Source organism: Prinia subflava, chromosome 15, assembly GCF_021018805.1.
Source record: "Prinia subflava isolate CZ2003 ecotype Zambia chromosome 15, Cam_Psub_1.2, whole genome shotgun sequence".
NCBI classification, from domain to species: Eukaryota; Metazoa; Chordata; class Aves; order Passeriformes; family Cisticolidae; genus Prinia; species Prinia subflava.
Window position 1 is genome coordinate 7416159 of NC_086261.1, and position 60948 is coordinate 7477106.

Below are 60948 nucleotides of genomic sequence, written 5' to 3' on the forward strand. Positions count from 1 at the left end.
CAGGCACATGTTCTGCTCCACATTTATTTCCTCTTTGCCACTGCTCTCTGCTGCAGGCTCAGCCTCCTTGCCAGGCCTGTGAGGATGCTTCCAGGAACAAAGTTTTGGTGGTAATTTATGGCAAACCTGCAGCTCCCAAACTGTCCAGCATTAGAAAATAGAAGGTTGCTGTGCTACCCTCCACCCCAATGGCTCGCAGAGTGATTAAGGATAACTTTAATTTGAGGCCTGGAGCTCAACAGCTCCCAAAGGATTGATAAAATACATACAGCAATCTCCAGTTCCACCTCTGGAGGCTGAACTCTCTCCGGATGATTAACAACAGTTATTTCCTCCCTCTCCCTGCTGCTGCAGGAAGCTCATTCCCTGAGAGGTCCAGCAGCACTCCTGACTACTGAACAGCAACATTTACAACCACAAAAAATCTCCAACAGAACCAGCCCCAGAGGGCAAAGACAGCACCACGTAAGACCAGGATAGATCTCCTAATAAAGAAATTGGGGTCATAGGGTCAGGCTACCTGAGGCAGACCCAGCTGTGCTGATTAGCAATGCTGGCCTGATGCAGTGGGAATGGCAGCCAAGAACTGCCTAGAGACACCTTTGAGGCTGCTCCCACAAGGCAGCAGTGCTAAAGCACCTTCTTCTCCCAGGAAAAGTGAGCCTCTCAACCCAGACAGAGAGCAGCTGCTATTGGTGTCATCCTCCTTCGGTCTGTTGCTGTAACCTGAGGCTCACAAGGAGGCAGTGGGAGTGGGAAGGCAGCTGCCTATTCCTCATGGATCCGTGTCTTTCACAGCCACTGTGCATCAGACTCCAGGCCAGAGGCAACTACCACTAAAAGTTAATAAGCTGTGAATATCCCTGCTTACATCTCCCCAGAAACCCACCTTGTCCTGGCTGGTGTTCAGGGGAGTCTGTTCCCACCTGGACACACAGATAAGCCTCCAGTGCTGCTCTTATCAGAGAGCAGGTACCAGCAACAAACATTAGCTACAGCAAGGAGAAACCCTTTGAGGCTGAGCCTGTGACAGGAGTCTGGAGAGGAATGCAAACCTTCTGGGTACCACAGCCCCAGGGAACCACACTCTTGGGAGACGTAAGGATCACAACATGCATTTCCAGAAGAGGTGGAGGAGTAGAATTCAACAAGAGCAAAGAACTCCCTCAGGAAAGCTTCACTTCCAAGTATAGATTTTAATATTTATTCAGTACAGGGCCAGTGAAGAGAACTGGGAAATAAGGCAAAGGCAAATTATCCTCCAGAGCCCAAGTGAACATCTCATACACACAGACCATGCAAAGCAGCAGCTGTGCTCCTCCCTGGAGCCACGTCCCACATCTTCCCCATCTGCTGGAGCACAGGCCATTGCTTACAAGTCCAGGAGGAATTGATTGACTTTTTTCAGGTATTCCGGCTTCAGGTAATCTCCCAGCTCCTTCTTTGCGACCCACAGGCAATCTGCCTTCAGCTCTGCCTGGGACAAATCACTGCTTTGGAGAAAGGCTTTGAAGAAGAAGACTTTGGCTCCCACGTTATTCTCAGTTCTGATGGCCCTGGGGAATTTATACTTGTAAATCCCATATGGTGCATTCCCCAGGACTTTGGCTTGAATGTGATCTCCTGCAAGAAGCCAGCAACGCAAGAGAAAGACAGTAAAAAACATAAGAACACACAGCAACAATAACTGCTCCCTGCATAACAAAAATACAGCATAAGCCACTTCTTGTATGTGATTCAGACTGACTGTTCCCTCTTTGGCAGAAATACTGGCAACTGTGAAAAAAATGTGGGTTTCTCGCATGAAAAAACAGCTCATTTGGAGACCAGAGAGCCCTCTCAGAGTGGGAGAGGAAGGAAGAGAAGGAGAGGGTATCCAGCTTTGCCAATCTTGAGTGAAAAGCAAGGACATGTGTTTGCCATCATCACCCATCTGCCACAAAAGCTACTACAGGGCAACAAGAGGGAAAGAGAAGCCCAAAGCAATCCCAGCCATTCAAGGGTGTCTGGTGATACCCCCAAATCACACCATGATGGCCAGACATGGCACTGCTGCTGCTGCCAGCCTTAAATCCCAGCTCACAGTGTGCCAGCCCTCTGCCATGCCTTCTCCCAAAAGATGGGAGAAGATTTCACTACAGCAGATGGCAAATATTCCTCGGTCAGGGCACTGGAAGAAAACCACTGGGACAAACAAGAGGGAGGGTAAGCCACACACCCAAACACGTAGCCATGGCTCGCTCAGCTGTGCTCCGTAGCGTCTCTCCAGGCTGCCACTCCACTTGAGGCAGGAGCCACAGCTCCTGGTTACCAATTTTCTGTTTCACCAGAAGCATCAGGTTGCTGTCCAGCTTCCTGTTCAACGACGTTCGATCATTGCTTTTATCAGCATCTGCCAAAAACCAACACGTGCTGGAAACAAAGTCTCCTGGCAGCATGCTCTGATCCCTGTGATGATCAACCCTCTGTGCCTTATACCCAGCAACAACACACAAATGTGGATACATGGAATAAGACAAAAATCTAGGCAGGAATGCTCTCAGTCACTCTGGAAGTCATTGCAGGATTCAGCTGCTGTTTTCCTTTCCAGAATGACTCTATAAGAAGTAACCTGGATTTCCACCTTCACAAAAATCAGTAAGAGCACTAAGCAGAGCTTGGGAAGTAAATGACCAAATATTTCCCTTGTCTGGAAATCACGTCTATTTTCATCATTTTGCCTTGGTGAACACACACATTTTTGCAGTATGGGAACACTGATTTCCCTGTCAGACAGTTAACAGCACGTGTGCTGCCACAGAGTCAAGACTCTCTCTAAAACACACAGAAGAGACCCCAAAATGCCCTCCTTCTACTGAATTGCACTCTGGCAAACAATCCAGGTGTTCTCAGCCACCACGAGCTCCAGGCTGTACCTGTTATCCGTGGGGCAGCTTTGAACTGCAGGAACTTCTGTTCCCACTTCTCCTCCAGGTCCTGAGCCATGACGACTGTCTTGCCATGTGCTTCATCCTCATCATACAAGCTTTCCTTCTTCCTCTTGAGCTGCTCCTCCTCCTCCATCTTACGGACTTCATGATCTGAATAGTGGCTCTTCTCCAGCTCTATCTAAAAAAGCAACATAAAGAATTATTAAACCACAAGCACTACAGGTATTAGCAAGCAGAATTAAATTATTTCCAACTCAGCAAAGGTAAAGCAATGGGAATTTCCTGAGTTTGAGCAGGGCTTCCCTGCTTGCAGCAGGAGCGTGTGACAGGGACACCAACAGCATGGAGAAAGGCCATGGGAGCACCACCAACACCCACGGGATGAGGTGCAAATCGCGGAGCACTCGGGGAGCAACACCACAGACGGTGTGTGCAGAGCCACGAGCCCCGATGTGCCTCTCCCCTCATGCCTGAGGGCGCCAATTCGCCATCAACACCCCCAGACACACACAAACACACACACCCCTCTACCTGCTCCATGAGCGCCGCCATCTCTTCCTCCACCTTTTCCAGAGGCTGCGTGATTCGGGGAAGCCTCAACAAGCACATCGCCCCAAAAAGCCTCCACGGGCGCGGCGCGGCAGCGCTGCAAACCCAGCGAGCGCTGCCCGCCGCCCGCTGCCGCAGGGGCGCCGCCATTAGCGCCCCACAATGCCCCGCCATGTCCCCTCCTCGCTCCCGTCGTGCCCCGCGGCCGCCGCTCCCCGGCGCGGGTGGGAGCCGCCGCCATGAGCGCGGCCATGGCGGTCGCCGGGCAACGAGTGCTGGGCTGGGGGTGAGCGGAGAGGGCGGGACGGGCTGTGGGGAGCGGGGGGACAGCGGGGGGACGGCGGGGAGGGTCCCGTTCGCTGCTGGGGGGCCGCTGGGGGCTTCCCTCTCTCGCTAGACCCGAGTCCCCCACGCCCCCGGCGCTCACCGCGGTTGTCCCCCTCAGGGCCCGCGCCGCCGCGCTGTGCCGCGGGCTCCGCACCGGCCCCCCGAGGCTGCAGGACGTGGCGGGGGCGGCTGCCAAGGAGACGGAGAAGCAGAGCGAGACCGAGCAGAGGTGAGAGCCGAGGCCAGGCCGCGCCGGGAGGGCGCTGCCATCTGCCGCTTGCTGCGAGGTTTTATCGCCTTCGGTGGGTTTTCAGCCGAGGAAGGGGAGGGAGCCACTTGACTCAATCAGAAACGCAGCTTGTGTTTTTCTGAGGCTTGAGCCCTTCTTTCTTTGTTTCCCGATATGAAATGAAACTTTGTAATATTTAAAGAGTGAGGCCTGGTAACTTGTTTTGCTCCTCAGCTCTTCAATCCTGCAGAGGAACTCTATGAGATGGGATGGGAAGGTTTATGAAGAGGTCCCGATAGCTCACATCAAAGCGACGTACAACAAGTAAGCAAATGAGCTGCTCCGTTCCTGCTCTCGTGTGAAATAAAAGCTTAGAACCCGGGGTTTGGCCTGTCATCATTTGATCTAAAGGCTCAGAGAAAAACGGCCAGGGGTGTGGTATTCATGGCTGGGAAGATGATACTGATTTAAACCTCAATGTTCAAGGAGCATAACTGTCCTTGGAGTGTCTTAAAAGCAATGAGATTGGTTTTATACATTTTGATTACATTTTGATACGAGAATAATCAGATGCTGATAGTTTAACAGCAGGTTACTTCCAACCCACTGCTCTAGCACTATTTCTGTACAGGTGTTGAAAAGATTATTATATTCTCCATGAGAGACAGTTGTATTTCATTAGTGATTCGTCCTGTGATATGTTGCTGGTTAAGGCTCTTTCAAGTTCTAGAAGTGTTTTGTGCATTTTTTTTTAATAGAAGAGATAAAATGCAGTGAGAGGTGGGTCTGAAAGGGCCGAGTGGGGTCTGAGGTGTACTTAGATAAAGCACACCTTCTCCAGAAAGGTTCTGCCCGGGTCAGAAGGTCACTGCTGAGTGGTCTCTGCAGTGGGTGTAAGTTGGATACTTTAAAAGGGAGACAGAAGTCCTGCAGTCAGCTATGCCAGTAAGGTGAGCGAGGAACCGGAGAGTAAAGCTTTATTCCAGCTTGCTTGTCCCCTCTGCCCCTGTCCTTCCGCAGCACCCACATCCAGGTGGTCGGCTTTGACAACCAGCCGCTTTCCCGCACGTCCTGCGGCACGGAGGGCTTCCAGAACGCCAAGAAGGGCACTGCCATTGCAGCACAGACCGCGGCCATGGCAGCAGCACTGGTGAGTGCCCAGCCCTGAGCCCCAGCTCCAGAGGGGGCACTGGCCTCCACAGCACTCCAGAGCTTTTCTGTGCTGCTGCAGCAGCGTCCCAAGTTTCACCTGCACACAGACTAAGCGTGTTTGAAATGCTCCCAGCGCGAGCTGAGCTCTGCAGGTTGTGATTGGAAATGTGTGATGGTAACTTGGAGCCTCTCCTTTCCTAGCGCCGGTCTGCACAGCCTCCTGTTTTCCAAAGTGAACATTTCTCAGTCATTTGGGAAATGTAGCCCCTGAATCAGCAGCAGTTTAAGTTTTGCACTGTTGGGGACTCAGAAGTAGCTGTAGTTACTGTCTGGATGTTTCGTCTCTGCACTCTGCCACAGAACTGAGCTGCAGCCAGCAGTTCCAGTCAGAGAAAGTGATGCTCTTGCACATGTAGTTTCTAGCTGCATATGGGTTATTGTAACTCTTTCTAAAAAAAACCGTCTGGGTGTCCAGGTGGAGGAGATGAGGCTGGCTGTGTCACAGTCCTCATTACAGCAGAATGAGGCAAGGTTAAACTGAAAATCCTTATCCTAAATTAGGTGAAACTCACTCCAGCCTTTCATGCCAGAGGAGTTTGGTGTCACTGCTGGCCAACAGCTTATTGTGGTTGACTCAGAGGGATATAAGAACATCTTCACTATTAATCTGTGCTAGTTGGAGTCACATAATAGCTGTGTAGCTGTGCTTGGACAGATTTAGTCTGTCACTATTGAAGCAGTTAGTACGTTAATTGCACCAGAACAGAATGAGAAAGAGAGCCAGAGGAGTTCCCTCCACGTGGTGGCAGCAGGGCTGTGCTGTAGAGCAGTTCTTCATTTCCAATTTGCAAGCCCCTAGAATTTTTGCACTAGAGGTGTGGACTCCTGCACAGCAAATCTAAAGCTTGCCTGCTCTTCTCATTTACCCTCCAGAAAGAATCTACTGCTCACAGGGGAGAAGTTGCCACATTAGAGAAGGGGAAACAGCTTAGAGTTAGTCCTTGTTAGTCCCTTGCCACTTCAGTCACGTATCTATGGATATGTCCTTTTCTGCCTTGGCTTTAGGTCAGAGATAGTTTGATTTGAGAGCTTTCTCTGCGTGCAGAGCTGGCAGTCTAGCACAGAATGTCTCTTGAACTGCCATGGCCATACCCCAGCTTCCTTTGCTTTTCGTGTCTCTGCAACAATCCCCATATATGTCTTCTGTATCCATTACTACCTAATCTTTATTTTTATTTAAATACTATTATGAAAATGAAAGACACCAGGGGAACCAGAGTTTATGTCAAAGAGAACACTAACCAGTTGTTCTTTTCACAGAAGGCACGTGGGAAGGGTGTACTGCATGTGCGAGTCATAGTGAAAGGACTGGGACCAGGACGCAAAGTAGGTGTTGGAGTTTCTTTTCCATACTTTATTTTCTCAGCTATCATGGATGTTTTGTGAACTCAGGGTGGTCTCAATTAACTTGGTTTTTCTGAAGCTGACATAAAGGATTCCTCACCCAAGTGCCCAGTAATGAATTTTTAGAGTCACTAGAATTTTGGAGGTAGAATAAAAGTTATATTTGGGACTTCTTGGGGCTAAAGCAGGAGAATGAATGGGATTCCTCAAGAAAGGACTACGGCAGATAAGTTTAAACTGGGTTTTCTGATATGAGTCATTTATTTTTAAGAATTGGAAAGTGAGAAGCATTGGTACAAGTTGATTTTCAGATGGGGGACAAAACTGTTCTGCCCTGAGCGTTTTCCCTTCTGTGCTGTTGTGTGTTGATAACTGTCCTGTGCTGTCTGTTTGCAGGCTGCCATCAAGGGGCTGACGATGGGAGGTCTGGAGATCATCTCCATCACCGACAACAGCCCGGTCCCCCACAACGGCTGCCGCCCACGGAAAGCCAGGAGGGTGTGAGGGGCACTGCAAGGGACACACAGCTTTCAACGTCAGTTCATCGGGGACTGAGTTGAACGATGCCTCTGTGACAGTTTCTGGAAGGCCACCCTCCCTGGAAACACTTGTTGAGGGAAGCTTGGACAGACCATGCTGAGCCTTAAAAACACAGAACGTAGAAGCTGCTGGTGAAAGCAGGAATCAGTGTATTTCCTTAGTAGGAAGCCTCTTCTCTACAAAGTTTGTTGATTAAAATGTTGGTCTTTTGACAGCCATTCCTGCTGTGTTCCCAGAAGTATTTTGGCTTATTACTGCCTTTCGACTGCTCTCTTCCTCTTACCACAATATGTGGCTCTTGTCTAGCCCTCCACGCCATTAGTGCCCTTGTCAGGCAGAAGGAGAGCCTGAGATCTCGATCTCCTTGTAGTCATTTGTAGTAAACAACTGCACGGGGTCAGGTCATCTTCCTTCCCTCTTTGTCTCACTGCTCACATTGGGAAACAGGCATGGGGTAACTCTTTCCTCCCCCTGGCTCACAGAACTACGTGTGCCCTGTGAGAGGCAGCTGTTCACAGAACACCAACCTGGATCCATTCCTGGCAAAGATCTGCTGCAGTGCTTTGTTTCACCTGAGCTGTACTGACCTGCCACTGCTCTTGGCAAAGGAAAGCACCGCTCTTTCTAAAGGGGCTGCTGGGATCTTGCCAGGTTTGATGCTTGCAGTCTCTTTGGCCCTGCCTTGTGCACCACAAACTGGATTTTCCAGGGTCCTGGGGAAAGCAAGCAGGGGTTAGTAGGCCCAAGGAATAACGAAATGCTGCCAAGGAGATAGAAAGCATTAAGTCTCGAACTGTGCCTCTGTGTATCCACAAGCAGCAGGAGCTTGTTGTGGGTCTGTGATGTATTATCACTGTCCCAGCTCCATCCAGAATTTCTGCCAAGGAAATATGTCAGGAGCCTTAAGCAGGGAAGGTAACAGCAATAACTGACTACAGGATTGATTTGTTGGATGGCAGAGGCACAGTGCTTAGCAAAGGGCATCTCATTGAAATCTCTGCTGCCAGAGAAGCTCTGGCCCTATCCAACGTGCTCTGGGCAACTACTTCACCAGTAAACATGGTGTATTTTAGAGCAGCCAGCAGTTCTTTTGCAAATGCAGAATCTTCCTTTCTATTATTTCTCATTCTGTCATTCCTCTGTAGTTTCTTAAATTGCATAGTTAACTATTTTCTCCTTTAGAGAAAGGGTACCATAGCAACAAGGCAGCGAACCTCCTTGATGGGGCTGAGTGGCATACAGCAGGTTTTGAAAGAAATCACTCTGCTTAGAAAAGCCTGTTGAGTTGCATTTGACAGAAGAAAACAAGATTCAGACAAACCTACTTTAGTCCAGCTCTGAATTTGAAGGGAGGGTAGTTGATCTTAAAGGGAAGTTCCTTGAGCTGTCACAGATCAGCCAGTGAGGAAGAGAGGCTCTTCCATAGATGTTTGACACATTACAAGAGTTTCCTCCTCACTCCAGAAATACGGCTGCACTAGGGACTTAATATTCTGCTTTTTAAGAGATAGCAGGTCAGCCAGAAACTGCCAAGATGAGCTCTGAGTACGCAGGCAGCTGGCTGGGGAAGGGGGGTGTGCTGTGCTTACAGCAAGGCTGAGCTGGTGTCTGCCCAGCACAGCAACCAGCCTGACAAAGGAGGGGCACCAGGCTGTGCTGGCAGGTTTGTCTAACACACAGAAAACCAAACACTGCTGTTCTCCACCACAGACTGTTCATAGCCTCAATGCAGAGGTGCCCACATCACATGAAGGTGGTAGAACAAATTGAAAAGTAAGATTGTGAAGAGATCTGTGGTCCTGGAATTCAGGAAAGAGTATGTGGGTGAATTGAAAATCAGAAAACAAGAATTAAATCTTCACCTTATCCAGACTTAAAATCAAGGCTGTGCCATCTGTAAAGGCCACTCCTTAACACCCTTGGTTTCTGGGTATTTGTGAAGGTTTTAGGAAGTCTGCCAGTGCATCACCACTGCTTATACAGTGGGAAGTTTTATGTCCCCCCTTCCCTGCCTATTTCTGGTAGCTACCCCTACTTCTTCCTTTGACTGGCAGTCCTGTAACACCCTCTGCACTGGACAGAAGAGCCTGACACTGTTCTCCATGGCTCAGTGGCTGGGATCTGTACAGCATAATGCAAATCTCCAGACCCCCAGCTCCCTGTACTCTGAGTTCCCCAGCACAGTACTTCAGTTGTACAGCTTTTTACTGAAATCACATTTTTCATCCACTTTCTCTGCTGCCCTGATGGAGCACTCCCAAAACCATGTCCTAACTCAGTGCACAGTCTGAGCTGTTTATCCTGCAGCACACACCAGGGCTCTGGGGCAGTCAGTGAGGTGAGGGAGCACAGCTACACAAAGCCAGGGCTCGGGTGCTCCTTCCTGCACACACTGTACACTGGAAGACAGCTTAAAACTCTATTGTGGTTCGTGTTGCAGGGAATTAATAGACACCAATAGTGCTTAACGATTTCCTTACCCTTCAAATTAAACTATTAATTAAGGACCTGGTTTTAGTCAGACACTGGTGTTTACAAGTTCTAATTGCTTTTCTTGGCGTCTGGGAGGAAAGCTGTTTTCTACTGGCTCACATTCCTCCTGAGCAGCAATTACTTTATTTGTCAGTAGCACGGCCACAGCATTAGCACTCTCATTAGGGTCATATCCTCTCCCTCTGGGCTTCCCTGTTGTTTTTGGACATTTTTCTCACCATTCCCTCCTAACTTTTGATTCTGTATGCTCAAAGATGACTTTTTCTGTGAAACAATCTCAGAAATTGCTGCTGGCTGCAAAGCTTCATCCTGGTTCAACCTTGGCCTTTCCTGGGATTTTGCTTTCCGTTCTAAATAAACGGTCACATGGACCTCTCTCCATTGTATCCCTGTAAATCCCTGTGTAAAACAGTCTCCTAACTTACAGATAAAATGCTGCCTCGGGTCTGTTTACCCCTTACTGAGTGGCACACCACCTTGGGGAGTTAGTCTAACTTAGTTACCCTTCCCTTGGATAGGCATGGCACCTGGTGGCCTAGAAAAATAGCCCTCAGCCATCTCCCTAATAGTGTATTATTCTGCAAAGAGGAATTACTTCCCAATCCCCAGCAACAAGGACTTTCTACCCAGAGCTGCAGCTTTATCTGCTGAATTGGTGATTTACTGTTTCTTCCGTGAGCATCTCAGTGACAGGAGTCAGGCAGCCAATTTGGATCCCTTTGTGAGATTCAATTAAACTGTTAAGTGATGTCAGTGTCCTTTAACAGCTGACTGTACACACAAGCAGGCAAGGAGAAGGGGGAGAAGGGGACAGACCCTGCAGTGCTAATAAACTGTAGCAGCAGGGGTGGCTTACGGCAGCCTGGCTGCAGCTGTTAAAGACATCTGTGCAGGTTTTGCTGGCTTTCCCTCTGGTGTGGGAATACCTGGCTCGAGAGGTGCACAAAGCAGGTCACTGAGTGGGTGTTTATAACCCTAAAGCACTCCCGGGAGTCTTGAAGAAGTAACAGTTCAAATCAGGTTGTTTTTACTCTCAGACTTCAGCACATAATCATGGTGCTGCTTTCATGCCTGGCATCCCCACCTGGCTCCTCTTCCCCTCCAACCTCAGCCCATGACCCCCCAGACCAAAAGGAGATAAAGGGCCCTCAGATTGTTTTTGTGCTTTCCCAATGCTCTCCTCTCCCTGAAGAGGCATTAATGGGTACTCCATGGCAGTAGGAACTGCTCAGAGGTTTTACTAATGAACAGCCTAAGAGCATCCAAGGCCCCAGACTGATGGTGAAGCGAGGCTGCAGGGTCCTCTTGGGGAGATGGCGCAGAGGGGAGCCAAGCCTCAATTGTATTTTGTTTTTTTGAAACCACTCACACCTCCTCTGCTGAGTTCTCCAAGCTTCCCCTGCACTAGTGCCACTTGGCAGGTCCTCTAATGTCTCTGTAGAGTCTATAACCCTCCTCCTATGCCCACATCTACTGAGAGCAGAGGCTGTGCACCTGGACCCAAACATCTCAGCAGCTCTGGAGCCCTAACAACCACTGCTTGGGAGAGCTGCTTCCAGCAGCAACCTCACTGCTTGTTTTTCAAAAAAAATGTAAGCAGAAGGGAGAAAGGATTGGGCACAAGGGGCTCCTCTGCACAGCAGCAGGCCAGGCTTCCCACCCACACACGGTTCCAGGTGACAAATAAAACTTGGGGCCCCAGGCAGGAGAATAACATATTTTACCCACCTGTCTCCCATCCTCTTCCCCTTCTACAGGTCCCAAGGTGAAGTAAAATAGGACTTATCTCTTCCTGCACCAGCCTGCAGGCACACAACTTGTTCACCTAATTGACAGCCAGGCTCTCACACAGCCCCTTGGCAAGAGCTGGGCACTGCCTTTGGTTTTGCTCCTGCCAAATCCACAGAAACAGCAATTTCCTGAGCTGCCAGGGTCAAACTGACTAAGAAATGCAAATTTAGACTGGCCAGCCCTGTGGACTTCTTAGAAAGGCCGATGGCTAGAAAGCAGCTTTCTCCAGCACTGGGAGATGCTCTGGGACAATCTGTCCCTGAACATGGTTGTAAAACCAGCCCTGTTTACCAAAATCCATCCAAAGAAGAAGTGATGCTGGCTGGGGAGATCCTCTTCCAAGTGATCCTGCAGCCAAGAGACACAGTCACCAAAGGGCCAGTGTAAAACTGGAACAAACCCTACTTAGCCACAAGCAGCTGCACAGCAGAGCTGCTCTCCCCAGCCCTTATCAGTGCCAGCGGATCAGCACCAACATCACCTTCAAACCTGAGCCCTCCCTGGGGAAGCAGCTGATGGGGGATTTAAGGGGTAGGAGGCAGGATGAGGATTAACTCAGACTTTGCTGCCCAAAGCCAGACAGGCTGCACTGCACAATCACGCTGACGAAATGACATTTGTCTGTCCTATGTTACAGGAGACCCTGTTTAGCTGCCAGTCGCTCCCTCTTCCTTACAAAGAGGGATTTTACAAGCATTAAGTACTAACCAGTCAGGGGTGAACCTACCTACGCTGCTGCAGGTATCAGCACAGATAATCTGCACCTTACCCTGACTTCAGGACCAGCCCCAAAAAAATAGGGCAGCAGCAGCAATGAAAATTATCCATCACAATCAGAAACAACGCAGCACATGCTGGCTCTGCACTGGGGACACTGCCTGTGTTTTGGGATGGGAGCCCCACACGCAGGGACAGTGCCAGCACTGCAGTAACCCACAGCATGTGTGTTCAGCCCCCAGCTCGGGCCAGGGCTCCCTGCTGGTGGCCACAGAGGTGCTGGTGCCCCTCACCTTTCCAAGCTCGCCATCGGAGGCGCTTCCCGAGGCACAGCAAGGCCGTTTCCATGCGGATGGGCTGCTTCTCCCCGTTGCTGTGGCGACGGCACTGGGCGCCTGCGGGTCGGAGGCAGGAGGGCGAGGATCATATCTCCCCGGAGCTCACCAAGGGCACTGGGTACATCTAATCCAGCACTGCTCCATTTTAGGCCCCCGAGCAGCACCGAGGAGCTATCAAATGACCAGGCACTCACAGGGATGCGGCGCTGCCCGCTGCTCTTAACAACACCCTAAAATCATGTCCAACAGCAGCCAGATGGCCCTGGCAGGGCTTCCCTGCCACCTGCCTGCTTCCCACTCCTCCAAGCCCCTTAAGCAACTGGTCCCACACATCCCAGCTCCAGCACCAGCACCCCTAGGCTGGCAGGGCTCCAGCTCAGGGCTGGATGTCAGCGTTGCCAATGCACCCTCACCTGCCCCATGCAAGGTAAGCAAGAGCTGCAGGCACTGGGACAGTGACAGACTGCTCAGCCACCCAACTCTCTCTCATATCCTTCTGCATCCCTATCTGATGCTGGCACAACACACCTGGATAGAGGAAGGACACTGGCAGAGGGAAGGATGAACTTGTGCAAGAGTAGCTTTCAGAGGGAAAGGTTCACCGCCTAAAACAGGGGCATAGGGAGTCCTCTGGGGAAAGCCAGGCCTGCTCTGGACACATTTGGCATTTTGCAAAGCTGCTGGGTAGAAGGAAAAAAGACAGACATGGAAAGCAGAAGTAACATGTTCCTGGCTTTAAAAAGACTGAACTCAAAGTAGTTTTGTCATCCACAGAAAAAAAACTCCTCCTAAGGCTCCATTTCATACCTTGACAAAGCAGAATGCAGCAAATGCTGAGGACTTGGTAGTGTTATCCAAAGGCCTTGGGCATCCATGAGCCATCCCATCACATTCCTCCATAACTGCCCTCAACTCATTAATCAAGTGAGGACACACATGTCACCCAGATGCTGCAGCACAGCCCTGAGTGGCCAGAACCAAGGGCAATGTGTCTCTTTCCAGTTCTCCTCACACGCAAGACCACAGCAGTCGGCCATGAATTACCAGTTTCCAGATTGCTAGTTTAAAACTAGCAGTATTTTTATGTCAAAACATCATTAAAAAAAAAAAAAAAAAAAAAAAAAAGATGCCATTTAGTGTTTTTCCCACATCAGTATTTTTCTGAAAACTCATTTCCTTACACAGTAAGTACAGCTCTTCCCCAAGAGAAGCAAAGTCAAATCAGACCTTGGCCAGCAAACAGCTCTAGCAGGGGCTGGGGCTGCCTGAGCCAGCACCAGGCTGGAACTGCACTGCACAGCTCAGCCCACAGTCCCCACAGCCCTGGAGCAAGGAAAACAATAAAAAAAATAAAAAGCCATTTCACCATTCCCTCCTCCTGAGGAGTATTTGACCAGAAAATCTTTTACAACCACGTAACAAGACAGGGAAGCACAAGATTCAGGCACATCAATGACAGACTCTGGAACTTGCATAGTAAGGATGAAGTAAACCCTCAAAATCCCGTCCTGTTGCCCACAGGACATCATTTGCTCTGCAGCGTGCACCTGTCTGATAAAGGCTCACAGAAGGACAACAGGCAGATTTGTCTCATTGCTATCCCTTTTCCACCTCTCTGCCCACAGCCCTGAGAGATCCTTGCAGGAAAAACGAGCAGAAAAGCAGCAAGACAGGTCATAAAGAAGAAAAACAGAGATTCCTTAAAGCATCAGAAATCTGATTCTTCTAGCTGGGTCAAAATGACCAAGGGAAGAGCTTAATAGATGCAGCACCTGAGAAAAAGGAAGGTCCTGTCAGTACACACAGACACCTCAATCAGGGCTAGCCATGAGCACTGGAAGGTTAATTGATAGGAATCTTTAGTAGGGACACATCTTAAACGTATCCATACATTCAACTCTAATGGAATTTCTGTGCCTTGCTGTCTAATGCCTTTTATATCAGAAATAATGCAACTGTCCTGCTTTCACTACTTTATTTTTTTTTCTTAAAGCAAAGGCAGCACAACAAGTGACAAAAGATGGGATTTTGCTGCCTGTCAAACACAGTTTCCAGCTCAAGCATCTCCTTGTCACTTAGTGCCTACCTGAAAAGCCACGGGCTCAAGAGCTTTCTGGCATGCTCAAGGTCTGCACAAGAAAGCATCTGAGAAATGGAGGAAAGGCTCAAAGGAAAATCACTTTCATGCTCCAGATGCAGATGGTTAGAGGAACTAACACAAACAGGGATGCTGCAGGTTCTGCAAAGAGGCAGGGAGCAGCACATGGAAAATCTGAGTGCCTCAGTCCAACCTAAAAGCAGTGGATAGGCTGCTCTGCCAAGCAAGGTGTGTTCAGCTTTGTGCTGGTTTTGGCTGGGGCAGTTACAAAGGACAGAGCCCTGCTTTCCTGGAGATGGCTAAACACCTGCTAGATCATGTGAAGTGTGAATTAATTCCTTGTTTTGCTTTGCTTGCATGTGGCTTTTGTTTTACCCTTTAATCAGCGTTTCTCTCAACCCACAAGTCTTCTCACTTTCACTTTTCCAATTCCCTCCCCAGTCCCATTGGTGAGGGAGTGAGCAAGTGCCTCTGTGGGGCTGAGTTGCCAGCTGGGCTTAAACCACAACAAGCTTTCATCCCTTGATTAAGCAGAAAATGACCAAAAGGTTAGATAAATGCTGTAAATGGAATAACAGAAGAGTCCCTGAACACAAGCTGGGCTAGTAATAATATACAAAATGTAACCAAGAATTCCACTCCTGGCATTAGTTCATGCAGACAAGAATTTGAGGAATCTGCAGGAACTACAGAAATGCCTCAGGTGGGAACATTCTTAAGCACACTTGTACTCCAAGTGCCAGGAAGAGGCAGCAAGCTCCCATGTGATATGTCTGCACAGTCCAAGGCACACCCCTGCCACCTCTTCTTAGCGAAGGAATTCCCATTTATACCATTCAGATTTTTGGAAGACAAAGACAACAAATCAGACTCTTAAAGCAAATTCTGTTTATTCTGTTTTTGTCTTGTGTTGCTAACAAATCTTTACCCTAACCTAGGAAAAATATCAGGTAGAAAATATCTCCCCTTTTCTCCCACCCTCCTCACCACACACACTTTTTGTTTCTTAAATAAAAGCATCAAAATTTCAAGCATGAGAGACTTTTCTTTCCATACATTTCTGTAATAAAATTAACTCTGTTGTTGATATAAAATGCAGCAGCCAAGACCAGAGGATCTGCTATGTTACTCCAAGGCAATTAGTACCCAGTATGATCAGTTTGTCTGCAAACATAATAAGAAAATACTTAGCACTTATCCAGCGCTTTTTATCCATGAATCTCAAAGTGTTTTACAAAAGCTGAAAATATATTTTTGGCCTCATTTACAGAGAAGAAAACACCAGCTGGAACACAAGATTTGCCCCCAGCCTCAGAATTTAATGGCAGAGCTAAGAACAGATCTCTTTCTCAACTCCATGTCCAACAATCCGTGCCACACTCTCTGCTTCACACAGGACAGCCTGAATTTGGCAAAAGCCCCTACTACAGAAATTCTGACGTTTATAATTTTGCCACTGAAAAGAAAGAGTCTCAATGGAGGTCTGACAGCTAATTTAGTAAGCACTGACTTCCCAAGGCTGTGACACCAAGGAGCAAACAGTCTCAGATGGAGCTGCTGGAAGCTTGGAGGGGAAAAAATAAGTCTCATACTGAAGTGTGAACAGCTGTGAGTGGTGCAGAGGGAGGTAAATCCATGATCTACAGTGTGCAAACGATTCTCCACTTGGAGCTTTAATTGAATGTTTGAGGAACAGATCACAGGATAAAACCCTAAAACCTCGACAAATAGTGTTATTAGATGAGAGGAACCTGCAGCTAATGCACTGACACCTCCTCTGTTAGCAGTCTCCTGACCTCCTGGCACTCCTGACAGACCTGAGACACCAACAGTGCAAACACCAGGAAAAGAGCAGTGAAATGCAATGTCTTCCCTAGAAATATGTTTGGCAAGGCCAGGAGAGAAGTATGGTGAGGCAGAGAGCAAAGGCTGATTCAAGGAGCCCAGGACACCCTAAATTTTGAGGTCCACCACTCATACCATGAGCTGGCACCCCCACCCATACAGCTCTTCTCTGGTGCATCACCAGCAAAATGAATGCATTACACCAACACTCCTCTTCACAGGCATGTGGCTACAACACATCACCCACAGCTCATTTTGGTCCAGTCAACACACCCACAGGGTCCTTTAATGGAGAGGGTCTCCTGTGTATTAGCACCAATTTTCTACTGCCCCCACTGTACCCGCTAAAGGAATGGGACAAGAACAGGCTCCAGCTTCTGATGGAGCACATCGTGATGCTGGGATGGTTGTGCTGCCTGGCAGCAGTCATAAACCAGGCCTCGTGTAAAAACCCCTAAATGCTGGCCTACAGCCAAAACCTCCACTTTTAAGAGAGAAGGGCACGCCAGCATCCTCACCAGCCCAGTGGCAGGTAATTACACCCAGGAGCTTAATTTATCAGCAGCACAAATACTGCCATGGTCCAGCCAACACTGATACACCGGCCAGCTGTGCTCTGAAGCCTGGAAACAGCATCTGGGTTCTCACAGAGAACAGTGTATCAAACAGACAGAGGTAAGCAACCTTAGTCAACAAGTTCATCTCCAAACTGCCCATCCACAGCAGTGAACATGAATTCAGGTCTCCACCCTTCTTCCTGGGCAAATCCTACTAATTTTCTACGCTGGTACTCCAACACACAGGAGGGTGCCAGCAGCTGGGTCTCCCTCAGCAGCAGAACATGAAGATGGCTGTGAGGTTTATCCCCCATGAGGCAGAGAAGTCCTTCTGACATGACCAAGGAGCTGCTGTTGCTCCCCACACCCTTCCCAGACAGCCACCTTCCTCCTGCACCCACCTCCTCGTGTGTTACAGACACAACCAGCTGCCCTGGCCTGCTGGTGTAACACCACCTCTCCCTTGGGAGCTTTTACAGTATTAAGGCACAAAGATTAAGTAACTTGCATAAGAGTCAGGAACACACCTCATGTCTCTCAACTGTAGTGATTTCCCACACCTTTTTTCCTGACCTCTTGCATATTAAAATGATGTGAGTAGATTGTGTGGATGAGAGCAGGATCTTATTTCCCTAGCGATTCTGAAGATACAAACAAGGGTAGCTGCATCCAAGCCCTTTCCATGGCTCCCATCCCTTCCCTCTGTGACAGGCCATTTGTCCAACAAGGTAGGAGAGCACCAGTGCAGAAGGGAGAGCTCCACAAGTGTGATGCAAAGCTCCATCTCTGCCATCCTAAGACCCACAGCAGGATGGAAAACAGCCATGCCTCTGGGAAACCAGGAAAGGAACCTCAGCTTTGTTCATCAACAGGAAGAGGGAAGGACAGCAGCACTCAATGAAGGGGGCTCTCCACAGTACAAACAGGGTCAGAAGGAGCATCCACCCCCAAACTGGGGAGGATCAGCTTTCCACAGGCTGAGGGCCCTGCGAGTGCTGCTGGTAGGAGCTCCCAGGTGAGGCTTCTCTCCACGAGCGATGGTTTGGTTTCCCGGAAGGTGCGAGTGTCCGGCTTTGGTGCAGCCATGGCAGAGAGCCAAGGAGAGCAGCCCCAGCGCCTCTAGGTGCAGCTGTGCCTCATGTGGAAGTTCACCACGTACTCAGCGTTGGTGCGCTGCACCGAGATGGCGAAGGGCTCGAAGGGGTGGAAGGTGAAGGCCACCAGGCGCCGCACCGTGTGATTGATGGGGCGCCCCAGGAGCCCCGCCTGGATCTCAAACTTCAGCAGGCCAGAATCACGAGCGTAAAATCTGAAAGGAAGAGAAAGTCAATTATGGCTGTTCCCGACTATTGACTTTGCCATCTGGGCTCTTCGCACACAGAGACAAGTGCCTTGTTCAAGCTCTGGCGCTCCCTGAGGGGCAGAATGCCCTCAGCTGGGTGTCTGGCTCTTGGCTTCACAGGAAAGTCCCTGTCGGGGCAGTTGTTTTCCACTGTCTAGAAAAGCATCACTTTTACTATTAGCAATGAGAGAGCTCTGCCTGTCACATTGATGGAAAAAGCTGAGTTCACAAGAGGGAGTAAGTTTGGTTCAGACCCCAGCTGTGCTGGCTCTCCATCCTCTCCTCATGCAAGCTGCTCCCCTTGATCCCTATACTGTACAGAACTGAGATCCCTTCCCTTAGCAATGGCCTTCACTGAGTGTCAGGCCACCCTTTCCTCCCCCTGCTACTGCCAGGGAAGACTTTACACTGCTGTCCTTGTGCCTGCTACCTCCCTGTTCAGTCAAGGAAGTCGATCCAATCCTGCTCAAGGATGCCATGTTGTACTGTACAGTTCAAGCAAGGCTTTGCAATTCCTTCTGGATTGCCATCAAGAAAGCATTAACAAGATAGACTGTGCAGGAGGTACCTGATGAACTGGATTCAATAGCCACAGCAAGGGCAGAAGTCAAGGAAAACCTTATGACTTTCTGCTGTCACCCACACACCTGCCTGTGGGTCAGGCTCATGTGCATCTCCAAACAGATGAGCTCTGGCACACAGCTCCAGCACAGAGGGAACATTTTCAGGGGGATGAGACAAACAGCACTGAAGAGACTGGTGAGTCCAGGGAAGCTCTTTGCTTCTTGAACCTCCCCTGAACACTCTGTGTAATGGACATAAGCCCAGGTAACAGCACTGTCCTCTGCTGCTGTCAGAACACAGGACTCTGCAAGGATCCCAGCCTTCCTGAGCCTTTGGAGAAGGCTTTTGGGATGTAGCAGTGGAGGTTTCTGGACGTGGTACCTTCACCAAGTAACTGGGCTCTAATTCAAGTCCTCACCCTGAAGTTGTCTCTGTTTGTTAGACCATTTTCATTAGACCTCTTCCAACTTCGGGCACAGAATTGCCATTATGCCTCCCAGCTGTTTTCTTTTCCACCAACACTTAGTGCATGCGGGTATTTTGCATTCTCCTCTGATTTTAACTCCAAGGATGCTTTTAATGTTGGAGCACATCTCCCCCCTGCCAGCAATACAATGCACTCAGCTCTCAGCCTGGAAGAACAGATGATGACAGATACCAGCAATGCTGTTTCAGGAGCAGACATACTCCACATTTTAACAACACAGCCTATTGAGAACCTCATGTTCTTCCTGGAGGGCCACTCTCCTTTCCCTTCCTCTGAATCAAAGTGCCAGCCAGCCCTGCCTGAAAATTGCACACAAGAACCCAGCAAGAGAGTCACAATCTTGGTATTTGGCTTTTCAAAAAGCCCTTTCCCTCCTACACAAGGCTGGGTATGCAGAGGGTCATTCTTTAAATAAAGCACAGTCCCCCATCTGTTCCTCTCTCCCCCAATTCACAACAATTTACTACTCAAGATGAAGCTCCCTGTAATCTTAAAGATGTGCTCAGTTTGGTATTTTTAAAGGTATTTTTAAAAGTGCTCTGCAATCAGAGGCCATTTCCATAGGCTCTCATTCTGAGGATAAATTAGGCACTGCAATATAAAATTGTATGTCAACAGAAACAGCAAGACCAGCCTTTTCAAACCGTAGGAAAATGGAAGATTTGTCTGCAGACCAATTCTTTGGTTAAATGGCTCCTTATTAGCCATCTAGATGGATTTTAGAGACCCCCTGCTATAGGTAGAGCTGTGTTAGAGCCTCTTCCCTCAACTGCCATCATTTCACCCACTGAATATCTCTTCAAGCCTCCTGAAAAAGAGACTGGAAGGTGGTGGTGAGGGGAACCTAAAGTCCTTCCCACCTGACAGCAAACAACCACTGGTCTCTTAAGCAGGCAGAATTGAACCTTCTGGGATGCAGAGAAGCATTAAGGGTTAAAAGAACAGAGTGCACAGAAATATTGAATTGATGTGGAAAAGGTCTGGAAGCCTTCCTAGCTCACACATCATGCCAGGAAACTGCACACAGATTAAAACACCCTTAGCTACTGAAGGGCTTTCCATTCCAGACAATTACAGGACTTATATTACAAATTCTGTGCTCCCTCATTTTCAAGCCCTCTAACCCCAACAGGCAGCTGGCATTATTTTATTAATCCCTTTGTTTTGCATGTGAGAACCACAGCAGCACTATTTCAGCTACTGAATGGTTAAGGTTAGCGCCTCATCTTCTGCTTACTTTCCAAAAACCAGGAGCCCCACTGCTCCGAGGCTCTATTCAAGTCCTAATTGACTCTGCACAGCTTTGAGCTTTAAAAGCTCTGGCTCTGAAATGCTGGTTTGCTCAGGGGAGGGAGGGAAGGTGGCACTTGGCTTTGTTTACTACAAAGACTCCACCGCAGCAAATGACTGCGGTTCTGCTGCCTTTTGTCCGCGGGAGCCGGGCGCAGGTTGGCGCTGGCAGACAACTGCCACCCTGCAAGTTTTCCCAACGTCAAGCATGACAAGGGGGAAAAGGGCAGGCTTTCTTTGCAGATAACATGGAAGCTGGAGATCAAACCAAATCATACAGGCAGAAGAATCAATTAAATATACATAATTTGGGAATTGAGAGTGCAGGAATAATCAGAAGTTCCCCGCCACCTGAGTCAGGGCCAGGGGAGATATGAAACCACTTTTTGAGAATGCATTGATGAAAATAAAGTTGGGAAGCGGTCCAGAATGATCTCCCTAGGCTGCCTGAGCCCCCAACATGTGTGCAATCACTAAACAAAGCACTCAGGCACTGAAGGCTCTCTTTGTTTCCAGAGCTCAGGTTTGCTTCTGCAGTACTATGAGCAGAAAGACTATTCTGCCTGGATAACTCAGGCTCTTTGAGCCTTCCAAGCTGGAGATGTTGGGTTTTTAACTACTACCTCTTGCAGCCACGGCTGCAAGCCAACACAAAGAAATAAATAGTCCTGATGTTTCTTCAAGAAGCATTGCAAACCTCCTTATTCTCAAGCTCAGACTTACTCTCTCTGCCAGCATTGGAGACTCAGACAGAAGAGGCACAGAATGGCCCTGACACTTGGCTAAAATTCCTACTACAGACAGAAATCTCCTACAGATCATAGAGAGAAGGGAGTATGAAAGGAAGTACAGCTCCCAGGGTGAGAAGAGTAAACAAGGGAAGTCTGAAAAGAGCTCAGTCAATACCACAAGCTTTCTGAGTAACACCTAGCCCAGATACTATTTTATTCACAGGACAAACCAGACAATCCTTGCCAACTAAACCCACATGCTCAGAGAGGATCCTTCCAGCATGGGAAAGCAGACATCAGAGCTGTATCACTGCAACCCAAACACAACGGCAGCACTGCAAGAAGAGGAGGAGGAACAAGACCATTCATATGGAAAAGGCTGAGACTTCACCACCCAAACCTTCCCCAGAGCAGAGCAGCTCAGCGAGAAAACATGAAGAGCCCTCCCACACATACACATTACTGTAAAGAAGAGAGGCCAAGTTTTGTGGGACTGCTGAAATAAAACCCCTGTGAAAGGATTTCCTGAGAGAAAGGCTTCAATCTACTCCCTACTCTGCGTGCTTGACGCCACACGGCAGAGGCGATTTACAGTGACTCCTTGCACTCTCTCCTCACCATACAGCTCCCTGGCCCGGCCCTTACCTGATGGGGTGATCACCACAGGTCTTGGGCCTCTCCATGACTGACACCCACTTGTCATCGTAGCTGAAAAGGGACAGGTCGAGGTAGGGGCTGCCGCTGTAGGACTGGGCGCTGATAGGGAGCTGCCCCAGCAGCCGCCGCACGGCCTCCGTGTGCCCTCCGTACTTGGCGTTCACAATCGTGTCCTTGAACCTGCAGCAAACCAAGAGACACCTTCTGTTCACAAGGGCCACGGGTGAACAGCACATCTTAAATAAATTAAGCAGGAAAACTGCTAGGGAAAGCAAACAGCTGCAGTGGAAGAACTAAAACAGCTCACTTCCAAAGATGTATCACAGTGATTCAAGCATCAACCAGTTCTGCTGACCTTTTCATCCTCCCTCATCATTACTGTCTCACTCAGAATGTCCAGAGTGACAGGAGGAGAAGAATGTGCCTACCCACAAGGTCTGGACCCAGTTGCTCTGCAGTACAGGAAATGAACAGGATCAGAAACAGGGAGAGATAGATTAGCAGCTTATCAATCAATCTAAGTTTTACCACAAAGCCTGGAAACAGCAGGAGCAAAAGCCAGGGGGTTTTCACAGTAACAGCTGAGCCCTTAATGTTGACTTGACAATCCTCTTCTCTCCACCCATTGTTTTAAATACATAAAGGAAGAAACCTTAGATGAAGAAGAACCTTGATGAGAAGCATAAAGCTCTCCAGAAATTATAGCACGCTTAAACTTCTTCCTTGTGGAGAGATGAACACAGGGTAGATTTCTCTTTCCAAGTAAAATTTGAAACTTTTTATGTGCAAGAATAGTCAGATCAGCTGCAGGGACGTCATACAACAAGGAGGGTAAACACTCAGCCAGAAGCCAGCTCACTGTGGGCTGTGCTCTATGGTACTTTGCTGTGAAAGTTACAACACTCCTGTTACAGGCCCTTGTAGCAAGGGGATGAAAAGACTCCCCTTTCTACTTTAACAAAAGGCAGGAGTTGCTCTTCATGAGTCTTCAGTGAGCTCTCTCATTCTCACTCCCATTAAGCATTATGGATTTCCTGACAGGCTGCTCTAGAAAGTTAGAGACATAGCCAACTTCGTCAGACTTATGTGACATCAGCCTAAAGTCAACAGAAGCTTGATGCCCATAAGTGGATGCCAAGTACCTTGGATGATGAGAAACAAGTCAGTCAAAGAACAAAACAAACTGAGTCACAACAGAATTTTCCTGGAGAAATAACACATGCTGTCTCATTAAAACCACATCTGACTGTTACAGCATATTCTAGAAACCCAGGTTATTTTGGTATTTTGCTCAGCTTTCACAACAGATCTAAGCAGATGAGTTTCCTTTCTCCTAATACAGTGATGAGAACCATGGGCTGGTGACTGATGTCGAGGAAATGTTACAGAACACAGTTTGGTACACACTAAATTCAGAAAACGTCACTTGGCAAAATATACCCAACTGGATCTTGCCAGCATCTGGACATGCTGGCAAATCATATCTTCAGGGACCAAAGCTACTGGGCAGTAACATTTTAATAACCTCCAAAAGAGTTACTGCTCAAGGAAAGCCAGAAACATCTTTCCCTCAAAATTCCTTTCCTTTCTTCTAAGCAGCAGCTTGCAACTGCTTTGTTCCTTCCTCTAACGAGGTAAATGCTGTGGAACATAAAATCAGATGCATCAGGCTGCAAGATGAACCACATGTAGTCCTGACCCTTGCACCACCTGGCAAAGGGGACCAAAGGAAGTGGTTTTGTCAGGGTTGGTATTTGATACTGGCCTTCAGCGGACGGGGGTGAGCGTGTGTCTATACGGAATAAAGCATGCTCCGAATGGCTCACCGGCGCTGGATCTGCCTGGCAAAGTTGTTGCTGGAAGCTGAGCAGGGGAACTGGACAGCCTCACTGTGCAGGGTGGCATTCCTGAAGAGGTCACAGAAGTTCTCAAACAGCTCCAGCAGCTCATCAGACGTGTTCTCAAACACAGCAATGACCTCCGTGGTCACCATGTTGTACACGACGAAGAATGACGGCTGAGGAGAGAGGCAGAGGTTACCCAGGAGAGGATAGGTGGGGAAGCTGTCCCTTCCCTCTCCCCATATCACACCACAGACCCTATCCAAATTTCTCCACAGCACAGGAGAATCCTACATCCTCACACTAATCCATTCTCCTACTGGATTGCCTCAACACATACCAAATTATCCACCTCTCAGCTGTGATTATTTACAAAAACTTAATAGGCTTGCAATTTTTCAGCTCAAACTAGATGCAACCGTACTGTTTTCTCTTCTTCTCTGTTCTCCTCCAAATCCAAAACACTTACTCAAGTGCCAAATTTAATTTTCATTCCTGCTGACAAAATGACTTCAGATACAGAGCTAGCTAACCTTAAATTATTTTTACCTCTGCATACATTATTTTCTTTCCCTCCTTAATATCTGCATCACACAGAGATGAGCCTTTTTAGTGTACTGTACACTCCACCACTGCCCACAAAAAGCTGTGCCCTCCAGGTACCCTGCCAACACAGAAATGAAAATCTGGAAGACATTAATGACTTCTTCTTAATGCTGACATTCTTGTGCAAGATGGCCCTTGTATCATGCTGTGGATTGGCAATGGAAATGAATCCTAGCATGAATGAGCAAGAAATTGGGAAAAAAGGTGACATTGTGTCAGCACAGCTACATCACGGGGAGATGACATTCCCATCCCATTGGGACAGGGCATATTTAATTCTTGGTCATTAAAAGTAGCTTTCATTAGAGACAGGAGTGCTGACCCCCCAAAATGAGAACCTGTCCCTACTTCAAAGGGAATTCCTGTGGAATAGACACATATCTGATTAAATCTTCTGTCAACAGAGGCAATTCCTCAATGCTTCAACTCCTGCTCCCAAACAACGCTTAGGGATGACGGCAGGCACTCTGTCCACCCCACCCACCTGCAAACATCACAAGATTTGATTGTTTTACAGCCCCAAAATAAACTGTGATAATACAATCCAGCCCCCACATGTCCATACAAAGCACACTGGATGAGGTTACTCACTAGACTACTGCCTGAAGAAAGGGAAGCCCTTCTGAAATAAAGGGTTGGAGCAGAGAGAAAAAAACAGAAGACAGCAGAAGGAAAAAACTGTTTAAATCACTGAAGACTGCAGGGAGTATCCTCTAACTTTAAATAAAAAGTTCCTTTGCCAGGTTAACACAGAGACATATGTACAGGATGTCCCTGAGCAGGGAAACCCTCACTGCTTTTGCAGCACCTGTAACACCACCAAAACATCATCACAGCATGAGAGGTAGCAGCTGAGTGCCACAAAGATCACACAGCAATGCTGTCAAGCCTGTAACAGCAACAAACTCCCAAGCTACCTATGCACAGCATACTCCTAAAGATCTCAAAGGATACAGTGCAGACCCAGACAAGAAACACACAACCCACAGCCATGAACAGCAACTCCTCTATCTTCTTGGCAGAGAAGCTAAAGGGGAGAGAGAAGCCTAAAATTGGATGAAATCTTATGTTCCTTGTCTGACAGACTGAAAAAAATGGGAGCTGTAGTTCTTTTGTGAGTTGAGTTTTATTCAGGAAGTCCTAACACAAGGCCTACCCTCAGACAGGTGTGTGGAGACTGCTCCACATCTGGAATAATCTCCTGGAAGAACTGAGAACTGAGAGGCTTTTCCTCCAGCACAAAACCCAGCACCCGAGGCACAATGCAAACAAACCACAAACTGCATCTTAAAGTAACCCTGGGATGAAGAGAGTCGAGAGCTCCCTGCAGCAAACCAGGCACAAAAGCCTTAATAATCAAAGCAGAGTGCAGAGCTGAGCCAGCCACAAACATTTACATCAGGGTCAGGAGCTCATTCCAGACACCAGCAATGAGCAGAACCCTGCAGGTCACTTCCACAGAGCCTTCCTATTTCTGAGAAAGACGTTCAGCTCTACACCAATGGGCAAAATGGATTAGATAAAGCCTCACCTATTTCCTCCCAAAGCAACTCCACCAAACAAACACCACAGAAGAGGAAAATAAAGCAAAACAAACTAGAGTCATCTCCCAGGAAGAACTGGACAAAAGCAACACACGAAGAGCTACTGTCCATTCCTTCTAGGACATAAGTCCTAGATCTGGCAAAGATTTGGGAAAAGAAGTGCATGAGAGAAAACAAACCTTTGGGGAACAATGAGACCTACATGGTGCATTGGAGAGTTGTTATAAATTCTTGCTAAATACTTTCAACAGAATAAAACCAAGCTGATCAAAGGAATAAAAATTAGCTAAAAAAAACGCCCTTAGTTTTACAGGGCTCAAAATGTGACCAACCACTCTAAAAGCAGTAAAAAGAGATGATCAACATGCAGGGTTGTGAAACATCTGGAGGGACCCAGCACTGACTGAGCTACATTTGCTCTAATTCGACTTCTTTAGTACTAAATTGAAAACAGAAGCAATTGGCCCATTAGCCTGATCTAAAAGCTGCTACTCCAATTTGGAGAGATCATAAATACTACCTCTTACTGAAGCTTGAAAGACTAAGTATGTAGGCAGAACAGAAATGGTAATTGTACCAGGGAAAGTGAAGACTATTATATTTGAAAAACATGCTTGAAGATACATGAGAAAAGGGAGAGACTACAATTTAAATGCACTATATAAAATATCGGCTGAAAATAAACTCAGGAGGGGATTTGGGGAGGTGAAGAGGATTGAACAGCATCTGTGAGCATGGGGAACAATCCTTGGAGAAAGGGACTTGCTAACACATCAGATCTTTCTCATTTTGCAGGTGAGAAGGAAGGAAGCAATGAAATTAAGAAAGAAAAGATACAGAAGTTATTCAGTATCAGAGGCATCATATGTTCACACAAGGATCAGGTAGTAGGGATCCTAAATAACCTTTGCAGGCTCATTAAGGAACAGCTCAGAGCACTGTAATGCCTGAGCACTTGTCCCAAAGCAATGAGCAGCCTGACGAGGGAGGCAGTATCTGAGCCACCTGATCTAATGGACCCCTAGCAGGGCAGTTGGAATTAGATGATATTTAAGGCCTTCTCCAACCCAAACCATTCTGTGATTCCGTACCTGGGAAGGATCTGTCACCCTCAGCGTGACCACGTCCTCGCTGGTGTATTTGATGAACAGATGGTTCTCATCCAAGAGCTGCATCTTCCACATGCGGAGCTGCCTCAGCTGGTCGAAGTACTGGAAGAATCTTCTCTTTGCTATAGCGCTGCCGTCCTGCTCGGCCCTTCTCCACAGGTACACCAGCAGCCTGTGCTTCAGGGAGTTGATGAAGGGCTCCTTGTAGGGGTTGGCCATCCCCGTCTGCGTGTCCCGCTGCACCTCGGGGTACACAGCAGACAGGGTCAGCAGATCGTCCTCATAGCAGAAGCGGCCGATGGTCCGCACGTCGATGAACGTCCCCTCGGGCGTCACCTGAAAGACGTGGATGGTCTGCTGCTGCACGGAGAGGATGGCCAAGATGTTCTTGTACAGGTACAGCCCCTGGTTGTGCGACAGGATGACCTTGTCGCACTTGAAGGTGCGCGTGTCGCACAGCCTGCCCGTGTGCAGGTCTATGATGTGCAGCGAGTAGTCCTCCAGCGGGGAGCGCGGGTTGGGTGTCACGGACTCGCTGTTGCGGTACACCTCGAAGAAGGGCGGGTGCGGCTCCTCGGGCAGGTAGGCGGCCGAGCCCACGATCACGTAGCGGCAGTCGTCCGTGAACAGGCTGCACTCCCGGTTCAGGTGCTCCCCGTTGGAGGCCACGTTGGTGATGTGCAGCAGCACGAAGAAGCGCTCGAAGAGCCGGCCCCGGATGTTGACGGACCTCTGGTCGTTGCCGTTGGCCAGGATCTCCCCCTCGTAGCCCTGCAGCAGGTCCTCGGCCGCCTGGCAGCCCTGGTACTCGTAGATCTCCAGCGAGGTCTGGTCGGAGGAGAAGGCGATGAAGTAGCGGCCGTCGGGGGAGAACTTGCGCAGGAAGCAGGGCGGCTTCTCCACGTTGACCACGGTGAAGTTGGGGAAGACGTTCTGGTGGAAGACGCGGACCTGGTGCCAGTGGGTGCCGGCCTTGCCCGAGCTGATGCGGCGGCGCTCCAGGCGGTGGATGACGTTCTGGTTCTGGATGCGCCGGGGCCTGATCGTGGGCGCCTCATGGTCCATGGTCGGAGCTCTACCTCATCTTCACCCTGCGGGGAGAGCAGCGTGCCCCAGGACAGGGGGGGAGCTCAGGGCATGGGGAACCTGCTCGTGTGCACCCACAGCACCCGAGGGACTGGCGATAGGGGAAATGACACAGGGGGACACAGGGAGCTGGAGGAGAGACTGGACAGAGATCTCAGCGGGAGGCACCGAGAACACAAGGGCAGTGCAGAGATGCCTCCGGAACAGAGAGAGACAGCGGGGCACCAGGAGGGGAAGGAGGGAGCCAGGCAGGGGCGCAGGCACAGGTGGACACCAAGGGAATAAAGGGAACCTCGATACACCGAGAAGGGAGTCCAGGAAGCCAGGGATAAATGCAGACCTGACAAGCAGCACACTCACGGTACAGACTGGAAAGAATGAAGGGAGCTGCGGGCAGGGGGCACAGGAGGGATCACCCACAATGTGTCCGAGCCCACCTGCCGAGAGGGAAACGAGGAGCCCCGGGGCTGAGGAGGGACTGAGCTCCAGGGAAGCCCGGGGACAGCTGAGAGCCCGCCCGCCAAAGGTATCGGGGATCCCAGATCTCCCGCTGGGTGAGATACTCTCCCTTCCCCGAGGGATGAAGGGACACGGGGGAACCGGATGCCGTGGTGGTCTCCACGCCGGCTTAGGACCGGGGAGAGGTCGCGGCCGCGCTCACCGCTGGGGCTGCGCCGAGTCCCGTTCATGCCATGGCCGCCGCCATCTTTCCGCCACGGCAGAGCGGCGGGGGCGGCACCGCCCTTCCGCTTCCGACCCCGACCAGCGAGACGGGGCCTGCAGGGCCAGAGTGCCGGGAACGCGGGGCGCGCCCCCTGGCGGCCGGGAGGACCCTGCCCTGGGCAACCCCCGCGCCCATCCTGGATCCCAGCACCTCAGAATCCATCCTGCACCCCCCCCGTACCTATCCTGCACCCCGGAACCCACCCTGCACCCATCCTGCACCCATCCTGCACCCACCCTGCACCTCAGCACCCATCCTAGATCCTTAGCATCCATCCAGCATCCCCCCCTGCACCCACCCTGCACCCCAGAACCCATCCAGTACCCCAGAACCGTCCAGCACCCATCCTGAACCCATCCTGTACCCTCTGCACCCATTCTGTACCCACTCTAGACCCATCCTGTATCCTTCCTCCACCCCAGCCACCTCATCCCAGCACGCTCTGCAAACCCCGTCCAAGCATCCCCAAGTCCCCACATTAACCTTCACTCTCTCCCAGCAGCTAAACGCCCCCTGAACCCCCTCCATGCCTGGAGCATCCCAGGCTCCCCCAACCCCAGGAAGGATCTGGCATGGCCCCATCACTCCCTGCACCCCTGTACCTCGAGTCCCAGCACAAAGACGCTGCAGGAGACATCACACCTCCCTGCAGCATTTTGGGGTACACCCCAACACCAACAGCAGAGATTGGGGTCACCCCCGGGCACCTCTCTCGCCTCTCCAAGGGGCTTAGAAGGCTTGGAAGGCTTTTGCTCGCCTTGGCTTTTAGCAGCACCCCTCCCGCCCTGTGCATTAGCGTCGAGGGCAGCTCTGAGGGGCACTTCTCCTTCAAAGGGAGGGAAGGAGGAATGTCAGGGGGCCCTTGAGATCCATTTGCCGGCCTCTTGCCGAGGCTGAGCCGATGCACGGGCTCTTGGAGCCACTCGAGCGGCAGGCGTGGGAGCCGGGGGCGGGGGCGCAGGGCAGGATGCTGGAACTGGGACGCCGGAGAGCCCAGCGGGGTGTTCCCTCTCCCCGTGGGGCAGGGGGACCCACAGGGGTCCGACAGCAGCACCCAGCCCGTGTCACCTGCTTGGAAGAGAGATGCTCTTGCTGCAGCAAAGCTGACACTGCTGAATCCCCAGGGATCCTTCATGTGTTTTATGGGATGCTTTAGGGTCTCACCAGCAGTGGGGCATCCCACTGCCCCAGGGGATAAGAGCTGTGTGTAACCCCCCGCTGTCTTCCTGTGGAGATGGGTGATGTCAGCCTGCCTGGCATCCCTGAGCAGCGGGCAAGGATCCTGGGGGGCCCTCTGGGTGACCCCAGTGCCACCCCAGCTGCCTGCCCCATTCCCATCTCCCAGCAGTTTGGTGCCCAGCAGCCTCATCCCGTCCCTCCCTGCTCTGCCGGTTGCACAAGGCGCGATGACAAGACTAAAATGAATGGCCCCGGCGTCCCTCTTTGTCTCTCTGCCTCCTGCCTAATTAATTGAGATCCACCTTAATAGGATCAAACTAAATACCGAAGAACATCCAAGCACACAGCAGCTGGCATGAAAACAACCGGCCCGGCGTGCAGGCAGCACCACAAGGCAGCTCACCGGACAAAAGAGCCGCTCACACAGCAGCAACTGGTGCTCCCGGAGCTGGGAACTCCATCCAGAGCCCTGCTCACAGCTGCAGCCCCTCCCCGCCACTGGGGAATCGTTGGAAGACCCTGCTGGGGCAGTTCCAGCCATGGCAGAGATTTGAATCTGTGCAGTAAATCTCAGTGCAGGCACAAGGCTGCGGACAAAGTTCATCCTGGTTTATCTTGGCCTGGGGGTAGGCAGGTGAGAGTCCAGACCAGGACTCCTGGGACATTTCCCACCTCCCACAGCATTGTGTGCCACCCATTTGGGGTCCAGCAACAGGGGTCACATGGCTGTGCCCACCCTCTTGTGCTGGGACACAGGTGGGCTGTCCCTCTGCACGTCCCCAGGCAGAGGAACAGGGCAAGCCCCAGCCTAATGCCCAAAGCTCTGATACTGGGGCTGGTATGGATGCTACTGAGGAATTGAGGGTTACTGGGTTGTCATATGGGCACCACTGGGGGCTGCAGGGCTCCTTCAGCCTTGCAGAGCCACTGTGGGTGCATGGCTTTGGATGCCACTGGGCTAGTTTGGCTGAAAGTCCAGTCAGCATTGTGCCAGGAAAGAGAAGGAAAGAGAAGGAAAGAGATGCTCTGTGCCTTTGTGGCATCATCCGCCCCACCAGTGCCCTGCCAGTGCCACATCCACCTCCAGCTGGTTTCACCAGAGCCAACAGATGGGTTAGGAAAAAAAAGAAAATAGTATATTGCAGCTCATTTGGGCTGCTTTGGATGTTTTTTTCCTGTTCCTGAAGCAAGGACCCTTCTGCTGTTGTTGCTTTGGCTGTTTATCAAGAGTTTCCCAGCCTTGGATCCCATGGCCGCTTTCCCCGGATTGGAGAGGACGTGTGAGGAGAACAGAGCTGGGGAGGTCACAGGGGTGGGCTGCTCCCATCCCGGCTGCCCCCAGCCAAATACAACCCCCAGCGTAAAATCCCTGTGAGAAAATTAGGGCCATCTCGTCACAGGGGTGCTTGTGGAGGAAGAAAACCCTCCAGGTCCTGAGCCAGCCCCCTCTCATGGCCACTGGCCTTGGTGGCTGTCAACTTCTTCATCAAGGGCAAGGGAAAAGAAAATTACCCCCTCCCACCCCACCCTGCTTTTTTTTTCCTTAATATGTAAAATAAGAGGGTGAAGTTTGTACAGGATACTGGTGTGGAGAAGGAATGCTGCAGCCCTGAGGTGCTTCCCAAACCCCAGTGTGTGCAGGGATAAGTGAGGCTGTTCTTTTGCAACTGGCTGCCTCCATGGGGTCCCTTTTAGGGCAAAGCACCCTAAAGATCACTACAGAACCAGCTGGGGCAAATGTAATACTTATCAGATCAGAACTGCTGGGGGAAAACTCTTATTGGAGTGAGAAAAGACGAAAGGAAACAGGGAGTCTTTGGGTGTATTTCATCTCTCCAAAAAACAAGGATGTAATTAAATATTTTATTCTTCCCCAAGCCTAGGGAGTGACTTTATCCGTATTTGCAGAGTTTGGGGCTCTCATTGCAGGGGGATTCATGCACATTTTCATGAAGAGGTGAACAGGTCCTATCCAATACAGCCAGGATTCAGGCCCCCCTGCCCATGGGAGCTGCAGCCCCTCTCCCCATGCTGGGCAGGTCTCACTGGGATGAGGCTCCATCAAAGCCAAGTTTGCAGGGTGCAGCACTGGTGGACCTTCACAGCTCTAAGGAAATCTGTCTTTGTCACCAAAACGTCCCTTGCTCTGCTTTTAACTGGTGTCAGAGGCTCATTTTGGAGTGGAACTGGACAAATTTTAGAGGCTGTTAATGAAATCACCACTGGGATGTGGTCCACGAGTCTGGGGTCTGTGGGTTCAGGGCTGAGTCCCCTTTTCTTGCTCCAACACACCAGTTGTCTTGTTGCCTCCTGCTTGAAGGCAAGATCTGCTTTAAACACCCTCCACGATTTTCCTGGTTTTGGCAAAACAGCCTGTTGCAGGGGCAGAGCACGGGCACGACCAGAGGGGCAGGAGATGGGGGCTCACTGGGGTGCCTGCTCCTCTCGGGGTGCCCACTGGGGGGGTGGGTGTCACTGCTGGGGAGCAGGGATCAGGATCACAGGGGATCGGGATCACAGGGGATCGGGGACAAGCCACCTCCTGGGCAGGGGCTCAGCAGCACCCACCCCTGCTGCAGGGTGTCCGGGCTGGGGAGGCCTCCGAGCGCTCCACATCCCGTGGTGAGAGCTGGAGCTGCCCACCTGCCTAACCCACAGCCAGGTCCCTGTGTGGGGGACAGCCCTGTCCCCTCCCTTACACCAGCCAGAGGAGAACCATCCTGCCCCCGCCGTGCCACCGCGGGGTGACAGCCCTGTCCCCTACGATACACCCATCACAGCGTGACAGCTCTGCCCACCCCCGTGCCACCCGTGGGGGTGACAGCCCTGTGTGCCCCGTGCCACCCGTGGCGTGACAGCCCCGTCCCCCCACCGTGTCCCCCGAGGGGGGGGCAGCCCGGCAGCCTCCTCCCGGGGATGCGCAGTGACATTTGCGATCTGTTGCCATGGGCGCTCGGGGACTTTTGCTGTGGAGGGGAATCGCGTTTCTCCCCCCTCCCCTCCTCCTCCTCCCCTTCCCTCCCTCTCGATGACGTCATGGATGACCACGGTGGTGACAGGGCCACCTGTGGGCTGATGAGGGGTTTAAAGAGACAGTCTGCAGCTGCAACAGGAGCCCTGGCTATTGTCTCCGCACCTGAGAGCGGGGAAACCTGCAGCCCCCAAACCTGCATCCATCCATCCATCCACCCACCGCATCCCATCCCGCCCGCCTCACCGCATCCCTGCATCCCCTGCCTCCACCACTGCAGCCCTCCCGGGACCGGGGCGTCCCGGGCTGGGTCCCGTTCCCCTCCCCTGTAGCGGCTCCTCCAAGGTAAGGCTGCGCTCCGTGTCCCCCGTCCCACCGGGGACCCCGCTGGGCTGCAGCCCCAAACGCCGCTGGCAGAATTCAGGGCTGCAGCCGGAAGGGACCCCTGGGAATCCAAAGCCTGGATGGGTGCCCCCAGCTTGGACAGAACAACAGAACGACCCCTGGGACAACAAAACCCCCGAGGTGGAAGGGGCTGGGATGCTCCTGCCTGGGAGGTGTGGGGGTCTACAGCGTCTTCACCCCTTGCCAGCTGGCATTCCCAGACCACCTCAGAAGATGCCCACCACTGGGCATCTGCCCTCCTTCTATGCCAGTTCCCTGGAATAAACCTTGTCCCTGCTGTGGTCCTCATCAGGGGGACCCTGAGGGCTGGTGCCATGTCGAGCACCCAAACCCCAGCATGGCCATGCCCTGAGGGGCCCTGGGTGATGCCAGGAGCCATGCTGCATGCTGAGGCAGCAGGCAAGAGAAGGAGAGGAGCTGTCCTCCTCACCGTGTGGGGGAAGAAGGACCAACCCTGCCTGTCCTAAGGGCTTTGTCCCTCTGCCCTTTCAGTTCCAGTGGGGCAAGCAGCAGGTAAGTGCTTCTGTTCGGTGTCACTTGGATGTGCAGGCAGTGAGCAAGGTAGAAGAAGGCTCTGGGACCTGTGAGAAGCTTGGAGAAGAGCAGGGTGGAGATGTGCATGCAGGGATTGGTGTGTGTATTCCCAGTGAGAGGAAGGCTGTGTCCCTTCCCTCCAGACATGCTCCAGTGGTGACCCTGCAAGTCGCCAAACTCCTTGGTAGCTCCCCCCAAGCAGTCCTGGAAGGTGTCTCCGAGCCCACAGATGCCTGCAGACCCAGATCCACTGGAGCCTGCATGGACTCCCAGCAGCTACAGAGTCACTGGTCCCACAGGGATGGCTGTCATGGGAGCAAAACAACCGGGACAGACCCCACAGCAGCCTTCCCAGGGACAGGTGGCATGGGGACATGGGGCAGGTGGGGAAGTGGTCCATGCTCCAGTGACTCTGTGGTCCATCCTTGAGGACCTGAGCAAACCCAGTGATGCAGCTGCCCCTGGGATCCCGCTTGAGTCAGGCTGTTCACATCCTGCTCCTGCAGTGCTGGGAGCTGCAGGAATAAGCAGAGGCATGTTTCTGCCATGCATCCCTCAAAAGATGCAGAGGACTCAGGCTGGGCCTGGGTTTTGGGTGGAAGAAGCCAAATATGAATTGTCTGACAGGTGGAAATTTCTGCCTGGAAGGTCTTGGCATTTGTCCCCCTGGCAGCAGCAGAAGTGCAGGGGCACAGCCTGGACCTCTTGGCACATCCTGGGAGATTTGGGTGAGCACCCACAGCCCCTGTAATGCTCTGTCACTTCTGCCCCCCCTGTTGCTATGGGTGCAGCCAGTAAATTGGGGATCTGTGGCTGTGCTCAGCACCCCAGTGTGGCACAGGGTGCACTCACCTGGCTTTGGAGAGCTCTGGGGAAGCTGAGGCTGCTGCTCTGTGGGCAGCTCCCTGGAAGATGCTCAGAGCAGGGTGCAGGGTCTGTAGCAGAGAACTGTTGGGGGGCTGGCTCCAGGGGAGCAGTCAGGCTCACCCCCTTCCTGCAGGTTGTGTGCTGGAGCAGCAGCCACGGAAAGCACTGATTTAATATTAGATGGGTACGAGTGAGGGCTGCCAGTTTTTCCAGTGTCTCTAAAAGGTGCAAGCAGAACTGAACAGGCGCGGGGTGGGGGTCTGGTTCACGCAGATGAGCACACGGAGCGGGCGGGGGTTGTACAAGGCACGGGAGGAGTTGTGGAGTAGCTGCCGGCTGTGCCCGGTGATCCAGGGATGTACCACGCAGCCAAACGTTCTTTTGCCGCTTCAAAATCCTGCGAGAGCAGCGTGCAACCAGGAGGGAACCCTCGCCTGTGTGTGAGGGCACCCAAATATACACATACACACACGTGTCCTACCCCAATACGTCGCGGAACTGGGGAATGCCAGCACATGAGCTGGTTACGCTCCCAGCTCCCCCCAGCAAGCGCTTCCACCTCCCCTGTTCCCTCAGGGAAAACTCTTCCGACGCTGCTGCTGGTGGATATCGCTCCCGGAATGCGGGCTGCTTTCTTGACCCTCCTTCTGGCATCATCCAAATTCCCTCTGCCAGCTCTGTAAGCTTCAGTTTGAGATGGTGCAGGAGCTTGAGGCTAAATGTCTGTTTGCCAGGGTCTTAAAAAAGGATGGGATCTCCAACAGGGACTTCTCTGGGTGGGGAATGAAGTTGTGACCTTGTTGTGGTGATGAGGAGCCCAATCCTTTGGGCATGGAAGAGGGAGTTAGGATGAAGTGACCAATTCCACCTCCAAGGCTTCTCAGTGGTCTGTGTTTCCCATCAGCATCTGAGCCCACCCAAGGCTCAGGATGCTGTGCTGGGGTGACGGCTCCCTCTGGTCAAACACAGGGAGGGGATGAAGGTGCCAGCTTTGATCAAACCCTTGGCATGCTTTAGGCTGAACTGTGCCCAAGCCACAGGGAGGAAAGGTGAGGAACTGATGCCACCAGGCACTAGCCAGGATCCCTCACCTCCCAACCTGGCTCGGCTTGTGCAAGCAGCAGGCACTGGCGCCTTGGCACCGAGGCTTTTCCAGCACAGCCTCTTAACCCCACTAATTCCCTTGTGTTCTCCTGCCAGGCCTGCTGTCCCCCTGCCAGGGAATGGCCTGGAGCCTGCTAATTGCACCAACAAGCTGCCACGTGTCTCCATCACTGGGGTTGTTACTCTCTGCTGTTATTTTGGGGACTGCTGGCCCTTGCCCGGCAGTGTGGGACAGGATGGTGACTGGCAGCATCCCTTGCCCCTTCCCCTTCACCATTGTCTGCTAAATTCTCTCAGTCATGGATTGATGCCCCTGCTCCCAGTCTGAACAGGGATCAGAGCAACCCTCAGCACAGCACAGCGCTTCTCCCATTCCTTCTTCCCTGTTGGAAATGCAACAAAGACACAGTGAGAGGAAGGTCTTCCTGAGCTTGCCTAATGCAAAAGTCCACAACTCCAAGGCTGGTTTGGAGATCCCAGAGTTGATTTGGAGGTACCACAGCTCATCCTCAGTCCCCTGTTCTCCTCCCCTTCTAATCCAGGGGAGGCTCAGGGTGCCAGCAGCACCCTGGAGCATCACTCACCTCCCACCTCCCCATCCCCTCCTCCTGTCCCCAGGCCATCTGGCCACACTCATCCATGTTAAACAAATGCTGGAGTCTATTATCAGGCCCTGCCTCCCCCTTCCCCCCCAGACAGATGGAGGCTGAGCACACCCGGAGCCCCGGCCTGCAGCATTCATGTGTGTGAATGAGAAAATTGAATTATTTATGGCCATGTGAATAAGGCTGGCGGCTGCGGAGGCCGAGTGGAAAGGACTCCATTACGTGGAGAGTACCTGTTGCTATGGAGCTGGGGCTTCTTGCCCATGGCCCCCCATGCACAGCTGCATCCCTGCCTGCCCCCCATCCTACCCTGATCCTCATGGAGCTGGGAGGGAGAGCAGATCTGAGTGCTGGACTGGCCACAGTGTGACCAGTATGGGTGCTCTCCTCCCTGCACTGTGCCTGCTGCTCCTGCAGACTGGTTTGGAGGTCACCCCCAATCTCCCCACATTTTGAAGCAGGACTCGCAGTGCAATGTGGGGATGGTGTGGTGCTACTGGCCCATAGCTCCCTGACCCCCTGGCCACCATGATTTGCAGCCAGAAAACACTGGGAAATATCGGAGTGGGCAGTGTCAGCATCTCATGGCTATGGCTGGGCAAAGCAAGTCTGACCCTGGCACAGCACAAGGTGAGGGGTGACTCTCAGTTCAGACTCCTCAACTCCCCTTAAAACTCCCATCCCTGGAGGCAGCAGAAGCTGTGACTTGAGGTCCCTCACTTTCCCCATGCCCAGGCAGAAAAGCAGCTTTGCAAGAGCAGGGACTCCTTCCAGAGCCACCTGCATTGCAGCCTCTCCTTCAGGGATGCCAAATCCTGCAGTGATGCTGAGGGAGATGCTGGGGCTTCCCTCCCTCCCACTCTCTCCCCTACTCCTCTTTGGCTGACAAGTAGGACTTTGTCCCTGTTCGGGTGCAATCCTGCCTGCCTCAATGCCACACTAGGGTCAGGCCAGGCACCTGGGGACCATGAGGGGATGGGATGTGGCAGCCCCTAAACCTGCACGACAGCAACACAGGGACTCCTGTTCCCTTCCCTGCAGAGCTAAGAATAGACTCCAGCTCCTCTCCTGGTGCTGAGTGGGCTCTGCTGGGCTCAGAGGAATTAAAAGCAGGAAAATGCTTATTTTAGTTGCTGCAGTCGACAGCTGTGACTCGTATGTACCTAAGGAGCGGCTGTGCACCGTGTTTACCCTCCCGCTGCCGGGAGCAGAGGCACCATTGCAGACCTCTCATTCAGCCTATGGATGCCCCTGCCATGCTCCCAGCCCCAAAATCCCAGCTGGCTTCCAATCCTTCTCCAGCACAACTGGCTGCTCCCCACCCTTCTTTTCCCCATGCTTTTAGAGTGAGCCCAGGCGATGCAGATGTTCCCACCATTCCCGTGCCTTGGGAGATGCTCCCCACCATCTCCCTGCACCAGCCACTGCTGGAGGCCAGCAGAGCCTTGCTGAGATTTTTGGGGCTTCTGTAGGGTCCCAGGGTGCATCCAGCCCTACAGGGGGATTGTCCCCAGCACCTGAGATAAAGACGGATTGCAGACATCCCTGTGCTGAGCGACGCACCTGCCTGGGGTGCTGCAGCCCTTGCCAGCCCTGGCCCTGGGTGCAAGGCCAGGGGAAGCACCTGCTCCAGGAGAGCAGCTCTGGGTCCCTCTCCCCAGCGACACCCCCGAGGTAAAACCAAGAGAAAGCTAATTGTTACCATAGTTACGTGAAGTGGCCTTTCTTAGGGAGCCGCGTCATCACTGCTGTCACAAGGTTAAGGCGGTGGGGAGTGCTGGTGGGGAAGGGGGGGAGATGTGTTTTCTTTGGAAAAACCATGGCAACAGCTATTTCTAAGGGAACAGCTGTGCACAGCGAGGCCATGGGGAAGGGTAAGGGGCTGGGGCATCTCAATGCCAGCCATGCTCTGAAGGCAGCAGTGCCAGGTCCAGCAGCTCTCCATGTCAGCCTGCATCCCCAGAATCCCCTTCCCACCTGTGCCACAGCTTGCTGGGTGTCTCCCGTGGTGCTGGCACTCTGCCATGGGCTCCAGCATGCCCAGCAAAGCAACATGAGGCCACTCCAGTTTGCTTGGCATGTGCAACCCCTCCTGGCAGGTTCTCATCGGCAGGGCTTGAAGTGCTGCCAGGTGTGTGGGATGGCTGGGACTACCCACCAAGGGGAGTGGGGATTGCTTCTCCAGAGTAAATTCACTCTGAAAGAGCCCCAGTGGAAAGCTCGAGGCTTTGATTGATGAGTGACATGAAGCTTGAACAACCCTAATGTAAATACTGGTGGAAATCATAGGGATGGTGTCGACACCACTGGAGTCAGTACAGGATGGGCTGGTAAAATGGGAAGGTGCTCTTGGGGCAGCTCTTGGGGCTAAGGAACACTAGTGGAGGTGCAAAAGCCATGGGGATGTTATGCAGGTCCAGGCAGGGTTAGCTAAGCCCTGGAGACACAGAGATCTGAGGAATCCACACCCTGGATCAGCTTTGCCATGGCCAGGCAGACCCAGCAAGGAGAAGATGCCGGTCTCAGCTGCACCCTCCACCCCGGCTCCTGTTTCAACACGTAGCTGGGAATTATTTCTGTTTGCAAGACACTTAATTAAGACCATTTCCCTGAAGGAAACCAAGATGGAGAGCTTCACTTCTTGGTATTCCATCGCTTTCTGGCATTCGTTTCCACACCAATTAGGGTGCAAATTAGTCATCCGGAGAGCAATCCAGTGGCTGTGCTCAAGGGAAGCTCTTCAGCACATGTGCCATCTTCTTCCAGGAAGGCAGGTGGAAGGCACAGGTGGGGTGGCCAATGCAGGGACAGGGAAGGGGTCCCTAGGGTGCTGGGGCCTGCAGTTTGTGGTAGCAGTGTGGGACTGGGCTGAGACTCTGGGACTGAGCATGAAGCAGAGTCAGCAAGAGGATTTAGGGTGTCTCCATGAGCTGTGTGTGCTTCTCCTAGGCCCCTGGACTTCAGGATGACTTGGTGAACCACTGGGCTCTGAGATTAAGCTCCCTGTTGGCTCTGACAAGAGAGGGAGATGAATCTGAGGATGAGGTGCTCAGGTCTGTGCCTTGCTGTGATGGGATCCAACCAGAAGGTGCATCAGAGGGTTGGCACATCCAACAATGTCACAACCACAACCACAGTGGTGGTTGATATCTTGATGTTGTTGGGTCTGGACAGTCTCCTGCTCAGGTCTTCAGATGGACATATGGAGACACCTCTGCCACAGTTGTGGCTGTGCATCCATCCATCTGCAGGTGAACCTGTCCTTGTTCACTTTAGCTGAGAAGCCTTTTTAGAAGACACAGCTGAAATGTGGGATGAGTTCTGGAGGAGGGTCCAAAGGGGAATAAACAAAGCCCCTCTGTTCAGCATTACAGTCACACTGACTGCTCTCCCAGGGTTCTGCAGTTGTAGGAATTCACTGAACATGACCAAGGGCACCTGTTGGGAGCAGTGGTGCAGCCACGCAGCACTGAAGGGAGAACCTGGTTCATTGATGGATGGGAGACTGTGGTGGCAGAGAGGTGGCTGGGAGGAGGCATCTGAAAGTCACAGCTGGCTGTGCACGTGTCCCCATGTCATTCAGGGAGTGGGGGTCTCACTGCAACATCAGGCATTGTCCTTGCTTTCCTTCCTAACCCTCTTCACAGGGGTGGAAGGCATCCACAGCCCTGCAGGAGCACTGCACAAAGCTTGTGCTGATTGTCAGCGAGTCAGGATGGGAAGGTTTCAGCTAAAATACCAATTTCTTGCTGATCTCAGTGGTGAGGTTCAGCTTCCCTGCTGCTTTTGATCCCCTTTTGCTGCATTTGTGGGGTGGTCTTGGCTGGTGCCTCCTTCTCCATCAGAACACTCATGTCTGTCTCTGCCTTCATGGGACAAACTCAGGGTCAGGTGCATGATGCTGCTTTTCCTTAAATATTCCAACTGTCTCAATTCCCATGGGCACAGCTGCCATGCAGGGACCAGAAGCCTTCCTCACCTTCTGGCCAGCCTGCCTGCTGCCCACTGCCTGCTCCATCCCCGTTCCAAACAGAACCAGAATTCCTGTGAGGAACCACCTGCCCAGGGGACGTGCCCTCCAAGCCCCCATTAGTTAGCAATTGTCTTAAGCACTGCAACATTTGATGCCTTATGCCTCCTAATCCTGCCTGATATAACCGTGGCTGTCCTCATTAGCCACATAATTGTCTGGCAAACACAAAACAGGCCCTGACACAGTCCAAGGAAATTGGCTTCAAAATATGGAGCCACATTCTCAGATGTTGTTGGAGGGGTCTCATTTGTTTATTTGCATTCACACGGCACCCTGTGGATAATGAGAGACAGACTGCTGCAAAAGCACCTGTTTTCCTTAAAGATCATCTGAGGTGGGAAATGCCAGCTGGGATATCCAGCCCTCTGCACTCCTGCAGGACAACTACCTCTCCACTTGGTCCCAACTGTTGCACCAAGGGCTTTCCAAGAAGAGAAGGTGACATGTGCCACCCATGTCCACACTGGTAAGGTTGCCCAGGGAGAGACTTAGCCATGCACATGTCCCAGTGATAATGCCTTGAATATGAATTTTGAAGGGGCTCTGACAGCAGATGACAGGGTTAGGTTAATGGAGGCAGCGGTAAGAAATCTAATTAACCCACGGTACGTTGTTTAATTTGTGCAAAGTTGTTGTGGTTACTCAACTATAAACTCCATCCCCAGCTCTAATGACAGTGACTAGCATGGCAGCAGTGGAGAGCATCCTGGAGGTGGGCAGCCACCCCGTGCTCACCCTTGAAGGTGCCCTCAATTACATGCAGAGTGTTCCAGTGGTTGCCTCCATCTGGTTCTTCCATGGCATTTGAGACCCTTTTCTAGCTCTGGTCTTTGGAACGGGCACCTGTGCTGCTTCACTGCCTGCTCTGGCATTCAACCCTGCTGCATGGCTTCCAAAAACCAGCCTTCAGGACCCAGCAGTGTCAATCTGTCGATTGCACTCAGGTCCTGGAGATGGCTTCAGGTCGTTGAGTTCCCATCACAGCTCTTAGGCTGTAATTATGTTCAAGGCTCTTTGCCTCAGTTATGTCTTTTTACTAATGCTTGGAGCTGCTGTACTGATCTTTTCTTCAAGGCTGACCTCCATGTAGTTCCCTGGAGAGAGCCAGGACTATTATTTAAGCCAATTCACAAACCAGGTCCCAAAGGCCAGTTGTCCATTATACAATTTTTTGAACAGCAGGAAACATCAGCAGGGCTGATGATGGCTGAGCTCTTTGTGTTGGTTCGGGGAGAAGCACAGGAAAAGGCATGGATGTCACAGGTCAGGTTCTCTTCCCAGGTTAACTTGCCCCAAAGAGCTTTGACCAAAAAACAGCTCCTCTGAAGAGGTGCTCTGGAGCCTGTGGTGCCCACAGAAGGGTGATGCTGCACCTCAGCACCTTCATCTGTCACCAAAGCTCCATGGGCCCTCAAGACCCCTGCAAGAGACACAGACACACACGTACCTTGCAGGGGCATCCTTCCTGTGGAGCAAAAAGCTTTAACCAGGTCCCAGAAGACTCCCAGCTGCCCAGTGAGGTGAAGTTGGACAAGAAAGGAACTGAGAAGGGAGAGGATCCACCTCTGGGGTCCATTAAAGCCAAGCAGGCTGATCCCACACTGCCCCAGGGATTGTAGGAGAAGAGACTTCCAGCACTGAGCACGCTGAGGTCCTGCTGTTACTCTCAGAGTGCTGGGGATGTGGAATACAAGCACACCCTTGGCAGCATGCACAGTTACACTGAGCCCTGCCAGGTCCACAGCCTCCTCCCTGCAGCCTGCAGCAGCTCCCACTCCTGTTCTGAGGGGACTGCAGCCCCTTCTGTCTGATGGGAAGCCAGGAGGGAGACCTTGGCTGTTCCTCCAAGCCAGTGGAGGTGCCTGGTGGTGATGCCAGGGCATTGCTCCCTGTCCAGGATGGGATTCCCATCAAACAGTCTGCCCGGCAAGCCAGCCTGCATCCACAAACGGGATTCCCAGCGGAGTCCCATGTGCAGGGACACAGAAGCACCCTCAGAGCAGGGGCAGCTCAGTCACCACCAGTTTGAGTGTGTCCCCAAGCAGATCTCTTGGTATCCTGTTCCCACACTGCTGAGCTCCACAGCCCTTCCCCTCCAGCCTGGGGACAAAACCAGGTCCCTGGGCAGCCAAGAGGGGAGTAGCAGAGGAGCTTGATTTGGGTTTTCCTTTCTTTTCTTTTTTTAAAATTCTTTTTATTTTTTTTTAAGAATTTAAAAGTGGCAGTGCTAGCAAAGGGTAATTATCCCTCTGTTCCAGCTGAAATACAATTAAGGCGGCTCTCAACGAGCCCCCGGGATATTGTGGTTTACTAATTAACAAGCGGATATGCTGTGGCCCCTGTCATGGCAATTACAGCATGAGACAGGCTTCAGGAGCTCTAATTACACGTCAGCCCACAACACACGCTGCAATACAAATTAATGAGAGCCCGAGCTGGCAGTGGAGGGAGTTTGCCCAGCAAGAGGCTGAGATGGGCAGCAGGGATGGGGATGGATGTGGGAGATAGGGATGTGGCTCCAGGCCTGGGGATACCGTTGCACACTGCAGGATCAGGAGGATGAAGGGAGGAAATTAGGGATGAAATTCCCTATGGTTACCCAAAAGTGGTGCGTTGAAGAAAAGGAGGGGAGATTTGCTTTGTGGAGCTGTGGCCTGGTGAGATGAGTGGCATTTGGGATGACTGCAATGAATAGCAAGTATCACATCTTCCCCTCTTAATTCCCAGACCAATAAAGATGCTGTTAAGAAAAGAAGTCAGATGGGAAATACCCAACAGGGTTTTGACTGCTGACAAATAACAAACAGATCTCCAAGAGCCAGGAGGAATTTTTCTGACAAATTGTTTATTGGGGAAAGTTATGCACTTTCAGCTTGAGTTGAACTAATAGCTTTGGCCAGGTCTGGAAAATAAAAAAAAAGGCAATCAGGATTTTTGTAAATGCAGTTTTGACACCTTGCATTTTAAAAAGCTGCTTCCTCTCAAAATGTATTTAAAAGATGTAATTAAACCAAAATACAGACTGCACACCTAATGAGAACACTTTGTTTCTGACAAAATGAAACTGTATTTATCAGCTTGGCTGATATTTATCAGTTTTGCTGCTCCAAGCTCAGCAGTGACACAGGTTTTCTGTGATACTAGTGTGCAGATTTTTTTTTTATTTTTAAATTCAACAGAATTTACTGCTCCTGAATTCACTGTCTCCTCTCTAGTTCCTGTCTGCTGCAGGCAGCCGAGGAGGGACAGCAGGAGGTGACACAGTAGGTGCTCCAGGCTTTGGCCACCAGCATCACCTGCAAATGCCACTGCAGACAGAGAGGTTCTTGGGCAGATGGGAGGATCTGGGGAAGGTGAAGCGAAGCTCCCAGGTTTTGGAGCTCCCTCCAGCCTCCTGCAGGGGTGGAATCAATGGAGCCCAGGGGCAGCCCTTGCAGGGGATGGAGTGTCACACCAGGGGGATGCACAGCAGGTCCCTCATCTGCTCAGGTTGTGACCAAGCGCTGCGAGCAGGCAGGTGAGGAGCTTTCAGACTAATCCTTCTTGTTCCCGTGCGCTGTGGGGAGAAGACCCTGCACAGCCCCCACTGCCAACACCCAGAGCCACCTCTGTCACAGAACGTGGCAGGGGAAGGGCACACACCTCCTCACACGTAGCTCCCAGTATAGACCCCATTAACCATCGCAATTAACACGAGCCAGGCCCTCTCCCTTCCTTGTCACCCCAGCCAGAGCTGTACATAAAATAACTGTTTATTACACAGCGGGCAGAGCCCGGCTTATCGCTGCAGACAGGAAATTGCTGCGCAGAAGCCACACGTTTCACTTTTAATAAGTTTGGCAATAAAACATCTCATCAAACGAGGCCACGACAGGGCAATAATGAAGCTTCCGCGTGGACCGTAATTGCTCACTGCTCTCCTGGGGGCGAGCCAGAAAATGGGGAGCGAGGGGGGAGATGGATGGCAGCATCATCCTCCCTCACCTCCTGCTCTGGGAGCATCCACCCCTCCTTATCCCCGGCAGCATCCCTGGAGCGCTGACACCCTCCAGGACATGACTGAAGAGGAGATCTGTCCGTGCTGGAGGGATACAGGCAATTCCCATGGAGTGTTGGAGGAGATGTCAGAGGAATAGAGAGGCTCTTGGGGCTCTGAGGGAAAGGAAAAGGTTTTCTGCTTTCCAAGCACAACTTTCCAGCACTGAGTAGTCTTCACAGCTGAGCAGGTGCTCTCACACACAGTCCATCCCCATCCTTAGCCAGCAGGGACACAGTCTCCTCGAGGTTTTGCACAGGTGGGCTCAGGATGGAGATCTCAGCATGGCAATGGAGGGGTCCTGCAGGAATCCCTGTGCTGGGCCTCTGCTATGAACCAAGAGGGCTGCAGTGCTCCAACACCCATCACAGCAAAGTGAGAGAGTGACACGGTGCCTGTCTGTTCTGACAGCCTCGTGCTGGTGGCCTCAGGCTGCTGCCTGGTGACACCTCAGCCACACGGCACTGGCTGCTCCAGCTGGTCCCTTGCACTAAAGGATGGTGCTGGTACTTCCAGTGCTCCATCATGATGAGACTTTATTTCTCTAAAGGTAATCAGGTCCAGCAATTGGTCACTACCCCAACCTATTTCTGAGCTTCCCAGCTTCCATTTGATCTTCTGGATGCTGGTGGGCACAAACCAGCCCTGCCACAAGCCTACTCAGAGTGACAGGAGCTGCTCAGGGAGCCCTGGTGAGGTTCCCCAACCACAGGTGGGTGACGGGGACCAGGCAGCCCGCAGAGCCCAGGATGATGAAGTCATCCCTCATCACCCCTGGAGGCAAAGCTGGGTCCTTGCTGCCTTCTCTGAGTTAACCTATCCCATTCCCACCAATCATCCCCGTTGGCAGGGAGGGAACAGAGAGGTCCAGGAGGACATGGTGCAACCAATGCTGCAAAGAGGAGCTCTGGCATCAAGGTGATAGGAGACAAAACAATGCATGTCCAGGCTGGCACAAGGAAATGAAGCAGTTTAGAGTCACAGCAGGAATGTGCTGGCACTGGCAGGGCCTGCTGACAGGCTCCCGGGTGGGCAGGAGGCTTTGTTCGCCTGCACACTGCTCTTGGGGAGTTTACCTGGAATTACTGATCTGCATTCATAAACATGATCACGTTAATTGCTTGCTGAGGCTGCAGTTGCCATCTCCTCTCAGCACTGGGACTTCATCTCCCTTCCCATCCCAAATGTCAAGATGTGTCTGTTCCTCCATCCACTCTGCACCATGGCCGAGGACAGGGAAGTGTTGGAGGAGGGAAAGAAGCAGAGGATGGGTGAGCCCACGAGCCTGGAGCCAGAGACAGACACCCACTTCCACCACCTCCATTCTGCAAAACAGCACCTTGAAAATAAAGAGCAGAGACCTTCTGGAGGGCACCAGGAGCTCTGTGGGAATGCCTGCAGCCTTGGGCAGTGATGACCTGGGGAAAGGGACCTTGTCTAGAGACCAGCTTTAATGGCAGAGCCATGACCAGGTGGCAGGAGAGGAACCAGCTCCCAGCTGAGGACAGAGACACCCAGGCTGCTCAGCCTGAAACCAGGCTGGTGCTCATCTCACTTGGAGCACGGCCAATCACTTCTAGTAAATTATTCATCTGACAAATTTAGCCTGTTATTCTAGTCGTGCTCTATCCAGAGTTTTACAGATTTCGTTATTATTTCAAATTGTGCAAACACCGCAGAAACCTCTCCCGGGCTCTGGCACGCTCTGCCTTTATCTCAGCTCATCTGCCACATCTGAAATATGATTTCTACCATCTGGTACCCACCCCTCCATCCCCAGCGTGGCCCCAGGACCTTGGGGAGGTGAGTAGCATCCCTTTTTCTCCTTTTTGAAGGGAGAAATATCTACTGTGGGAGAAGCATCTAGTGAAGATCCAGGGGTCAGTGGGATCACAGGATGCCACAGATCATTTTCAAAGTTATTTTGACTTGTCTTTCAAGGATATTTTGACTTTTTTTCACTTCCATCTTTGTATATGGGGTAGGGAGAAAAAATGATAGCACTGTCCCCTTGAATCCTGGACTACCCGGTTTCCTGAGTCTGGTCACTTTGGAGAACCAGGAAAAGCTTTTCACGTCCTCCCCACATGCCATGATTTCTTCTGTTGAAGCTTCTTTGTAATTGTGAGGGTACAGCTAAAACTTTGCCCTCTAAAAGAGAATGCAAACTATACATCCTGGGAAGAAAGGAAGGAAGATGGATGGGTTTGTTGTGGACAAGCCAAGAGTGATCAGACCCGTGTGTGGAACTGCAATGTGTGCAGGCAGAAGCTCTCAGCCAGGCACTTGAATCTCTCATCATATAATGCAGAGAGTGAGGGAGAAGAGCAGACAGTGAAACCATTTTTATCCACCCAGAGCTGGAGGAGAAATGCAAGCCCATGTCCATCACAGCAAGGCTCAAGTTTGCTCCCACTTGTGTGGTGATAGTAAGCTCACACCTAATTTACAGGGAAAAAAACAGGGTGAAGAGGCCCAGGAATACAAAATGAACCATCTCCAAGAGCTGTAATGCACAGTTTCACCAAAACCACCAGAAAATAGTATAAATTTCTACATAGAGACCGGACAGGACTCCCTAGCAAGATATTGTGAGACACTTGAATGACTCCCATTAAAGGGAAATTAATTAGCTGAACAGCAGGGATGGAAGCAAGAAATGCAAAACACGAAGCAGCTGATTTAAGGAAGAGGTTTACTGACCAAAAGAAAAACAGAAAAGAAATATGAAAGAATAAGTCACAGGGTAATCTAAATCTTTTCTTTCTGACCAGGCTAGAGAAGGTAATGGGTGGTCGGAAGGGAGAGTGGTGGGGTGTGGAAACACTTGTCCTGCATCCCTGTGAGCCCCACTGGTAGCAGGGATGGGGGAACACTCCCAGCAAGGCCCAGAGGGATGAGGATGGACACGGTGCCTGGTTCCCCGTGGAAGACTAGTGATTTTGTTGTTGTATGGCTCATCCCACCACAACAAGTCACAGTCTGCCCTAGGGCACAGGGCCTCTGCAGCGATGCTGAATGCACGGGGACAAGCCGGTGGCTGTGGCCCTTCTCCTCTTCTGACCACCTCGGACATTGCTTTGGTGAGCCTTGAGAGTGAAGCAACGCGAGGCAGGTCTGAAACCCCACCTTCAACCATGACCCAGCCAGAGCTGCCCCCCACCGCTCTGGGGAGCATCCTGGGAGAGCCTGGAGGATGCAGACCCCAAGCTGCCGTGCTCCAGCCCACCCCACCTGCAGGACGAAGGGGTCAGCAAACACACAGAAAACTGCAGCACATCCGCGCCAGGCTGCGCGCCAGGGCGTGGAGCTGGACATCCCACCGCAAACCCAGCAGCACGGAGGGTCTGTTTGTGCCAGGGCAGAGGTGGGACAAGCTTGAAGCGCTGAGCATCTCCCGGTCTGCGCTGGACGCCCCCGGTGTGCGGCTGCGGGGCTCCCCCAAAAAACCCCCGAACCGTCCGGCCCCGGGAGCGGCACAAACCACGCCCCGTATGCAAATTACCCGCTCGGCGCAGCCAATGGGGAGGCAGGAGGCGTGGCCACGGCGGGACTTGCCCGGGCATGTGCGCGCGGCGGCTTCCGGGCCGGACACGTGTGAGCGGCCGGGAGCGGTCAGTGCCGGGACAGGGGGACAGCGGGGACAGGGGGACAGCGGGACAGCGGGGACAGCGGGACAGCGGGGGTGGCACGGGGACCGGGGAGGGCCGTCAGCAGCCTGGGGATGGCTAACGGGGCGGGCAGGGAGCTGCGGCCTGGAGCGAGGCAGAGAGGGCCCGGGTAATGGGCAGACAGGGCCCTAGGGAGTACGGATTGGGGGGGACAGAGGGGGCAGTGGGGCGGGCAGGGGGCTGCGGACCGGCCAGGGGGTGGGCAGGACGCTGGGACCGGGAATGGAGCGGTGTGGGACCGGGCAAAGGCGTGGAGACAGGGTGTGACGGTGTGTCCGTGTCCCCTCCCCCCCTTCCCTTGCCCGTAGCTCCCGGCTGTGCCACCCGCACCCGGCTTGCCGTGGGCTGTGTGCGCCCTTCTCTGGCAGGGCAGCGTGGGGGCCGCATGGCACTCATGCCCCCTGTGCACGCTCCAGCAGGAATGCCACCAGGCAAGGGACAGATGACACCGCTGCTGCCCGCCGCGAAGGGCTCCGCGCCCACCCTGCAGGGCACCCATGCGGCCCCGAAGGGTCCCAGCAAGAAGAAGAGCCGTAAGCACCAGCGGTTCATGGAGCGCCGGGCTGTGCTGGAGCAGAAGGGGCTGCTGAGCCCCCGTGGGCGCCTGGGCACTCAGACCACTGAGTCAGGGCTGGAGGCACCCACGACACTCAGCAAGGCAAATGGCACCACGGCACCGCTCTGTGACAAGGTCCCCAAGCCCAAACGGATCGTGTCTGCATCCCTGTCTCCGTCTGCCTCTCCAGACAGCATAGCCCGGCACCACTCCGTGCTGCTGTCCCAGGGCAGTGGCAGCCCCAAGAGGGTGCAGACAGCCTCCCTAGTCCTGCGCCCGGCCAAATACGTGGCCATCGACTGTGAGATGGTGGGCACCGGTCCTCAGGGCAGGCTGAGCGAGCTGGCACGATGCTCCGTGGTGAATTACGAGGGGGATGTCATCTATGACAAGTATGTCCGGCCTGAGCTCCCCATCGTGGACTACCGCACGCGCTGGAGCGGCATCACCAAGCAGCACATGAAGAATGCAATTCCCTTCACGGCTGCCCAGGCAGAGGTGAGGGAAAAAAAAGGAAATTAAAAAATGCTAAAAAGCCCTGTGTTACAAATTGGGATTCTTGGTGGCCTGTGCTAGGCTGCTGTGAGGCAGAGGAATGGGAGCCTCTGAAGCTGGATTGGTTTGCTTGCTTGTTATGCCTTCTGGGAACCTGAAAACTAGAAGCCAAGGAGCTGAATTTAATAGAGAATGGCTTATTTTATTCTTAAGTGGTGTTTCTTTCGCTGTGGTGTCTGTCTAACCCTCTGTGACTCTTCCAGATCCTGAAGATCTTGAAAGACAAGATTGTGGTAGGACACGCCATCCACAATGACTTCCAAGCCCTGAAGTACTTCCACCCAAAAGACAGAACTCGAGACACCAGCCAGAGCCCTGTGCTGAAGAAGAGGGCAGGCCTGCCTGTCAGAGCCAATGTGTCCCTCAAGAACTTGGCCAGGCACCTGCTTCATAAAAAGATCCAGGTAAGCACCAGGAACACCCTGAGACGGGAAACAACCCTGGGTTAGCTATGAACCTGTGTGGTCAGCTTGGTCCTCCCACCTCCATGTGTGTTCTCTGTGAGGTGGGGATGACCCTTGTTCACACAGTGCTCCTGGCTGTAAGAAAGCTGGGAGAGCTGAGGACCTCCCAAGCATCTCAGTAAAATAGGGACAGGATCTGTGCCCTCCAGAAAGGGTGAAAGAGAGACCTGTATTGCCTTGGCTATGTCAAACCTTTGTCATCTGCGAAACCCAAAGCACTTGTGTCCTTCCCAGCAAGCAGACAACATGACCTGTGAGATTTTTGCTGCCCCTTTTATCTCACGAGGCTTTTTCCCCCTTTTCTCAGGTTGGCTGTAAAGGACACTCGTCGGTGGAGGATGCTCAGACAGCCATGGAGCTGTACAGACTGGTGGAGGTGCAGTGGGAGAGGGAGCTGGCCCACAGCCTGCCCCCCCGGCCCCCCAGCCCCGTCACTGACCCCGCTGCAGACAGCAGCCAGTACCTGGATGACCAGTACTGGCCCACAGACCTGATGGCCAACAGCCTGTGATGGGGGACAGCGTCTCCTCCATGCTTTTTGGGCCATCCTGGTGCCTTCAGCTGCTAAAGGTGGAGGTGACTGCTGACCTCCTCCCCTGGGGCTTGTGCCCAGCACCCAGCCCTGCTCAGGGATGGAGACATGGTGACACCTGGACACAAGCAATCTGCCAAAAATGCTGTCTGCAGCCTTGAGCTGTCACACAGGAATAAGGGCTGTGACTGCACCGTGTTCATCTGTCACCTAGGGATGAGCAGGGTCCTGTGTCAGCCTGGAGGAGCCTCTGTGGGCATGTAATGGGGGCTACCAACACCCCCTATGCCTTCTGTGGGGTTGTCCTCCTCCCAGACAGCAAGGGGCGAGTTTTCCTGTGGAGGGACTGAGGTGCTTTGCTGATGCCCAAAGGCTACAACCCATCTGGGCCAGTAAACAACCAGTTTGCTCCTCACTTTCTTTCATAGAAGCATATAATAATGCTGAGTTGAAAGGGATCTATCAGGATCACTGAGTCCAACACCTAGCCCTGCACAGGACACCCAAAGAATCCCATGTGCCTGAGAGCTTTGCCCAAACACTTGAACTCAGACGTGCCTGGTGCTGTGATCACTTCCCTGGGGAGCTTGTTCCAGGGCTCAGCTCCAGGTGTGTGCTGAATATTTTGTCCAGAAGGATACCTTGAGAGATGGTATCAAAAGCTTTACTTAAGCCCAAAAAGATTTCATCACCTGGTGGCCCTTGATCAGCGAGGTGGGTACCCTGTTGGGGAAGGAAATCAGGTTCAACGAGCAGGACTTTGCCCTCATGAAGCCATGCTGGCTGTCACCAATGACTGCATTGTGCTCCAGGTGTTTTTCAACAGCTCCCAGAAAAATACTTTGCATTATTTTACCTGTCAGCAAAGTGAGACTGACAGGCTATCATTTCCAGCATCCTTGCCCTTCAAAATCAGGGCAACATTTGCCAGCTTTCAGTCAGCTGAGACCTCTCTGGATTCCCAAGACTGCTCCAAAGTAGTTGAGCAGCTCTGTAAGGACATTCAGCAGCTCTTGGATGAATCCCATCAGGTCCCATAGATTTATAGGGGTGCAACTGCACAATGAAGTTCAAGAGGAAAGTCTGTGTCTAATCAATGTCCAGCCTGGACAAGAGCATAGAATACACTTCATTTTAAATAAATGATTCGCATAATTGTGCAGTTCTGAATTAAAAACTCTTCTGGCTAAAACCCTTGTGTGTATTCTGCATGATTTGATCTGGCAGTTCTCCAGGAGTGAGAGGGCAGGGATGAGGTTGGCAAACCATGTTCTATGCACCTTGCCATGTTCTAGGGCTTCAAATGTCCCTGCAGCTAGAAAAGGTGCTCTGAGTGGCTGGAATAGGTTGTTCCTTGGGGTACAGGCTTGTCCCCTTTGCTCTGGGGACACCCCTGTGAAGGCAGGAGGAGCAGGGGATGGGCTCAGCCAAGGTCTGGGAGCAAGGTCACTGTGGGAGTGTGAGCTGTGGCATGGGTTGCTGTCATGGTGTGGGGACAGTAATGCTCATGAGCAGTGACTCTGCCTGTAGGTGATCTGTGGCTGCAGAAACGTGCCCCAGCTGGTGTGAGCACCAGAGAGGGGGTTGGGGGTGGACACAGGGAGTTACCTGCTTCACCAGAGAACTGAACAGCTGTGGTCATAGAAGACTTTGGGGTTTTTTGCCATGTTCCTTAATTGCAGCCCTCAGGTGCATCCCTTGAGCACAGTCCCACTGCCTGGGCTGTGAGATGGGAGGTGACAGAGCAGGCTGGAGGGCTGCCAGCACCCTGGGGACTTTGGGAGCCTGTTGCAGCACAGTGGCTACAACAGCCAGCACTGGAATGGGGTCCATCACCCTGTCGGCCAGGCTAGACCATCTCAGGCTTTTCCTAGCAGCCAGTGGAAGGTAAGGAGAGCTCAGCCCCAGCCTTGGGAAGCGGCCAAGGCAGCTGAGTGACGTAGACACACCTGACGCACACATCAGTGCCATTACCAGACACTTGCACTTCCCATCTTAACTCCTCCCTGCCTGGCAGAGGAAGCCAGGAACAGCTCAGAAATGCTTTGAAAAGTGTCAGACACATCTAAAAATATTTGTCCTCACAGTGGCCCAAACACAACCATCCTTCAACAACCTGGGCTCTGCCTTGAGCTCATGGTCTGGACAGGAAAGGAGACATGGCCCCATGGTAGGTCTTTAAATCCTGCTTGTTCCAGTTTGTCCCGGGTGTGTTCCTGATGCAGCAAGCTGTAAAACAGGGCCAGCAGCCCTGTCTGTGCCAGCCTCAGGATACAGCTCAGCTGAGCTGTGCAAAGTCAGCAGCACCTGAACCCCACGGGTCACAGAGGGGTGCAGGAGGAGCACACCTGGTGCAGGTCTGTTCCCTCTGCCCTCTCCACCACCCCCAGGGTGGCTGGAGGGAAGCGAAGCTGTAGGAAAGGTGAAAGCTCTGCATCCCATTGTCAGTAGATGGTGGCATTCCAAAAGTGATGCAGCAGTGCTGTCTTTGCTCCTGGGAAAGCAGACCTGGAGGAAGGAGCAGAGCTTTGCTCATGGCCAACCTGGCCATGTGTAACCACATCCCTCAGGGTCTACATGAGTTTGTGGAGAGCTTATATAGGGCATTCCATGTCTCCCAAATTATTTATCCATGTGGCCCCCAACCTATCGGCCCTGCAGCCCCCCTGGCTCACTGCCTTGCACTAAGCCCTGCGATGGTCAGTGTGAGACACAGGTGTGCTGGGGTGAACCTGGAGAAGGCTTTATCAGCCTGTGACTCAGCCTGCCTTGCCATCAGCCTATAATTAAGGAAAAAAGCATTTCCAAAATCTTGACCATGCACTGATTTAACCCTCCTGCTGAAATACCCTCCCTGCTTCAGAGGCAAATTTGGAGACAGCCAGGCAGCCAAGGGCCAGCTGCCCTTTGGTGCTGTCATACCCTGCAAGCTTTGCTTCTGTGCCATGATCTCCATCTCTTGGGGAAGGTAAGAAACAAATTTGAGGGTTAATCCCTATTTGCATCAGATTTGAAGGGCTTGGAAAACCCCAAATCTGTGTCCTGCAGCCCCCCAAAATAGGGCTGCTGCTGAGCAAACCTCACATGGATGATCAGAGGTGGTGGCAAACTGCTCCCTGCCAACAATGTTTGCTCTGAATAATCCAAATGGCAACACTCGCCCCATTTTCAGCCTCTGAGAGCTAATCGGGATTTTCACAGGTGTTTGTGAATATTCACCTCCGTGCCAGCTCGGAGTTGCCATGGCTGAACAAACCTCAGCTCATCACACGCTCGGGCTCACCTCACGAGCAGCCTGCTGGAGCTCGTGTTGGGATGCTGAGCATCTTTGGGAGGGAGAAGGAGAGCTGGGCTGGCTCACCGTTTACGCCTAATTTTGTGTTAATTGAAGAATCTGCAGAAAACTGAGCTGTTATCTCAACAACCCCTGAACAATGATTAACCCAAACCCGTGAATCCAGCACTGGGCTTTTTTATCAGAGGGAAAACATTGTCAAATGAGTTTTTTCCAGCCAGCTGCGAGTGCAGGTAACCGATAAGGCCGTCACTGGAGTGGGGCTGAGCCAATGGGAGCCGATGGCGACAGCTTTTACTTCTGTCTAGCAACAGCTTCTCCTCGAGCAGCAGGCACAATTCAATGCTTTCCCTCGCTTTTATTGAGCTTTCCTCCTGCTACGTGGGGGTTTTCATGGGGGGCACTCAAAAACTGAGTCTTGTGTGGATTGTCCACCTTTTCGTGCGTGTTTTGGTGTCTGTTCCTTTCCTGCCATGGTGAGAGCTTGGCAGCTGTGAAAGGCTCCATCCTGCTCACACCGTGGGTTCTGCTCGCTCCCTCGCTTGCCCATGCAGCAGATTCTGCTGGGTGGGTGTTGGACACGCAGAGGGTGCTTGGGATAGCAGCATGGCAGAAGAGCAGCTGTACCAGGAGCCCTGTGGCAGGGATGTGTGTGACCCTCCTGCCCTGCATCCCCAGTGCCTGACCATGGTCCGGCACCTCTCCCAGCAGCCAGGGACTGTTTGCACAGGCAGCACTGCTGGGAACAGCATCCCCTGATCAAACACCTGGCTTGCTTTGCTGCTGGCTCTGCTCATCACGGTACATATGGTTGAAATGCCACGTAAAGCCCAAATCACAGAATCACAGAGTTAGAAGGAGCTCACAAACACCTGGTGTTGGATAGGACATCCCTAAAAATCACAACACGAATGTCTTGGGGTGGAGCAGTGCTGGTGCCTAAAAACAGCCCGGAGCAAGCCCCTAACACGAGGCAGACTGTCCCCTCGCTGTGGAGACACAGAGGGAAGATTTACCCTGTTTGCTGTCAGAGAGCAGAGCTTCACTCACCAGACACCAAGCAGAGACAGCAGAGGGAGGACCCACATTCCCTGCACCCCGGCCCCACCAGCACCCACGCCCACCCCTCTCCTCTACTCCCCGAGGGTAAATTAGAAGGCAGAAAACTCTCGGCCAACTCTAAATTAAAATCTCAGGAGCCTTAATAAGCGGCTTGGCCGGAAGCAGCGGATAGGTGTGATGTGGAAATGAATAGACACATCTGGCAGGCGCTTAGCACCTGGGCTGCAGGAGGGGTGTGCGTGATGTGTGCGTGTGCAGACCCAGCGCAGCCTCCCGGATTGGCTGCAAAACCCCTTCCCGACCAGCGCCGGGGAACAGGGTGCCCTAGCAACAGTCTTTACCTAATGAAAAACAAGCCACTTAACTAACCATCGTGACTGTGTGCATATGAGGGGGAAAGGCACAATTCCCAGCAGCTCCGTCCTCGCTGGGGAGCTGGCCCCAAAGGGGGCTGCAAAGGGTGAGCAGGACAGGTGGGGTGGCCTGACCTGAGTACCCCTGCAGCCCTCAGTCCCTGCTCCACAAATGCTTTGGGTGCACGGCAAGGGTTGCTGCAGCAAAACACAAAGAAGCCCCCAAGGATAACCTTCCCCCCTCCATTCTCTGTGCAGGCAGCCACCCCCAGAATGGCTCACCCCACCACGGGCACCCCACAGCCCTGCACCCACGGGGTGGGCTGGGGGCTGGATGTCATCGTGTCCTGGGGGCCATCAGCTGCTGAAGGTGCCACCTTTAGATCAGGAGGGACTTGTGGGGTGCAGCACTGGGGAATGTGGGGTGTTCCCCAGCACCATCAGGAAAAGGAGGAGCTGAGGAGTTAGTCACTGCTGTTGTCTCACTTGGGGATGTCACCTTTTCATGTTCCTGCCCTGGGATTCTCTCCTCCAGCAGCTGCCCGGGAAAAAGGCTGCAAGGACAGTGAGGTTGAATGGATAAGCTTTAACCACAGCCTCTCTGAAAGCCAGATAACAAAATAACCACTGATCTTATGGATGGGGGGACCGGGGTTGGCCCTGGAATCAGTGGGAGCAGGGACACGTTGCAGGAGTCAGGCTGGCAACAATGGCAGTAGATATCAAAGAGATTTTCTTTTGGGCTGCAGAAACCCATCTTCCTTGGGGGACAGCAAGTTACAGGACAGCTTTCTCCTGGCAAGGTGTGCAATTCCCAGCAGGACAATGTGGGGAGAGGACCAGCTCACCCCTCTGGCACTGGAGACAGCAGCAGTGTGGTGTGCTGTTTCCTTCATCCCCATTTGCTGCATCATTTCAGGGACCTTGAAGCACACAATCTGTGATCTTTCAGCCTCTCCTTTTGCCCCCTCAGCTCACTCTGGGGATGATGGGGAGATGATGGAGCACCTGTGGTGTTTTTTAAAATTTCCTCTTAAAGGGAGGTTTCATCTCAGCTGAAAGAACAAAAGAACAGCCCATGCCTCCAGCTCAGACTTGCCCCACAACAGAGCTGCCCCACTCCACTCCTGCACACCTGTGTCCCTTCACAAAGCATTAGAAATAACTTTTTGTTTTTTTTCCTGCTGCCAAGCAAGAAAACAATAATGCCATCATCTTTCCAACCCCACTGGCCAGGGCAGAGCAGCAAGTGTGGTGTGCTCCAGGCCAATATCCCTGCCACAAAGAGTGCGGTGTGGTGAAGGGTGTTCTCTGGGGGAGCCTGATGGAGAAAATTTTAAAAATAACAGGAGTAGAGGGAAAGCACAAAACATGACTCCTCGATCCCCTGAACTGACTCCCGGGGAGCCCCTAGTTCCAATTTTCACTCAATTTCTGCCCATTTCAGGTTTTTGCAGTCCCGGCTGTTCACTAGATGGTGCCCTCGGGCTGCTGGTTCCTGAATTATCCCCTCACAGGCTGGGATGGGATGGGATGGGATGGGATGGGATGGGATGGGATGGGATGGGATGGGATGGGATGGGATGGGATGGGATGGGATGGGATGGGATGGGATGGGATGGGATGGGATGGGATGGGATGGGATGGGATGGGATGGGATGGGATGGGCCCCAGCTCTGCCCTGGGTTCCCAGGATGTATTTAGGAAGATCACAAGCACAAAAGCACTTATACCCTTATATCACTCAGTTAAATCCCTGCATGGTTTGGGGTCCTCGAGGTCTGATAACACACTGCAAGCACTGGCCTCTCTCCCATATCCCAGGTCTTCCTGAATCCATTAGTATTTTAAAATTCTACTGCTATTATGGTGACAGCCCCAAAACAGGAGAAAATGGACAAAGAGACGATTCCATCATGAATGCATTTGAGTAAAATAACCACTAACCATCCATTAACTGTCACCAAAAAACATGTACAGCTGTAGTTCCTGAGCACCAGACAGGGGGAAAGAGGAGGAAGACAAGCTAACACCCATTAGTGTTACTCAGAGGGCAGGAATTCATTTAGGAATGTTAAACCAGGGCCATAAAGTAACATTAGCTGTGTCTGTTAGGGAAGAGCCCTGCCGTGGGCAGGAGGATGTGGCAGGACAGGGATGCAGGGCACCCTGTGGGTACAGGACCACCCAAGGACCCAGGGAGGAACAGCCAGAGATGCTCCAGGGCAGCTTTGGGGTCTGTTTGCATTTGGCCTTCACACCTGGACAGGATGGAGACCTTTTCCCTTTTATTGGAAACCACTCCTGACTTTATAAGATGGGGATCCCAGCCATGAGTGGCAACTTCCAGGGGCAAAGTCACACAAGGCCACTCTGTGGTGGCACAGTGGGACATGCCAGAGTCCCCATTAATCTTCTGGTCTCATAAAACAGCAGATTGATGGAAAGCATCAAAGCCAGAGCTACATATAGCAGCAGTTTTTGTCATTTTAAGATGGCATTAATGTTCAGTTTAGGGTGAAAAATTTTCTCCAAAAATGGTTTCTCATCTCTGCCCTGCCCCAGACAAACCCTGAGTGCTGTCCATTCACAGGAACTCACACTGCTCCAGGTGCTGCAGAGCCATCGAGACATCAGGGTTGGAGCAACAAAGGCCAGAACTGTGCCAAGTTTTTATCATTATTTTTATATTGTTGTTTTTTAGGATTAGGGTCTTTTTGGTACTGGGTGGATCAAGGTGGAAACAACAGAGAAGAAATTATGTTTGCCTTCAGCACCAGCAGCCTAAATGTCCTGGAGGGAGACACCTTACCAATGAGTCTTGAGGAATTAATGTCAGCAGGAGGCAGGAATGCTCCTCTTGGCCCCTGGCATCACTGACTGCTATAAAAACAGGGCAAAACAGCACTCAGAGGCCTCCTTAGCATCTCTCATTTTGGGGATGAACGTAGAAAATGAGCACATGAACAAAACAACTGCCTACACAGCCTCCTTTTCATCTTTTAGGGCCCCCTCAGCAGAGGAAATCTTGACCAAATCAACCCATTAAATTGGGAATTGAGTCCCAGGCTCCTCCATGGGGGCTGCCCTCCAAATGCTCCTGCCTTGGACAGATGCATGTTTGTGTCACATCTAGGAATGACACCTTCCTCCCTGGCAAATCCCACCCTCAGAAACCTTCACCCTTTCTGCCTGGGGACCTGACAACCCACTGCCTCCAACCCTGCAAATAAACCCCCAAATTTTGCATTTATGTAACAGCAAAAATTTTGCAGTTATGCAGCACAGCACACCCCTGTCATATCCATAACTTACCTTTGTGGAGCTCGGGATACCCCCTTGTGAGGGAAGTGCTTTGTGTCCTGTGCTACACTGAACACAGATGCATTTTCCACATTTACTCCTCACTCAGGAGAGAAAATTTCCTGCAGAGAACCAAGTCTCAGGTGGGCTCTGTCCCCTCGCAAACCTCCTTTGTTGGCACCAGGTAATCACTGAGCTTTGAGGAGACCCCCAGGAGGGGACAGGGGCAGGGTTGTGGGGAGAGAGAAGATGGAGCAGCTGATGGGAATTTAAGGGGAGGGAGTTTTCCCCTCCATCTTTCCTCTCAGGACACCGTTGCCTCCTCCAGGGGCTCATTTCACCTCCCAAAAGCTCTGTTCATGGGAATTGCTGCCCTGGGAGCCTGTGGGGGCTCTGCCAGCCTCCAGCAAGGATTCTGGGCACTCACCCACTGCCCCAGCAGGAGCGGGCACAAGGCACGAAGGCAGAGAGAGCTGACTGCACTGCCAGCCCCCCAACAACCCCACCAGGCAGGATCAGCATCAATCCTGACTGCCTGCACCCCGAAAGCAGGAGAACAAGGCTGCCAAAGCCAGGACACTGTGTGTGTCTGTGTGTCTGTGTGTCTCTCTGTGTGTCTGTGTGCAGTCGGGGCTGTGTCCCTGTCCCCAGAGCAGGGCTGACCCGCTCGCAGGTCCCAAGAACGGGACGTTTTGAGCAGCAGCCTTATGAAAATGCCTTTCACGGGCAGCACAGAGCGCAGTTGTTCCCAGGGCCAAGCCTCCCGCTCCCCTGCTCCTGCTGAGGGATGCTCAGCTGCGAGGAACCCGCAGACCCCGCAGTGAAGGAGGAGAGGTGGGAAGGGGATTTACAGCTCTCTGAGAGGCAAGAGGGGCAGCAGGAGGAGCCGAGGCAAAGCTCTGGGGAGAGGGAGGCATCGAGGCAGGGCTGCAGCCGGCTGACGCCAGCCCCGCTCTGCGGCCTGAGACCCTTCCAAGGCGCCAGCCGAGGGACAGATGTTCCCATTGTGCATCTTGGGAGCCTTCTCGGAAAACTCCAGCAGCTCCCTTCCTCAAACTGCCTTTTTAGCTCCAGCTTTTAGGGTTTTTTCCTCTCTTTTTCTTTTTTCTTTTTTTTTTTTTTTAATAATATATATTAAATTTGGAAGAAAGCCTTCTCCCGGCTGCATTTCTTTGCCTCATGCCAAGCCCTGCAGCATTTTTAAAGCTCTCTCTGCATTTCGTGGCCCCTCCACCTGAACCGTCCTCATCATCCCAGGGCTGGCACGGTTGGGCTCCAGTACACAGCAACCACTGCCATCCAGAGCCTGTTTTATACTGCAGGGGCTGCTTAGGGGGTGAAGCAGAGCAGTGGGAAGAGTGGGCTGGACACCAGGGATTGGGGAGAGCAGGCTGTGCACCGGGGATCTCCTGCAAACTGGTTCTGCTCCGGTGCTCCCAGGCACCTGAAATGCACTGAGGAATGACCCCATCACTGCTCCCTGACTCAGCTTTCCCACCACCAGCAGCAACATCACAGGAAGAAGAGCAGGAACATCAAAGGACAGAAGAGCTTTGCAAACCACTTTGAGATCCTCAATTACAGGGTTTTTCCCCCCACCTCTGCTTCCTATGGGCAGAAGCAGCTAAGCTGGGACAAGAAGTGAGGTGTGCCAGGAAGATGTTAGATGAGCCCTCAGGTGCATGGGGGGGAGGCAGTTCTGAAAAGTCAAGCTGAGAATGGAGCTGAAAGTTTGGGGAAGCTTTTGGAGAAGAATCAGCCTCTTAGGGCAGCATGAGGGCAAGGAATCAGAGCTGCAAGGTGCCTGCCCCTGCCTCCATTTTTATGGTGTGCTTGGCTCTTGCAGGGAGGGGGATTGACCAGTTCCTTGGATTCAAGTCTAGATGTGAGGAGGAAGAAGGATAAAACCCTGTTTTGATACCTGCATTGCTCCTCCCTCTCACCCTGCCCTTGCTTAGAAATCATTTGGGCCAAGCCACAGCCCCTGTGGATTCCCCACAGCTGAAGTTCCCGATAGCCTCCAGATGCAAACACAACAAGAGGGCAAGGAGAAAGTCCTGCAGCTTTCTCAAACCCTCATCCTGGCCTGAACCCTCTCTCAAGTACAGCATCCGTAATGTTAGTGGTAGATCCAGGTGTAATTTAGTCAGGAAGTGCAAGAAAGAAGAGGGGAAATTACCCCATTTCTGCCTGCCCGCCTGAGCAGCTTATGGATAAGAGGGTAATAAACAAGAATCAGCTCACAAAGAGGAAGAGAAAAACAACATTGCTTAGAGCCAGAGAGCAGCTCTGAAAGGGCACGTTTGTATCAGGAAAGATGTTTACAGCCCACTAGAAGCAAGAAAAGCCGTGGCTTTTAATGGGGGCAGGAGCAGAGGGCATCTGTCATTCAAAACAATCAGGAAAGGGAATCTGAAAAGCAAACACAGTTCTCTGGGACATTAAAGAAAAAAGCAGCAGCTGGTGGAAGTC

The 60948-nt window shown here is 52.1% G+C and overlaps 4 protein-coding genes across 9 annotated transcripts; 2 read left to right on the forward strand and 2 right to left on the reverse strand.

Annotated features, from left to right (window-relative positions):
- Positions 1 to 1176: 1176 nt before the first annotated feature.
- Positions 1177 to 3668, reverse strand: MRPL46 (mitochondrial ribosomal protein L46). Its single transcript, XM_063412201.1, has 4 exons — positions 3462 to 3668; positions 2916 to 3108; positions 2219 to 2392; positions 1177 to 1623 (listed from the first exon to the last, which is right to left on the reverse strand). The coding sequence occupies exons 1-4, from the start codon at positions 3651 to 3653 to the stop codon at positions 1373 to 1375; spliced, it is 810 nt and encodes a 269-aa protein (XP_063268271.1). The 5' UTR covers positions 3654 to 3668; the 3' UTR covers positions 1177 to 1372.
- Positions 3660 to 7349, forward strand: MRPS11 (mitochondrial ribosomal protein S11). Its single transcript, XM_063412202.1, has 6 exons — positions 3660 to 3765; positions 3925 to 4035; positions 4270 to 4359; positions 5056 to 5185; positions 6508 to 6573; positions 6988 to 7349. Exons 1-6 carry the CDS (start codon positions 3719 to 3721, stop codon positions 7093 to 7095), a joined length of 552 nt encoding a protein of 183 aa, XP_063268272.1. The 5' UTR covers positions 3660 to 3718; the 3' UTR covers positions 7096 to 7349.
- Positions 7350 to 15441: 8092 nt separating this feature from the next.
- Positions 15442 to 28982, reverse strand: DET1 (DET1 partner of COP1 E3 ubiquitin ligase). 2 transcript variants are annotated; one of them, XM_063412200.1, is made up of 5 exons: positions 28889 to 28982; positions 27124 to 28232; positions 23868 to 24058; positions 22030 to 22221; positions 15442 to 18279 (listed from the first exon to the last, which is right to left on the reverse strand). In XM_063412200.1, the coding sequence occupies exons 2-5, from the start codon at positions 28204 to 28206 to the stop codon at positions 18090 to 18092; spliced, it is 1656 nt and encodes a 551-aa protein (XP_063268270.1). In that variant the 5' UTR covers positions 28207 to 28232; positions 28889 to 28982; the 3' UTR covers positions 15442 to 18089. The 2 variants fall into 2 exon arrangements, with proteins under 2 accessions (XP_063268270.1, XP_063268269.1); XM_063412199.1 differs by lacking the exon at positions 28889 to 28982 and adding an exon at positions 28665 to 28882.
- A 19221-nt stretch (positions 28983 to 48203) lies between these two features.
- AEN (apoptosis enhancing nuclease) lies at positions 48204 to 51655 on the forward strand. 5 transcript variants are annotated; one of them, XM_063412627.1, is made up of 4 exons: positions 48204 to 48299; positions 48776 to 49410; positions 49671 to 49871; positions 50239 to 51655. In XM_063412627.1, the coding sequence occupies exons 2-4, from the start codon at positions 48778 to 48780 to the stop codon at positions 50440 to 50442; spliced, it is 1038 nt and encodes a 345-aa protein (XP_063268697.1). In that variant the 5' UTR covers positions 48204 to 48299; positions 48776 to 48777; the 3' UTR covers positions 50443 to 51655. The 5 variants fall into 5 exon arrangements, with proteins under 5 accessions (XP_063268697.1, XP_063268698.1, XP_063268696.1 ...); XM_063412628.1 differs by having other exon boundaries at positions 48210 to 48299; positions 48773 to 49410; XM_063412626.1 differs by having other exon boundaries at positions 48229 to 48299; positions 48665 to 49410.
- The last annotated feature ends 9293 nt before the right edge of the window (positions 51656 to 60948 follow it).

Excerpts from the sequence above, each read along its gene's own strand:
- MRPL46 (XM_063412201.1), bottom strand. The coding sequence starts at position 3,653 with ATGGCGGGGCATTGTGGGGCGCTAATGGCGGCGCCCCTGCGGCAGCGG. Across the intron at positions 2,393-2,915 it reads AGCTGCCCCACGGATAACAG|ATGCTGATAAAAGCAATGAT; the intron begins GTACAGCCTGGA and ends GGTTTTTGGCAG. Across the intron at positions 1,624-2,218 it reads AGCCATGGCTACGTGTTTGG|GAGATCACATTCAAGCCAAA; the intron begins GTGTGTGGCTTA and ends GGCTTCTTGCAG.
- MRPS11 (XM_063412202.1), top strand. The coding sequence starts at position 3,719 with ATGAGCGCGGCCATGGCGGTCGCCGGGCAACGAGTGCTGGGCTGGGG. Across the intron at positions 4,036-4,269 it reads CAGAGCGAGACCGAGCAGAG|CTCTTCAATCCTGCAGAGGA; the intron begins GTGAGAGCCGAG and ends TTTGCTCCTCAG. Across the intron at positions 6,574-6,987 it reads GACTGGGACCAGGACGCAAA|GCTGCCATCAAGGGGCTGAC; the intron begins GTAGGTGTTGGA and ends GTCTGTTTGCAG.
- DET1 (XM_063412200.1), bottom strand. The coding sequence starts at position 28,206 with ATGGACCATGAGGCGCCCACGATCAGGCCCCGGCGCATCCAGAACCAG. Across the intron at positions 24,059-27,123 it reads GGGTGACAGATCCTTCCCAG|CCGTCATTCTTCGTCGTGTA; the intron begins GTACGGAATCAC and ends CTCTCTCCTCAG. Across the intron at positions 22,222-23,867 it reads GCCAGGCAGATCCAGCGCCG|GTTCAAGGACACGATTGTGA; the intron begins GTGAGCCATTCG and ends GGTTTGCTGCAG.
- AEN (XM_063412626.1), top strand. The coding sequence starts at position 48,742 with ATGGCACTCATGCCCCCTGTGCACGCTCCAGCAGGAATGCCACCAGGC. Across the intron at positions 49,411-49,670 it reads TCACGGCTGCCCAGGCAGAG|ATCCTGAAGATCTTGAAAGA; the intron begins GTGAGGGAAAAA and ends TGACTCTTCCAG. Across the intron at positions 49,872-50,238 it reads TGCTTCATAAAAAGATCCAG|GTTGGCTGTAAAGGACACTC; the intron begins GTAAGCACCAGG and ends CCCTTTTCTCAG.